Source organism: Amyelois transitella, chromosome 26, assembly GCF_032362555.1.
Source record: "Amyelois transitella isolate CPQ chromosome 26, ilAmyTran1.1, whole genome shotgun sequence".
NCBI classification, from domain to species: Eukaryota; Metazoa; Arthropoda; class Insecta; order Lepidoptera; family Pyralidae; genus Amyelois; species Amyelois transitella.
Window position 1 is genome coordinate 4,891,962 of NC_083529.1, and position 72,089 is coordinate 4,964,050.

General features: G+C 34.9%; 2 protein-coding genes, 1 long non-coding RNA gene and 1 pseudogene across 4 annotated transcripts; 3 read left to right on the top strand and 1 right to left on the bottom strand.

Moving 5' to 3' along the window:
- Positions 1 to 750: 750 nt before the first annotated feature.
- Positions 751 to 1,986, bottom strand: LOC106131978 (SCAN domain-containing protein 3-like). The gene has a single exon (XM_013331260.2). It carries the CDS (start codon positions 1,979 to 1,981, stop codon positions 1,049 to 1,051), a length of 933 nt encoding a protein of 310 aa, XP_013186714.2. The 5' UTR covers positions 1,982 to 1,986; the 3' UTR covers positions 751 to 1,048.
- An 11,774-nt stretch (positions 1,987 to 13,760) lies between these two features.
- Positions 13,761 to 15,072, top strand: LOC132903427 (uncharacterized; annotated as a pseudogene).
- A 640-nt stretch (positions 15,073 to 15,712) lies between these two features.
- Positions 15,713 to 17,958, top strand: LOC106139558 (uncharacterized). The gene is made up of 4 exons (XR_009657408.1): positions 15,713 to 15,918; positions 16,594 to 16,654; positions 16,783 to 16,842; positions 16,941 to 17,958. It is a non-coding gene; the product is annotated as an uncharacterized LOC106139558 (long non-coding RNA).
- A 46,044-nt stretch (positions 17,959 to 64,002) lies between these two features.
- LOC106131969 (UDP-glucosyltransferase 2) lies at positions 64,003 to 69,086 on the top strand. 2 transcript variants are annotated; one of them, XM_013331251.2, is made up of 5 exons: positions 64,003 to 64,471; positions 65,463 to 65,692; positions 66,417 to 66,636; positions 67,266 to 67,485; positions 68,354 to 69,086. In XM_013331251.2, the coding sequence occupies exons 2-5, from the start codon at positions 65,525 to 65,527 to the stop codon at positions 68,634 to 68,636; spliced, it is 891 nt and encodes a 296-aa protein (XP_013186705.1). In that variant the 5' UTR covers positions 64,003 to 64,471; positions 65,463 to 65,524; the 3' UTR covers positions 68,637 to 69,086. The 2 variants fall into 2 exon arrangements, with proteins under 2 accessions (XP_013186705.1, XP_013186704.1); XM_013331250.2 differs by lacking the exon at positions 64,003 to 64,471 and having other exon boundaries at positions 64,508 to 65,692.
- The last annotated feature ends 3,003 nt before the right edge of the window (positions 69,087 to 72,089 follow it).

The window sequence follows — 72,089 nt, forward strand, 5'->3', positions numbered from 1 at the left end:
TTAATGTGCTAATTCCCTTATACTGATATTCTTAGGAAAGTGATGGAGAGGTCCTATTCCATAGTGTAGAAAACCACACGGCAACAAGATAAATTATGCAGTGAATGCAGTCTTATAATAATGATCGATCTATGACGCGGTACCGGTGAATGAGACGTTGTTAGTGCGAGTTTTTCTTGATCAAAAGGGTCGAGGAAGTTAACGCGCATTTGTATGGAAATGAATTAGTGCCTTCGCGTCACCACTAGATGGCACTGATTAAAATCACATACAAATCCGCGTTTACTTTCTCGACTCGATTGATCGAATAAATTGTAAAACTGTAGTTATATTAGAATTGTTGTAGTCCTGAGTCTTTGCCTTGTTATAATTATCAGGCGCCGCCATAAATCACGCTGCAAATTACGATAATTTTCACAATTTGCGATGATTTTGATAGCTTGTAAGCTTAAAGAAAATAATATATACCTAGTTTATGCCAGCTACTTCTCTTACCATGCGGATTGTATAATACATAAATAAAGAAGAATAATCTTGGAGTTCTTCTTTATGGCAATGGGTTAGTCACTGTCAGAATGTCAATTCCATAAATAAGTTATTCAGTTGAAAGTGGCTCTGTCTTCCGCGTAAGAGATAGAAACGTGACTTTATTCAAGTATATATATTTATAATCGGGAGTAGGGTATGATGAGAGAGGGAATGTTAATATGTAGAACACATTAATTTAAAATGACGTGTTTATTACTGGAAAAAAAAAATTAAAATAAAATCATTTAAATAAGTCATCAAATATTGTAATTTCACAAGTTTATTATAAAGGAAATTAAAGGAATTTACTTCTCTGAAAAACAAATCTCTTCTGCGATGTTCTAGCAATCTATATTTGAATTTCAATTCTATTCAGCTAGATGTGGTCTTCAAGTCGGCTGGATCTGTCTATTATGTAAGGAATTAGGACTTGATATACGTACATACATATGTTGTTCTAAAAAATGTTTTGAATTTTTTGGGTAATTGGCAACATGGTCTCTTCTGCTCTTCGAGTGGATTATTTGAAATGTGCACTATGCGGACAGTCATCTTTCACATGTATAGACTGTTCTATAGATTTGCTTTTATTTATTTTCCATTGTAATAAATGACACATAGTCGCCCAACCTTTTCCAGTACCGTTCACGTCTATCCAATTTTGTATACTATCCTTAATGCAATACTTTGTGGGGTCCTCATTCACATTATATTCGACTAAAACACTAAAATCGCACGATAAACTCATTATTTGAACTATAACCGATTGGAACAGAGATAATCTGGAAATATCTACAACTATCTTCGCAGGGGGTCCAAAATCTAGAAATATATTCAATAGTTCCAAAGCGATGTCTTTCTCAAAATTGGTACTGCTTATTGGCCGTAACAATGTGAAGCCAGACCATTTAAATTTGTATATTAACACGTGACCAAAATCACCGTCTGTTTCTTCGGGTGTCGCACAGAAATCCAATAAATCGACTATGACGGTATGATGGATATTTTTTTCCGGATTCACTTTTTTGTTTGTACGACAAACGTTGCACAGATCTAAAAAGATTTTCAAACATACTTCAGAAACGTGGTATTTCTGTCGCATATTCTGTAACATTTTGTCTCTCCCGCCATGACCGGTTGCTTGATGTACTTCGACGAACAAATCGAACGAATCTTCGGCGGAAACCACCTCAATTATCGTCGGGGATTTATCACGACGTAAAATCAATATTCCCCTCTCTTGATCGTCCGATACAAACGTTTCATAGGTTTGTGTTAATTCAGACGATTTCCCATTTGCCATTTTTATATCAGCTATAACAGATTTCAACTCACTTTGAAGCCACGGTCGCACGTCTGCCTGTTTCTTGATCGTTTTCATGTATTCCTGTTTTGTTGCTTGATAATCAAATGGCACGTCTGATTTTTTTGGCTCACCGCGACGCGCAGCCATGTTGAATGACAAATGCGTACTGAAGTGGGGAAGGGGAGAGAACGGCACCGGTTGCTCGCATTGCCGTCGCTCGGTTCGAGCGAGATAGAAAGAGAAACGGTAGCTTACGAGTGATAAAGATAGCAGATATTCGGTAAACAAGAACCGTCTGCACTGCAGTACGCGAGACAATGAAGTATTTATTTCTTCAAATAATTATTAGCTAACATATCGATTATGAGACATACATACATAATATTATAATGTAATAGTATTTATTTTAGTAACAATAATAGTGATTACAATTAAATCAAATTAAAACTGAAACTATTTATAAAAAGAAAGAAAAAAGATGACTACAAACTAAATACTTAAATAAATATATATATAATATAATAATATAATAACGTTCATATCCCTTGCGGGGTAGACAGGGTCCACAGACTTGAAAAGAAAAAATGGCAACGTTATTAATATCTACATAAAAAAACAACGCGGTCATGTTTGGTTTTGTTTGAGACGGTTCACAACATTTTAAAAAATAAAAAATAAATTACTAGATCCATCATTTTTTTTTTAAATTTTTTGTGATGCACTTCATCCTGATTTTTATTACTCTTACTCTAATATTTTTTTTTTCCATGAAACACATTTTTCTACGTCCATAATGGAATTTCATAGAAATCAAGGAATATTCGTATTTTTCTTGAAAACCTAGAGTGAAGTCGCTAGTCAACGAAATTTTACACAGATTAGACCTTAGTAGACAGGCTTTTCTTTTCTGGAATTTTCCACGGGAGCGAAGCCCCGGGCAAGGGATAGTCGCTTACATGTATAAGAATAGTCCCACTTTAATACGACTCTTCTTTATAATTATTCGTCTTATTCTCCCTCCTGGCGTAAGTTCTGGTTACATCATCACATTTTTGGAGCCTAGGGTGCACTTTTGATTACAATCCAGCATTGTGTGAATCAGGTTTTTCACGAAGCGACTCTCATATGACCTCCTTTCAGAAAAATCTGTACCTGTACTGAGTCATGGTAAAACCTGCATTAGATGAATTTTCACATTCCCTTGGTCACCTTTTACCACACCCATGAAGAATAGTTAATTCTGAAGTGCCAGAAACCACACATCACTTAAAGAATCCCAAGTTCATTCGTCATTTCTTTATCACGATTATTTATGTATATATATAACTAGAGGCCGCCCGCGACTTCGCCCGCATGGAAACCCTATCAATCCCGCGGCAACTCTGGGATAAAAAGTAGCCTACATGTTATTCTGGGTCTACACCTACATACCAAATTTCATCGTAACCGGTTCAGTAGTTTTTGCGTGAAAGAGTAACAAACATCCAAACTGACATCCTGACAAACACACTATCGTATTTATAATATTAGTAATATGGGTATATATTAGTATTAAGGATAAAATCATGCCTCTTTCCCAGAGGGGTAGGAAAAGAACATCATTCCGCATGCCACGATCCCTGCATACTTCTTTCGCTTTAACAAAAAATCATACATACTCACAAACTTTCGCATTTCTAATATTAGTAGGATTTGAATCCCTAAACGCCCGTCCGTATTTCACAATCAAGTTTAGACTTGGCACGTGACACCTTCGAATGGTGACAGTGGCATTAGAATAGCCGAAAATGGCGCGAATTCAATCTCTAAAAATGTTTCAAGCGTGAAAGGTGAGGGCACACTGAGTTTATTTAAAAAAAAATATCTATACTAATATTATAAAGCTGAAGAGTTTGTTTGTTTGAACGCGCTAATCTCAGGAACTACTGGTTCGAATTGAAAAATTCTTTTTGCGTTGAATAGACCATTTATCGAGGAAGACTTTAGGTTATATAATATCACGCTGCAACTATAAAGAGCAAAGAAATTATGGAAAATGTGAAAAATAAATCAGGGAAAATTATTCACCCTTTCAACGAAATAACTATTCCACGCGGACGAAGTTGCGGGCACAGCTAGAAAATTATAAAATATTAAGCGAGCGAAGCCAGTGAACTTTATAATCACTTGTGGCAATAATATATTTTTTTTGTATGTATCTTGCTATAAAATCGAACCGCTGGGCTGATTTTGATGTAACTTAACTAAAAGGTATGTAGGATCTGTCAATAGAATTTTCAAGTTTGTGGGGTATCAAAATCGTTGAAGTAGATATAGAAATAATCACAATTTTGTACAAAAAAAAATTGTGTTCACGAGGTTAAAGATTTAAAGGTTCAAGATTTAAAATTGGCAATCCATAAAATATATATACATATATATATTTTTTTATTATATTAAAATCTCATAAATATATAAATCTGAACAATGTATTCTCTCGTCCACATTCTATTCTAAGTTTAATTAATATTGTGAAGTTGACGTTGTTGAAGAAAATGCTGCAGTGCAGTTTGTTACCGCTTCTTCTGCACTGACGCCTTGGAAGCGGCAGTAAACTTAGTTTTAAGTAATTTATTTGACGTCAACCAATGTTGTTAAAACCATATGTTTTGACAATTATTAAGCGATATATAGTATCCTATAGTAATGAATAAAAATTTTGAATTTGAATTTGAGGTACTAGATCTCTGTCAAAAAGAATAGTATAAATAAAAGTAACGATCATGAAAAATATGCGATAGATTTTTAATAAGGCACCGACACAAATAAAATAATATTAAATTAAATAATTACATATTTAATAAAATTATCTGTCGATCTTAAACCACGAAGGGTTTGTCTGACTGCAGTTACTCCTAAATCTGCTCATAATCTTTTAAGATTTACATACTATTATGTATTTATCCCTTACGGGTTAGATAAAGCGAAAGTCTCGAAAAGATTAAAAGGTCACGTTCCGTCATATCATCCTATAGTCTGGTGAAAATGCTACAGTGTAGTTTGTTCCGCCGCTTCTTTTACACATGCGCTTTGGAAGCGGTAGATATAACAAGATAAGAAAAGATATAAGAAGCTTAATGACGGAATTGAGATTCAGAAGAGAAATCTTTGCTCTGAATGTGTCCCCGGCCTATTTAAGGGCAGGTTCCCACTTTGTCTTTGATTATACGGCGTTGTTTCGCAAACTCCATATTGCCGCCTTTTTTACCTGCTCGCCGTGTAAAGCCTAAGCATAAAAGCAGAGCAGAAGGTTAACTCGATGTGCTGCTTTTATTGTTTTTTAAACAAAGTGATCAGGTAAAGACAATATTTATGTGAACGCAAATTAAACAACACATATTTACATTCATATGATCACGATATGCCAAAAAAAGCCTACAAAAATAATATCCCAAACAATTCATGTTATATAATTCTTAGTTAATAAAGATTTTGCTTGATGTTTTGATGGTCCTTTTGTCTTATTCAATAATTTTATTGCCATTTTCTTAATTGAGAAGCAATTTGCACGCTAAATATTTTTTTGAAACGATACACAATTTGAAGCCTTAATTCTTTAGGCTAAAACAACAAATCTTTTCACATCGCCCGATTTAAATGAAAAGTTTACCTTCTGACTTTACTCTTATTGACTCCTAAGAGAAATTGTTACCTCGCCTTTTTAGAATTGCTTGTTTTTCCTCCCTTCTTTATTTGTTTACGGGTGACGATGATGGCGGGTTAGATAACATTTGCTGTTGTTTGTACAAATGTTTGTGTTGCCATATTCACTAATTAAATTTCATTCGCTTTTATAAATAATTGATTTTATATGTATTAATAACATGTTTCGCTTCACGTTGAATTAAACTTAATAATAATTTAATTAACATTTAAAAACATAGGATGGACACCAACCCGCTTAATTTAACTTTAACTTAATTGTAAGTTTAATTTTTTAATAATTTTTATTTTATTTTATTTTTTTGAAGTACGCTTTCATTTTTTTTTTCTGTGGAATCCCAAAAACAAGAGTGAGGAAATTTTCTTCAAATCATCTCTTGTAATCTTTCGGTGTTAAGCTTCAGGGAAATATCTACTAGTATCGTTAATCTAGTGTCACAAAGGTGAGTGTACACAATCAGTAAAGGTCGGTACACAGTTGCTTCATTACGGTGCTCGATTGGCCGAAACCGATTGGTTTCGATCGGTGACTCTGTAAAAAAGACAATTTTTACAGAGTCACCACCATTTTTTCTGCGCGTTATACTAATAAAGTGCCGTGTGGTTCCCGGTACCAAAAGAGAAAAATAATAGGACTACTCATCTATTTTTGTATGGATGGCGTAAAAGGCGACTAAGGGATAGGCTTACAAACTCGGGATTCTTCTTATAGGCGATGGGCTAGCAACTTAAGAAGAATAACAAGTTTATAAGCATATCCCCTTGCGACTTTCACGACATGAGAATATTAGTTATCCATCATTTAATCACGTCGGTATCCCTAGCTGGGTAGACAGAGCCAGCAGTCTTTTAAAGATTGACAAGCTACGTTCAGCTGTACCTATGTCCTAATGATAGAAATGAGATTCAAATAGTGACAGGCTGCTAGCTCATCACCTAAAAGAGAATTTTTGAGAACAAGTTTATAAGCCTATCCCTGAGTCGCCTTTTACTTACTTTTTAAGTTTCACTTACTTTGAAGACGTTGGCCCTGTCTACCCCACAAGGGATGCAGAAGTGACTGTATGTAGGTATATATGTAATAAAAAGTTGAAATTAATTCGAGTTTAGATTTTCTTTAAAAAAATATACGAGTAGTAACCTAATTTTAAAATGCGCGCACACTTTTTAGAAAAATTTAATGAGAGCGTTGCTCTTTGAAAGTTATTCGCTTATGAGCACGAATGTATGTTGGTTAGGAAAGCGATGTCATACTCTCCAATTAAGAACTTATATAATACCGTGATATTTTTAAAACATGAAATTATACATCGAAATAAAATATATATTTAGATACATATTACCTAAATTCGTAAAGACTGAAAAGCCACGTGATGATGGAATTACAATTTAGATAGTGGCAAGTTGCTAGCCCATCGCTTAAAGAAGAATATCTACTAAGTTAATTAACCTTTCCCTTGATTACCTTTTACAAAATGCATGAGAAAAGGAAAGCAGCTGGCACACACTATGTTTTTTCACTAGATAAATACAATAAGGTTAGTAAAGGTACATCTATACGAGTATTATAAAGCTGAAGAGTTTGTTTGTTTGAATGCGCTAATCTCAGGAACTACTTTTTCAAATTGAAAAATTATTTTTGTGTTGAATAGACCATTTATTGAGGAAGGCTATATAACATCACGCTGCAACTATTAGGAGCGAAGAAATAATGGAAAAGATGAAAAAAAAAACGGGGAAAATTATTCATCCTTGAGGGCTTCAATGATGCCCAAAATAACTATTTCACTCGGACAAAGTCACGGGCACAGCTAGTAAATATTGTGTATTATTTTAAATATTATTGTATATTATTAAATTAGTTTATTGATAATTATATATTATTTTTACATACATACTTATAATCACGTGTATATCCCTTGCAAAGGAAGACAAAGCTAACAGTCTTGAAAAAATAAGAAACAGGCGACTAAGGGTTAGGTTTATTAGCTTAGGATTTTAGGCTATGAGCTAGCAACCAGTCATTATTTGAATCTCAACTCTATCAGTAAGCCAAATACCTGAACGTGGTCTATCTATCAGTCTTTTCAAGACTGTTGGCTCTGTCTACCCGGCAAGGGATATAGACGTGATTATATGTATGTATTCGTAGTGAATGCAATCAAGAATACGGTTGTACCTAATGAAAGAGAGACTGACGTACAAACAAACAAACATGTTTACTAACCAAATGCACTTTGAATTCTGAATATGTTCAGAGGTAGAATGTTGCATCAACCACACAAATATACCTACGTACTGAAATGTTACCAAATATTGTGTTTGTTGAATTAAAATGATATATATAATTATATAACTTATATTTTGTCATGTGGTTCCCGGCACCAATATAAAAAAGAATAGGACCACTCCATCTCTTTCCCATGGATGTCGTAAAAGGAGACTAAGGGACAGGCTCATAAACTTGGGATTCTTCTTATAGGCGATGGGTTAGCAACCTGTCACTATTTGAACCTCATTTCTATTATAAGCCATACAACTGAACTCAGTCTTTAAAAGACTCTGGCTCTGTCAAACCCGCAAGGGATACAGACGTCATTATATGCATGGATGGATAAGTAATGTTTATTAAATTTCAAATGCGTATTTGATCTGATATTTCCAGAAGTTTTCTTTTTTATAAAATATTTCCAGAAAAAAGTTGCATGTTACTTTTGAATACTAAAGGTTTTGTCTTTCTCTGTGCTAATAAAATGTCAAAATCGGTTCAACAGTTGTTATTTGTACAAATTAATATAGAAACCTTACCTCTTGATCACAATATTAAAATGAAAGTATCGTATTATCCATACGATACTATCATTTTAATATTGCAAGCAAGCAAAAAAAAAAATTGTAAACAGATTCTGAGGTTTTTAAATCGTGAAAACACATAATTTGCATCTTAATTTCCATTGTAAATAAGAGACAAAATACAGTTATTTCCCGGGAGAGCTGCACTAAACAATCCTACTTAATTCAAATCCCAATCCCAACTAAGCATTGAAAACATTTATCTTTTTCTATAGAATGCGCACTGGTTATTTTAATAATCTATGTAAATTACCAATTGTCATAACCAGCCGTTACAATGGAGACATAAAATAGCAATATGAACTGTAATATTTTAAGCTATTTAAATTTCGGACCTGTTTTTTTTTAGTTTAAATAAATTATTAAAGACGGCCTCTGTGGCGCAGCGGTAGTACGCTTGTCTGTGACACCGGAGGTACCGGGTTTGAATCCCGGCCAGGGCATGATGAGCAACGAACTTTCTCTGATTGGCCTGGGTCTTGGATGTTTTTTATCTTTATAAGTATTTATTAAAAAATATAGTATCGTTGAGTTAGTATCTCGTTACACAAGTCTCGAACTTACTTCGAGACTAACTCAATATGTGTAATTAACATTGTGTAATTAAAATGTGTAATTATACAGGACAGATAACGCATATTGAGTTAGTATTGAAAATTATTAATTTTATGTATATATAAAATTAATAATTTTGTATGTGGATACAAAATAGTGTTCACTGCTAGCAAGAAAAAATTATTTGATTTATATTTACATATAAGTGTATCGTGAGCTCATTAACGCCGTGCCGTGCCGTGCCGTGTGGTTCCCGGCCCCAATACAAAAAAAGAATAAGACCACTCCATCTCTTTCCCATGGATGTCGTAAAAGGCGACTAAGGGAAAGGCTTACAAACTTGGGATTCTTTTGTAGGCGATGGGCTAGCAACCTGTCACTAGTTGAATCTCAATTCTATCGTTAAGCCAAATAGCTGAACGTGGCCATTCAGTCTTTTCAAGACTTTTGGCTCTGTCTACCCCGCAAGGGATATAGACGTGACCATATGTTTGTATGAGCTCATTAACATTTATAAATATTTATTATACACTGATGTATACTTTTAGCAGATTTAAAAAAAATATCCCCAGTGTTTAACCCTATCCCTTAGTCGCCTTTTACGAAATCCATGGGAAAGAGATGGAGTGGTCCTATTCTTTTTGCTATTGGTGCCAGGAATCACACGGCACAAATAATAAGACAGAGAGATAGAAAGAGAGACAAAAATATTTATGTCTGGTCGACTTATTTGTGTTTTAATAACTCTGTCTATAATGCGCACTCTCACTGAAACACACACACTTTGTTCTATCCCTTTGAACATTCCAGCTGTAGTCAGAATATTCATACTTTTGCATTATGCCAATTCTGTTCGGATGCAACTCCGAAGCCGAACGTATAATTTTGAAGCTTTCACCTAGTTTTAAAAGTTAATCTTTTTGCGTAAAATACACAAAATACGAAAGTTTTAAAATAGCCTTTTTTTGTAAAAAAAATTTATAAAAGACAATACTTTTTTGTTTTTACTGATTTAAAATTATTAATACTTCCATTTTGGCAGCGAATAAAAAAGTACTCCTCTACCAAGTAAATGTGAAACGTGACTTCCAAAGTTATCGAAGTATCTAAATAATGAATAACATACATATGTATGTAATCGTAAGCGGTCACTGACCTACTGTCATGTCAACATCATCTGTCGAAGACTCTTATTGGACTATGATAAATTTATATGTATTAAAAAGCTATGACAAAAAGATTTTCAGATTTTACTGAATTATATATTACCTTTTTTGTTTCCTTTATTATATTGTTGACTGGAATAGATCCTTTCAAGGGATAAGTCCGCCATTGCAAGTGATTTGTTTCTTTTATAACTACCTATGTACTTACTATTTTATTGTTACTGTGTAAATTTCTATACAATAAAGATATTACAAACAAATTCTCTTACAGAGGTTTCAGATGGCAGCAATTGCATTTAAAAATCTATAAGAAATTGTGTAAGTTCAAATGTTGTTGTTTTAGTTTGACCCCATCTTATTTCTCTGTCAGACCCAATGTAAAAGTAGTTAGTGGGCAAGTAATTGTAATAGTTGATAATACTTCTAGCTATAAGTCTTATTGTGCTATATATTTGTAATTTGTACAATGAAGATTGAACAAATAAAACTTATCCAATTCACTATAGGGAATAAGTGTACCCCGGACTCCTTCCCCCCGCAAGGGATGTGGACGTGACTATATGTATGTATGTTAGCATTACTCAATGAAGAATTTTATGATCTTCCCACAAAAACGGTCCCGCGGGCAAAAAGTAGTAAGATAATATTCAGTAAAGTTTCCACGTTCACTCCACATATCAAGGGAATAAGGACTTTGCAATTTTGTACCTACGTCAGATTGAAGAAATATCGTGTGTGTGTAAAACAAAGATGTAAATTAAATAGATGGGGCATTGAGCATTTTACTCCACCGATAGGATGCCCGGGCTGTGTATATCAGAGATTGGATGAGTCACGTTTATACGAAGCGACTCCTCCTGACCTCTGTCACCTTTGCAGGGGAACCTCATCCATATTGGATCATGGTAAATGGTGCACTAGATGTTCAGCTTCTGTTACGGTTTTATTTAATAATTATGACGCATTAAAGCTGTTTCCCGTGTGTTTTTTACTCTTTTACACAAAAACTATTGAACGGATTTTCATAAATCTTTACATTATCATAGCTTAGTCATTGGAATAAAATAATTTACAGTGGTTTAAGGGAAAAAGCTATTTTCTTGCTAACTTTAGTTTCAGTTTCATCCTCACCACTCTGCAGAGGAGCCCGGGGTTTGTCTTTGATCAAGAATCCTGGATTGGTTGAATGAGGTTTTTATACGAAGAGACTTTCAACTGGCCTCCACAACTGTTGCAGGAAAAGGATCGATCATAGTCACAAATCTAGTTGCCTGAATGTGCAGGTATCCTCACAATGTTTTCCCTGTAAGGGCATCGTTCAGTATTAAAACTAATGTAAATAACTTCAAAAGTAGTCTTTAGCACATGGCCGAGGTGAGATTGAATCTGTGCATTTATGCGCTCACGCATCTTCCACATCTACCACCGACGCCAGTGTAGAATCTAGGAATTCTAACTCTATGTAATTCCATGCTTTATCGTCGTCAAATCTGTATTTAACCTTTCAGGGCGCCGTTTTCAATTTAGCACGAGAAAATCCTTTTACATTAATACTGTCTTTCTGTGAAAATATGTAAGACCTAAATAAGTTAAAAGCATGTTCATGAATATTTATTTTCTATGCTTTTGTTGATTTTTATTGTTGTGGATACTAAAGAAAGCAGTTTGTTCTCTTTCATCAAAAGTACAAGCATACGTTAAAGTGTCAAACACATAATCTACCTGTTAATGTCGGTAAAATATCTAGACATTTTCAAATGTCAGTTTATTTGTCAACTGAAATAGGAATTGTCCTTGCAAAATTATCATTTATCACAAATAATTGTTGAATTACACCTTATTTAAATTTTACGTTACTATGGTAAATTAACATTTTTGCACATCACGTCGTTATTCTTTACGAGGTAGATAGAGCTAATAGCAGTAACAGTTAGTATATTCTAAGGTGAACTATATTTAAGTGGATATCTTGATTGCTGAAAGATTCAGTGACAGTTTTTCGCCCATTAAGTGCATATAATTCCCAAGTATTGTAATCTGCTCAAGAATAGAAACACTTTTTTGTTTGTTTGTAATATCTTTGTTGCACCGAAATTTACACAGTTACTAGAAATAATACATAGTTATAAAATAAGTATATCACTTGCAATGACGGACTTATCCCACGGACGGATCTCTTCCAGTCAACCGTCTTAGCAGATGCCAACATTAATTTTATCTATCAAAGATAATTATTAAAATTCATGTACTGTACATCGGTCACATTAAAAAAATATGCATATCATAGTGGTATTGGTGATGGAATACATTTCTTTGTGGCTCACTGCAGGTACATATTTTATTTATATTCTGTGAAAAATATGCAATTTTTTGTATGTTTTTAAATTGGCCACAATAAAATGAAATTATCAGATAAAATTAAAATAAAAAGTGACGATCGTAAGACGAATTTAAGAGGTAAATTGTATCAAATAAAGTAAGTACATGTTTTGTATAGGTACTTATTTGTGGAAAATGAGAACAGTTTATGTGCCGTGTGGTTCCCGGCACCATTAAAAAAAAGAAGAGGACCACTCCATCTCTTTCCCATGGATGTCGTAAAAGGCGACTAAGGGATAGGCTTATCAACTTGGGATTCCTCTTTTAGGCGATGGGCTAGCAACCTGTCACTATTAGAATCTCAATTCTATCACTAAGCCAAACAGCTGAGCGTTGCTTATTAGTCTTTTCAAGACTGGTGGCTCTGTCTACCCCGCTAGGGATATAGACGTAATCATATGTATGTATGAGAACAGTTTATAAGTACAATAAAAGTGAATTTTTAGTTGTATTGTTTTTAAAATTCCCCGTTGTAGTGATTCTCTTGTTCTCACTGTACCTTCCACCATGAACTGCTGTCCAAAATCCATCATGGTGGCGTGTGTGATAGAGACGACATAATACTTTTTTCTCTTTCACTCTTATACATATGATGCGCATTAGGGTGTCCCAAAAAAATCAAAGTTGTTTTTTTATAACGCATACCCTCTAATTTTGTTCGAATGATGTCAAAACTACCGTATATAAAATTTCATCTACTTAGAACCACGGCAACCCGTGCCGACTTACATCGGGAAATGTGGGTACTTGTTTACTAGGCGCGCGGCAGCGAGCGTACCGACATTCATGTGATTACTTGTTTGTTTTATGAGTGAACGCATTGTTTTCTTTCAACCAAGATGTCGGTGGAGTTACGCAGTTCAAAAAAGGATATTTTCTTAATAGGGAACAATTCAAAGAGTTCGTACGGAAAAGCGAACAGAGCGCGCAGAAGCAATTGAAGTTGATTTCCAGAACAAGGTACCAGATACTGTAACCGTCCACTGGGATGGGAAGCTGTTGCCCGCTTTAGATTCACGCAAATGTAAAGAAGAACGTCTTCCGATACTTATTACATATGATGATAAAGAACAACTACTTGCTGTAACTAAATAGGACAACTCTTCAGGTCGTGAACAGGCAGAAGCTGTTTGGAATGCTCTTTTAGACTGGAATCTTGAAGACAAAGTGTAGATGCTATGCTGTGATACTACTGCTTCAAACACAGGTCGCATTAATGGCGCCTGTATGCTCCTGGAACAGAAATAAGACAGGGAAATGCTTATATTTGCATGTCGCCATCATGTATACGAATAGTATTGAAAGGCGTATTCGAAACTAAAATCAACCAAATTACGACGAGCCCTGACATCCAATTGTTCAAAAAATTCCAAGAAAACTGGAAAAACATAAACTCTGAGAAAATAGAGAGTCATAAAGAAAAGCTTTCTTGTCTGAGTGATGCAAATATTAATGAACTGCTAGAGTTTTACCGGAGTGAGTTAACTAAAGATATTGTTAGAGACGACTATCGCGAATTAATAGAGCTTTCAATAAAGTTTCATGGCGGTGATACAGAAAATAAATTTAAGATACGGCCTCCAGGCGCCAGGCACCAAGCTAGGTGGATGGCAAGAGCTATTTACTCTCTAAAAACATCATTTCTAAGCACGCAATTCAGAATCGCAAAGAAGGAAAAGGAAGCCCTCCTTGACGTCTGCCTATTCATCGTCACATCTTACGTCAAACCCTGGCTGCAATGTTTTTTGGCAGTGAATGCTCCTTACCAGGACCTGCTTTTTAAAAGCCATGAAGGCTTACGAGGCAATTGACAAAAGTATCTCAAAGGCAGCTTTACAGTAGTTCTGTCAGCACTTGTGGTATTTGACCGACGAGGTGTCTATCTTGTCTCTCTTTGATGATAGTGTAGACCGAGAGACTAATCTAGGTTACTAACTTGTCCAAAACGATTCCATCAGCTCTTGGGAAACGGTACATGCCATCAAAAGAAGAACTCTGTGGCCCACTCTATGAAAAAAAACTCGAAGACTTAGTTTCCGCCAAAAGCAAATCTTTGTTCACTCGGCTGAAACTTGACGACAGCTTTCTCAACGAGTCTCCTTCTTTGTGGTCAAATAATGCTTCATTTCAACAAGCTAAAATGAAGGTACAGAACTTAAGAGCAGTAAACGATACCGCCGAAAGAGCAGTCAAGTTGATGCACGACTTTCATGGCTTGATCACTGTCGAAGAGGAACAGAAACAATTTTTATTACGTTGCGTACAAGAACACAGGCAGATATATCCAGACTGTAAAAAGCAAACTCTGAAAAGGAAATATGAAAAATAAAGCCCTTATTACTATTTACTGATGTTACTATGTTTTATTTATTGAATTGAAATTAAGTTCTTAAATCTCCCTTATCTTCCCTATTTCTCCATACTAGCTTTCAGATTCAAACTTTGAAGCTAAGTCGGCACGGGTTACTATTATCAGATTGCAATAATACTTCATATTTAAGACTTATGGGTCAAATCGAAAAAAAATAGAGGGTATGCGTACCCAAATTCCCAAAAAAAAAATCGCCCTTATAGCCTGGGACACCCTAATGCGCATACACTACACCCGTGACATACCATAAAGTATATCAAAGAGAGTACATAAACTTAGGGCATAATAATAACCCTTTGCATACTTTTCAAGTGCTTCAAAAATTTACAATTGACGATCGGATCGCGTTAAAGTAAATTCGAAATGTAATATTCATAAATCCACGAGCAACTTTAATATTTCCGTGTTGAAGAGAAACAACTCCAACGACTCAAACTTACATCAAGGGGGGGAAATTCTGAACATGTTTCGTACACATCTGTTCGATGTATTCGATCACTGTATTTTATGTGTCTGCCGTGCCGTGTGGTTCCCGGCACCGATATAAAAAGAATAGGAACGCTTCATCCCTTTCATGGATGTGGTAAAAGGCGACTAAGGCTTATAAACTTGGTTGATTCTTCTTACAGGCGATGTGCTAGCAACCTGTCACTATTTAAATCTCAATTCCATCAGCAAGCCATGCAGCTGAACGTGGTTTTTCAGTCTTTTTAAGACTGCTGACTCTGTCTACCCCGCAGGTGATATAGAGGTGACCAAATTTATATATGAAAGTCTACATCGCACATCCGATCAAATACTGTTACAAGTCGAAAAATCGTGATTTTGAGTTAAGTAAACCACTCGATCCATATTAAAATTCTCTATCAAAATCAAATATCGTTGTAACTTTAGTTACAAAAATGTCCGCGTGAGGACGTTGTGGCGGTTTATTACTAAGCAAGTTTTCGCATGACACGTCCTTGAATAGTGTTACGTGTCACATTGAAACGAGCGGTAGTGTTTGTCGTCCGCGTAAAAACCGTTGTAACTTGAAATAAGACACTAATACAGAAAAGGTAAGTGTATTATCCATTCAAGATTATTCTTATAAAATGTAATATTTTTTGTTATAACAATACTTGTCCTAACAATTTATCTTGTAGTTGGTTTATATTTGTAATATAATGTTACATTTCAGTTTATAACAAATAAAATACCCAGTACTATCTTGAAAAGTGATACATTTTAATTTGCCACCTTATATCAGATAAAAATATTACAGTCTTCAAATTCATTAATAAAAAAATATTGTAATATTATGAGTTGTTGCAGTTTTTAATAATTTGTTTGTTTGATATTTTTTGTAATTTAAGTAAGATAGAGATTAATTTTGCCATATTACCCTATTCAACATTTTTCCAAAAGATTTTTATTTATAATTTAAAACAACGTAACCGTTATTTAACTTTATTACCATATTTGAGAAACCAATTTGTTTGCATTATACTGTTTGGTTTAATTTAAATAGAACGAATTGTCATTGTAACTATGTTTATGATGATGTCTTACATCGTATCATTAAAAGTATCTAAATGTAGCATTGTTTGAAATTATAATGGTATATTCTACTTCATAAATTTTTAAATAAGTACCTACCTACCTCTTAGCTGCGACAAAAATATGTTGTATCTGTATGTAGGTACTTAGCACTTAGTTACTGATTATGTCCATATTTTAAATAACACTTTCAGGCTTGAATAATGAGGAGAGTCGACAGAATATTGGATTTGGCAAAAGCAATAAAGGACGAAGGTAAATAACAGTATAATAACAGATTCATCACTGGTTATTGGTTAACTATAATTAATAATTGGTTAAACATGAATTTAAAATTATTAATTTTGTCGATGTTATGTTGCTGACCAAATTGTTCTTTTCAGAATCCGATAATATACGAGAGAAAGAGAATATTGAGCCTACCGTTTCGCCTTCAATAATACGTAAGTAGTCTTTGGCTTTAACCTTCTCTTTTAATTTTGCAGGATAAATGACTTATCATACACATAACCTTTTAACGCTTTTTTATATTTGATTTCAGATTCTACTCATGGCGCTAATCCTATACATGTATTGTGTAATTAAATTTGATAATTTAAATTCCATTACGCACAAATTTCTCATTACCGGTCATACACAAAATGAAGGGGATGCCGTACATTCGGTTATTGAAAAGAGTATCAAAAGGCATCTCAAATCCGGGCCTATTTACGAACCTTCACAGTATATACAGATTATGAAAGGTGCTAAAAAATCTGGTGAGAAATATAACGTCAACGAATTGTCTTACCATGATTTTATATCTTTGAAAAAGTTGGCAATCGACTTGAAAATGAAAACAATAACAAAAATTTCTGAAATGAAAGTTATTAAAATTGAGGCTGAATCCCCGGATATTTTGTACTACAAAAATTCTTTTGCTGATGAAGATTTTTCTACATTAAAACTATTAAAAACCATTCCTATATTACCTCCTTTGAAGCCTGCTTATTTGGGACCAATTTTATTTAAGTGAAAATAAAAAGTCTGATTTAAAAAGTCTGTTAAAGTCTAATCATATACCTAAGTTCTATGAAGGATTTTATAAAAGTCTTTTCCAAGATAATGATTAAGTGTTGTTTACTAAGTATGTTCTGTAGGCTGTGATTATTTTACTAAGATTACTAGCAAGGGTATTATTGATAAGAGGATTATTGATTATGTCATTAAGTACAAAAATTTTATTAGTTTCATAGAAGAGCGAAGTAATACCTAGTAATAAGGTATTTTTTTCGAAGATTTTTAAAGATTTTTAAGTTTTTTTTTTGTGTTCTCATAATTGTAGGTTGTGTTTTTTGTTACTACGAGTATTATTACTGTACGGGTATTGATTATGTGCCATATTTTATTAACGTACCAAATTGTCTCTCATTAGATTAAAGTGTAGTTTACGGAGCTTGAGATAGAGAAACTATCTAAAGTAACGATTTATTAATAATGTAAGTATAATAAATAATAATTTTGTTATATTCATTATTGTTTGCTAAACTATTTCATTAAACTGATTAAAAAATATATATTGCAACATTATTTGACTAATTGTTTTATTTCTATTTTCTATTTTTTTTTATCTAATATAACGTTATAAAGAAAGTCAGCTGTAGGGTAACTGACAAATATACATAATAGTCTAAAAATACGCATTTTCAGCTTTCCAAAAATATATATAACATGTAATTATTGTTAAGACAAAATGCGAAAAAAAGCTTTGATGTGACTTGAAATAGTTTTTTGGCCTTCCTGAAAAAGGTTAAATTTTGACTTAAAACAGTATTTTATCGGATGTGCGACATGGTTTATTCATGTTGCAAATGTTAATACCGTATAATAGTGCTTTTATACATGAAAGTGTGATCGAAAACAGACTTCGTTACAACAAATACTGAATAAAATTACTACTGTGAAAAAAATCATGCGGAATGCGGTTGTTCGCTCACGTTTTGTGGTTGCGATGGTATCAGAGCAAAACATTATTTTAATATTTAGTACTTACATTTGCTACTGGTAAATTATTGAAAAAGTCAAAAGAAATTTATTGCAACAATTTCGCGAATCTGAGAAAACATATACCTAATTTGGTTGAAGAAATTTCGTAAAGATAAAGAAACTTTTGATCAATATCATTGTAAAATATAGTTAACTAGCTGTTAACCGCTACTACGTTCGCCGTAAATGTTCACTAGCCATCTTTCACCCCTTCTCCCCCTTTTTCGAATAAAACTTTTGCATTTATGATGATTAGCTCATTAAACTGTCACTTTCTATGAATCTCAATTCCATCATTAAGCTATTTAGTTAAAATTTCGAGTCTTGGAAATATTAACGTTTGTTCTATAATCTTCCGGAGCACGTCTTGTTTATTTATAGCATAAAAATCAGAAATTGATGTGAGTTTATGTAAATAAACAATAAAAACAATTTAACAATTAATTAGACGTGAAAAAAAAATGTTGATTTATTTCCACCGAATTGAACCTTTGAAACTTCCGACCAGAAGAAGTTCTTAGGCTTCCAACGAGGAAAAAAGTTTTTCATTTCCTCCAATTTGGTGTGCTTCCTTTTGCGCTATTACCTTAGATCCAAATCTTCAATAGAATCATCTTAATTTATCAAATCTCTCATTAAGCCAAATAGCTGAATGTGGCCTTTCAGTTTTTAAAGACTGTTCGCTCTATCTACCCCGCAAGGGATATAGACGTGATGTATGTATGTGTATCATCTTAATTTTCTTTGTTTAGGTTGCTTCTTCAACTCCTCTTTAGAATAGAGTCCGGGGGTCCACCTATTACTTACCATTGTTCTGGATTGGCTAGTAAGGTTTTGTTTTAGTAAGATCTCTGCTCCGTAACTCTTGTTCATGATAGATTCATCTTCACCTTGATTACTAAACCAGTTTATTTATTTTTTAAAACTTAAAAAAACGTACAAAATACGGCCTTTATGCCGTTTGGCATTCTCTACCAGTCAACCAGCTGACCAAACAGAAAAAACTTTAAGTTGGTGATGCGATAAAGTGCACATGCATACTGAAAAATACACACATTTGCCGGATATGGGAGCAGTATGTGTGTTTGGAACGCGTTATTTTTCGAATTGTTTGACTAATTTTTATGAAGTTCAAAATATGTTAGACCTGTTAATAAAATTTAAAGTTTTTGGAGCCATTTTCGAGATATTCACAAGTTTGTTAAATGCAAAGTTTTCGCAAGGTCGAACTAAGGGCAATCTAGTGCAGCTGTTACCAGGATCCAATATGGGTGAATCTAACCCATGCAAAATGGAGTCGCTTCAGTATAGGCACCCAAAAACCTGTTTTATCCAGTTCAAGATCATTGGTGTACCCCAGGGTCTCTCAGGACAAGAGAGGATATAACTGAGAGAGAGATGGACTGCAGGAGGAAGGGGTTCCTTACACCATTAAAAAATTTGTAGCGGCCGTTCAGCCTCCATGGACAAGACAGACAGGCAGACTTTTTGACTTGACATTTTAGATGACCAAAACCGACTAACATACTGATAAAAAAGGACAATCAACACTAAGACTAAGAGGACAATAAGACGACGTCTTGAACAGCCAAAATTATGTTTTATTCAGACATGACCTAACAGACCCTCGGCCCGTTCAATATTATTTATAAAAAAGGTTGCCAGAATGACGTTTAATCAACTTGATTATAAAGAAGAGAATTTATATGACTACATACATACATTCGTCTTTTGAATACAAATGCAATCAACAAAGGGACTAATCCCAAGGGGGCAGTAAGAATAAACCACAAAAGTTGTAACAGACTTTGTTAATCGTAGCCAGTACAAAGTAAACATGGTTCAAGGCTTTCTTATGATGACTGAAAATATCTCTTAAGTGTTTGATCATAAAGTTTAAATTCATTTGTTCCAATCGAGATAAAATTGAAATCTGAACAATTAGTTCTTTGAAAAAGGTTAATGAGGTTTTAAGATACTCTTCGGCTTTTTCAGAGTTAAATGGAGAGGATAAACGCCATTTTTGTAGGTAAATGAACTTGCCGTGTGGATTCTGACACTTAAAAATACCACCCATCCCATATTTTTCCCGTGAATGTCGTAAAAGGCGATTAACGGAAATGCTGATAAACTTTGGATTCTTCTCGAACCCGATGAGCTAGCAACTTGTCACTTTTGAATCTCAATTCCATTGAAGGATACGTTCATTTGTATGGTTTAAGGATTTAATTCAGATTCAAATAGTGGCTGGTTACAAGACCATCGCCTAAAAGAAGAATATCAAATATATTATAAAATAAATTCTTAAAAATAAATCCCTGGATAAATTTTTATACTATGATTTTTCTTTGTTATTAAACCCGCATAGAAGCTTGCATTAGACGCAGGTGCTCTATTCATCGCTTTTTACGACATCCGTGGAAAACAACCACACGACATAATATAGTAGATGAAATAATTTTACAAGCATCGTGCTAAGTAGAAAGATTTTTTTTTCTGGCGGGAAAAAGGCGTAAAAGAAACAATTCAAATTAAAACCTAATTCACATATTAGCTGCATTCCAGGTGAAAAGTAATGGTTATTGCTGCATGCATTTGGCTGAGCGCCAGAAGATCTCATGCAGGGAGTGGATCGTCATCTTGCTCACTCGGGCCTATTGAAAGTATGCCAGAGTGAGACAACACTTTATTTAAGTATCTATTTTTTGCCTGAGCAGAACAAATTCTGGTGAATGGTAATGTAGTTTGAAAACGGACTCGCATCGAGGTGTGATACAAGGAACTCTTTGTCAGTGATCACACAGCGGTGCGGCTGCGCAGGAGTTTGAGCGCAGGCTCGGATTTCCAATTGATGTGACGACTTAGAAGAGTTTCTTGTGTTACAACTTGTTGCGGGCCTGCTTTTAAACTACATTGATTCTCATCTGCATTTGATGTGCTCAGGCCTTTTTTTAATACACACATACACATACATCTAATCAAATCTACATCCCTTGCGGGGAAGACAGAGCCACAGTCTTGTGAAGACTGATAGGCCACGAATCCCCTGTTTATAAGCCTATCCCTTAGTCGCCTTTTATGACATCCATGGGAACGAGATGGAGTGGTCCTATTCTTTTTTTTATTGGAGCCGGGAACCACACGACATATTTTTAATAATAAAAATCTATTCCTTTATATATTAACTAGCTGTGCCCGCGACTTCGTCCGCGTGGAATAGTTATTTTGGGCATCATATTTATTTTTGCAAACATCCTCCTCGGCTTTATCAATTATAGCTGCTAATTATTATGCGACTTGGCGACGACTTGGCCCACATCATTACCCGCGACCGAACGGAGACCGTATATATGCGTTTAGGGTGAGAGGTTGTGCGTTTGTGTGGTTGTTTGTGCAAACCAATGTTAGCATATATCTCCAAAACTACTGGTCCGATTTTAATAAATAAAAGGTCAGGCGGTCACGCGTATTAGAAAGAACGCTGGTTCGCCGTATTAAATGTTTCGCTGCAAATTGCTTATAACGACTATATCTCAAAACCTATTCGTCTGATTTATATACTGTAAATGGCAATTTTAGTCTACATGAAAAGCCGAAAGTAATAAACATATTTATTTGGATAAGGATTAATACTGAATTAAAGAAAATTGGTTTCAAAATAACTCATGTTTATAATGAAAAAATAATCTTAAAAAATGAACATAAAAGTGGTTATTGTAAGTAAACCTTAAGGGATAGATATATGCTCTCGCGGACTTTTTTGTGGCAAAAAATGAGTACTTCACATCTTTAGAACATTGTTTTACTATATCTTTGTTGGTTTGCGCAGCGTTCGCGTGGAAAGCTCGCAGATGGCCGACTCATTCAACTTTCACCTGCATTGTTGACGTTTCCCGTAGGAAATCCGGGATAAAATGTAGCCTATAGCCTTCCTCGATAAATAGACTATCTAACAATGAAAGAATTATTCAAATCGGTTCAGTAGTTTCTGAGATTAGCGCGTTTAAACAAACAAACAAACAAACAAACAAACAAACAAAACAAACTCTTCAGCTTTATAATATTAGTATAGATTTTAGATATTACCAGGGAATGGCCACGGTCGCTTTTAAAGAATGTATGACAGACCCCAGTTTTTACATATCTGTACAATTATTAAAGTATTTTTGGTAGATAGGGAATATATGTATGTAGATATGTATAAGCTTGCTGAGATGCTAATAAAATTAACGTTTAGGAAATGTTGACAATATGAAGACATCAATCATACCCCGTATACAGCTGAACGTGGCCTATTAGTCTTTACAAGACTGTTGGCTCTGTCTACCCCGCAAGGGATATAGACGTGATTATATGTATGTATGTATGTATGTATCATACCCCGTGTCTGTACTCGTAAAAGCCAACTAGCTACGTCCCAAATGATATTTAAAAAAATTGTAATCAAAAAATAAAATGTCACCTTTCGCATACCATCATCCATAAAATGGGAGGAAAAACAATGGGCCGAGCTGCAACACGGACAATCGGAGCCCCAGATAGCGAGACGACTTCGATATGTATGTATGTACATTTACATTGTAATGCCTTATAATGGTGTAACGTTTTTCATAGGTATTAAACTATTTGAATAAAACATAGTGTATATATCATCACGTCTTTATCCCTTACGGAGTAGACAAAGACAACAGCCTCGCAAAGACTGAAAGGCCACAAGGTAAGGAAATTAGATTTAAATAGTGTCAGTTTGCTAGCCTATCGCCTAAAAGAGGAATCCCAAGGTTATGACAAAAATCAAAGGAAAGGACTGATTTTAAAGATTCACGTTGCATTATACAAAATATATAGTGTGTAAAAACTACAGATGTCTACGCTTAGTCTGCTTAGTCTGCTTGGTCATGTGGAGAGGATGAATGAAAACAGGTTGACTAAGCAGATATACATGGAGAGTGTGGAGGGAAAGGTCGGGGTGGGAAGACCTAGACGAACATATCTTGATCAAATTAAGAACGTCCTGGTAAAGGGTCAGGTCAAAAGTACCCGAAACCGCCGAGCTTGCATGAAGAGAGTTATGAATGTGGATGAAGCGAAGGAAGTATGCAGGGATCGTGGCAAGTGGAAAGAGGTAGTCTCTGCCTACCCCTCCGGGAAAGAGGCGTGATTTTATGTTTGTATGTATGTATGTCTACGCGAATCAGGCGCATATCACTGAGAAGAATTTCATCGCACGCAGATACTGTCAAACGAACATCTTTACCTGACGCTAATTCGTGAAGCAATTGAAGTTGAAAAAGTATCCGAACAATTTTTATAGGGACAATGGCCTTAACTTATTTTCAGCGTGGAATCCTGTGATTATGAATGGCCACGTTCAGCTATTTGGCTTAATGATAGAACTGAGATTCAAATAGTGACAGGTTGCTAGCCCATCGCCTAAAAAAGAATCCCAAACTTGTAAGCCTATCCCTTAGTCGCCTTTTACGACATCCATGGGAAAGATATGGAGTGGTCCTATTCTTTTTTGTATTGGTGTCGGGAACCACACGGCACTAATACTCGTATAAAAGTGAATGGAAGAAATGAAGAATGAATCAATCTGATTGAAGCGTTATTTTTAGCTAACACATAGAATTAACTAATTCCTTTTACGATTATAAGAACATGTGAATTCACGCGAAACTTGAACTTTTCTCATCCATTTAAGACATCCATCAATCAACAAGTAATTAGATTACAGAGCACCTCATCGCGTTTTATTAACGCCACAGAGCAAGGAAGTTCAATGCTCTGTGGTTGAAGGTTATGGAATCAGCCTGCATCATCGGCTCATTTTAATGCAATATGAGATAGATAATTATATACCATCTCTTGCGGGGTAGACAATACCAATAGTCTAGAAAAGACTGAAAGGGCACGCTCAGATGAATAGCGCTGTGATGGAATTGAGGTTAAAATAGTGGCAACAGTGAAATTCAGTGCAATAAAAATTTTATTATACTTAAATATTATCACGTATTTATCCTTTACGGCGCAGAAAGAGGCAGCCAAAAGAAGACTAAAAGGCCACGTTCAGTTCTATGGCTTTATGATGGAATTGAGATTAAAAAACTTTTATTTATATTAACTTCCCATTCTGCCACGTGATGAGAGATTTCGTGATTTTCATTTTCATTTTTCATCTCCAAAATTTTCCTTAGAAACAAACCAGGCTAATTCAATCCAAAGAAAATTCATATCCGTATTTGTGCAGTAATCGGCAATTTTATTCGATAAATCGGAGCCAGACGTATTAATCATATAAATCTATCAGGAGTATTGCTAGAACAAAACGAGCCAATCGATTTTAACATAATACCGCGTGATCGATCATACTCAGAGACTGTACGGTGCTGCGTTTAGTATAGACTTAGTGGAAGTCCACTAAACATGAACTACGTTATAAAAATATTATTTTACACTTGTGAAATTTTGTTTATTATATCTTCAATTATTTTTAACATACCTATCTATTTAAAAGTAAAAACTGTCTGATATAGTTCAATCAACAACATATTAACCTACCAATTATATATGCAATTGATTAAGTTAACCTGGTCTAGAGGTTTAAAATTTGCAATGTAATTAGTTCTTTAAATAAAAGGAATACTTATTTTTTTATAGTTCTAAAGTCTATGTACCATATTACATATAAATCCGTTATATATTTTCTGAGTTTATACATTTTAAACAAAAAATTCTTTTCTCTATCCAATATTTTTAGATAGATAATTCATTTTTTTGATTTGCTACACACAATTAACAATTTCATATAGAATACAAATTAATTAGGGTGTGAGTTGCAGCAATACAAAAAGGTCACAACACAACGAATTTATTGCTATAGAGCAATATGCTGATTTTCAGTTATGACCTAGGTGCTAGTGCCGGTCTAAAATACTAGTGTATTTTTGCTTTTAGTAAATATATTTTACGAAAATATCTCACCAGCCATTGTATTAGTCTTCTCATAACCTAGCTTAGGGCCAACAAGAGACAAATTCAGTGCAATTTAAGTAGCTTTGGGTAGAAAATTGCAGACTTACCATAGTGCTTGGCAATTTATGAACAACAATTTGCATTTGCAAAACTTACTAGACGTTTTACTTGGAATGTAGATAATTCACCCACAAGTTTTATGTACTACAAATGATCACTATGATATAAAATAGATTGCCGAGTAGTTCTTGGCATTTTAGAATAGGACCACTTTATCTCTTTCCCATGGATGACGTAAAACGCAACTAAGGGAGAGGATAAACTTATTACATCTATTTCTACCACTTATAGGGCAGACAAAGCCAATATTTCCAAAGGGTACCTTTATGTGGATAGTTTTATGATAGAATTGAGATTACAATATCAGGTTGCAAGACAATAACCGTAAAATAAGGCTAAATGAATATACAGAAAATATCTTCTAATTTATTAAAACATTTCAAATCCCGTTCTTTGACCAATTTTACCACGAATATAAGGGGACGATTTATTAGGGTTAATTCATAATTTTATCCCTATTTACATACGGAAACTAAATAGGATATTGTTCTGACCGAGTTTTAATCCTAATTTATTACCATAATTTACCGAAGCTCTAATACAGCAATGTCTATACCCCGAATACAATATTCTATCGCAGTTATATCGGAATTTGCATGTCATACGTTTTTATCATACAATATCATATTATTTCTTAAGTTGAAGCTGTAAAATTAAAAAAAATGCTGGACACATGCAACGCAGGTACGGGGATTAAAAAAAAAATTAAGTCTAAGGTGGACAAAGCTAAGGAAAGCGCAAGTTATATAAAAATTTGATATCTACTAAATGTCTTATAACCTTGACATTTTTTTAATTAAATGAATATGAAGTAGAATATTTTACGATCACGTTTCATAAAAATCCTAATGCAAGATCTTTTTCTTTATCGTAAAGATCCCTCTAAGCCTTTATTAATATTTCCGGGGTGCAATAAAACTTTTTATAGAAAAAACACCATGACACGGAACAATGAAAGTACAGAGAGATATATTTCATATAGAGATATTGTCTCAATCATCAAATAAATATAAATGTTGTTAGTTGTCTTCGAGCATTTTTAGGAATGAAAAATAAAATAACAACGAAACGGAGAGAAAACTAATAATGCGTTAATTATTTTTTTATTAAAGAAAAACATGGATAAGTCTTGTTTAAGTTTATTAAGCACATTCTCAAAATTTTCCACAAGAAGTTCAGCAAATGCAGTATTCATAGTTTAAAAAAAAAAAAGTAATACTACTGACACTTTAGTTATCAAACAAATAAAAAAACAAACATAAATATTTTGGCAAAAGTTAAATAGAGACTTGGCTCATTTCGCTTTTTGTTCGAAATAAATCTTAATTTATTTAAACTTACGATGCTTAAACTATTATCTAACCGTTCACTTTAAAGTAAAACATAGAACTCTAGTATGTTAATGAAAATATTTTAAGTTAAAAATGAAGATGAGGCTTTACTTCTGTACTTCAAATGTTTTTTTGCCATGACCCGCGATTCTCGTTCGTAAAAACTGAAATCGCAATGGGGTGAAAGTTGCGATGCTGTTACTTCTCATATTTATGTGGTGTCATAAAATGTTATTGACATTTGTATGTTTCCATACATAATTAATATTTTTTGATTATGCGAGAAAATCTTTCATTATTTTTTTTTTAGAGTTGTTATCTAATCTAAGTCAATAATGTTTTGAATTGGCATAAATTACTTCTACAGGCGATATTTCCTATTACATCCTCACCTATCTATAGGAAAGCCTGGAGCTCGACTTTAAATATCTTGGATTGGGCAAGTCAGGTTTTTACACGAAAAAAGAATGCGTACTCGTGACAAGTAACAGAATTATAGGTACGAGCAATTGAACAATAACATTTGTATTTTGCCAAAAATACGGGTAGTTTTATTTTTATTTACCCAAAAAAAAATTGCGACGTCGTGCCGCCGTTGTCTTCCCTGCGCACCTTTTCATCATACGGGGACCTTTATCAGCGCGCGTTTCAAGTCTTCTCCTTAAGTCTACTTTAGCGTCACTAAATAAAGTAGCTCCCTATCTTATGGCGGGTATTTGCTGGATCTCATGTCTATAGCTAAACCAGCTCCCCCTTAAATATTGTAAAACTAGTCCTAATAAATTAACTTTAATAGCCTCTCATTGACGGCCTCTGTGGCTCAGCGGTAGTACGCTTGTCTGTGACACCGGAGGTCCCGGGTTCGAATCCCGGTCAAGGCATGATGAGAAAAGAACTTTTTCTGATTGTCATGGGTCTTGGATGTTTATCTATATAAGTATTTATTATAAAATATAGTATCGTTGAGTTAGTATCTCGTAACACAAGTTTCGAACTTACTTCGAGGCTAACTCAATCAGTGTAATTTGTCCCGTATATATTTATTTATTTATTACTCATACCTGCGATGTTTTACCTAACCGTCACAAAATAAACCACTTTGAAATGTTACTTGACTCAACTAAACGCAGCATATCGTTTCATAAAGTTGGCTCTAAAGAAAGTCCCCCTAATGGAGCGGAATTCCATTCTAGAGATTGATAGCCACACAATACCAACGCCTTTTATGAATCCCTTTTGTTTTCCCTTCACGAAATTATCGACACATGTCCCGATGTTCATGGTAGGTACTTACTTCAGTATTTAATACTGCCTAAAACACATTGGTTTTACATTCATTCATGTTTTTTTTTTTATGTAGACAATGTGCATTCGTCCACGGTTTAGATTTAAGAGATCTATATTTGTAAATTGACGTCCGGTGAAAATGCTGCAGTATAGTTTGTTCCGCCGCATCTTCTACACATTGAAGAAGGAAGGAAGCGGTAATAGTTACAATTAGATTCGAGTTATGTGACGTCAATAAATGTTACCTTGTATCCAACTTTGAATATAAATCTTTTCTATTCTATATATATGTTAAAGTCTTCCGTTACTGATTGACGCATATACAGACAGACAACACACAGCTCAATCTAATCAGTCTAGAGACTCTCATTTGGCATGTAAATTGTAGGTTCATTAATGTTTATTAGATTGCTTATGTAGTACACGGGTTCAGTCACTACAAGAAGATTTCCCGAAATTACCGTGGAAGGAATACCGGGATTTTTCGTTTTACGTGAGTGACCTCTAGTCTTTATATGTAAAAGAAGTAACTGATCGACTGACTTATTAATTATATCATACATTGAACGTGGCATTTCTGTGTATCCCCGAGACTGTTGGCTCTGTCTTCCCTATGGAAACAAGAACGTGTTACACGTATTACACACACGTTTATGCAGTCAACGTACTCACATACATGTATTAAATCACGTCTTTTGCCCGGAGTGGTAGGCTGAGACTACATCTTTCCACTTGCCACGATCTCTGCATACTACCTTCGCTTCATTCATAACTCATTCATATGAAGAGAAAGGTCGGAGTGGGAAGGCCTAAACGAACGTATGATCCAATTAAGGACGTCCTGGCAATGGGTCAGGTCAAGAGTACCCGAAACCGCCGGGTTTGCATCAAGAGAGTTATGAATGTGGATGAAGCAGTTAACACATAGTAAACACAAAAATAATTTCAAATTTACTGTACAACCTTTTTTATTACCAGTCCATGGAGTTCCAAATGGAATAACTTATTAAACTTTTGAACTGCGGCAGAGAGAAACCAACTCTAAAAGTACCACGTGATTGTTAGTAACAAAAATGTCTTTTCCTTGAACTAACAAAGCTTAAAGTTGCAGAAAAGTAGTTTCAGCCAATGACAGTCTAATAAATGGACAACAAATTAAACTCATTATTTATAAAAATTACAAATTTGATAAAAATAACATGTATGTCATATTGAATTTTTTAATAAATAGAAGTGATTATAATTTATGTGAATATAGGTATGTTAAAAATATCTAAAGTCTTACAACCGAATTGCTTGTCCGGTAGTGCGTCCTACACACATGCGTTCCATAACATAAAATCACGCCTCTTTCCCGGAGGGGTAGGCAGATACTACCTCTTTCCACTTGCCACGATCTCTGCATATTTCCTTTGCTTCATCCACTTTCATAACTCTCTTCATGCAAGCTCGGCGGTTTCGGGTACTTTTGACCTGACCCTTCACCAGGACGTCCTTAATTTGATCAAGATATGATCGTCTAGGTCTTCCCACTCCGACCTTTCCCTCCACACTCTCCAGAGTGTAGACTAGATTAATGTGCTCTTATTTCCTTTATCGTCTTTTGCGATATCCATGAAACGAGTTATGAATGTGGACGAAGCATGAAGGGATCTTGGCAAGTGAAAATATGTAGTCTCTGCCTACTCCTCCAGGAAAGAGGCGTGGTTTTATTTATAAATCGTTTTTTTTAAAACGTAGGTACTATAATGTCTTGTGATTTTTTTTACATTATCTATTTCTTTCAAAGTCTTTTTAGTCTTTACTTCGTTCCAAGCAACATTAAGATGATATCAGGTCTCCAGTTTTATCTTGAACTTTTATTGAGTTCTACAGTGTAATTAGAGATGTCCGTAACACTGGTTAGAAGAAGATTAAAGGACTGCTTTTTAATACCGTGCTAGTTTTAAAAAGTAGCTTACTTTAGATCTGCTTTATTTAAAAGGCAGCTATTAAGCCCGCGACTTTTAAAATAATTTAAAATTAAGCCCATTAATAATTCAATTCAGATATAATTCATATTTGAAACGAATTAATATATGTTAGTGACAGGAATTTAACAAATGTAGATATATAATATACATAAGTGGCAGTCTAATAAGTAGTTCAATTTTAATTTTTATTAGTGACAGGAATAGAAAAGGGAAAGCTTAGATGGTTTGTTCATGTCGAAAGGATGAATAAAAACAGGTTAACTAAGCAAATATACAAAGGAACTGTGAATGTGACTGTTGGAGTGGGAAGGCCTTAACGAACGTGCCTTGATCAAATCGGAGGCGTTCTAGCAAAAGGTCTGGTCAAGAGTACCCGAAACCGACGAGCTTGCATGAAGAGAGTTATGAATGTGGATGAAGCGAAAGAAGTATGCAGGGATCGTGGTAAGTGGAAAGATGTGGTCTCTGCCTACCCCTCCGGGAAAGAAGTGATAAATGTATGTGTGTGTATTGAAACGAATTAAATGCAGTTCGTTTTTTAAATTTTAAATATTAAATAATAATTTCTGAATGCGTATTGTGTAACAAAAGTCAGAAACGAGTGAAATGTAAATTGGAAAATTTTCTCAGAACTTGAGAACAATCGGTTTTTCCGCGTAACCACCTTATTTCAACTGTCTATGAAATAAAATGATTCTCCTTATCTTTTAACAGTCTTTGTAACATGAAAAACAATTTGATTTTTCAATATACATATATTGCTTAGTAGAAAAAATTTAATCAAGTAGGTACAACCATAGCTTTCCCAGTGTTAAATAAAAAAAACGCGGGGGATTCGGAAAATCTTCTCAGTGTAATCCGTAGCATGGTACGCGCGACGCCGTTTTTATCGCGCGAAAAACTATCGCTGTTTCGCTTTTTATATTATGACGTGAAACGGGATAGCTATATTTTTTCGCATGTCCTACGGAGGCTGGATAATATAAAAAACTTTTTACAAATTTCAAATAAGTAAAGGTGTGGATGTGCATTGAAATGTGGTCAATTGGTCGTTGTCACCTTATAAATGTTTAGTTTATAAAAAAATTATATATGTGTGGTGTGGTAAAATATAAATTTAAATTATCCTGGGAAATCAATTAAAAAAATACAAAAAATGCACGTAAAGTTATGAAAGGCCTATTTCAGAGTACCTTATTTAAACAATTGACTTTCTGGCTCAATTCAAGCCAAGATTACACTAAACTGCATCCTTAAGGCGTATACATTACAAGATTGATGAACGCGTATGAAGCAAAAGAAGTATGCACGGATCGTGACAAGAAGATATAATATAATAACATAATAACACCTATATCCCTTAAGGGATAGACAGAGCTAATAGTCATCAAAACCTTAGTCGCCTTTTACGACATCCATGGTAAAGAGATGGAGTGGTCCTATTATTTTTTCTATGTGTGACTGGAACCACACGACACGGCAAGAAGACCATTTTATACCACAAAGTATGAATCTTAAGCACGTTGACGTCAAAGAGCTTATTTCATACACCGCTGAGCTCCATAGTTTGACCTGCAAAACTTTTGATATGCATCGAAGTGCCCGGTTATAAATGATGGAGTAGTTTGAGACGACTAAAGTTTACGTATATCACGTCTTTAGCCTTTACGGGGTAGACAGGGTCAAATCGGAAGCACCTTGAGCTGAATGGATTAATGATAGAATTGAAAATGTATAATCATACAGAATGAATACATACACACAATCAATATCATCCTTCTATCCTATACGGGGTAGACTGGGTGACAGGTTGCTAACTCATTACCTAAAAGAAGAATTCCGAGCATTTAAGCCTCCCCTTGATTGACTTCTACGATCATGGGAAGACAAACACCTGACATGATTGATTTTACCCCGCTACATGTAAAGCTTTGATAACACTTACGCGACTCAAATCTATTGAAAGTAGGAAATGGAACTACACAAAAGGTAGCACTCGACAAGCGTTTTAGAAAGATTATTCCCATGAAAATCCATATTGCGTTCGCGCAAACAGCGCACACAAAAGATTTAGCTCAACTATAAAGCGTGGCTTTGAAAGCTAAACCAAACTTTGTTGAATGGAGTATCTGCTGATAGATTTTTGATGATATCGCTCATGGATTTATTTGATAAATAATAAGAAATATTAGTGGTGATAATGATGTCGAAATATTAAGGCTTGCTTGTGGCTTTCCTCGTGGATATAAAATAGTCTTTTCTAAAAGTTATTTCGTATAAAAACCTGATTTACCCAATTCACGTTTATGGTCAGATCAGAGGTGAATCCGGGACTCCTCTCCAGGGATGTAACCGGGATTTACGCAAAGAGGAAGAACTTTGTGCCGTGTGGTTCCCGGCACCAATACAAAAAAGAATGGGACCACTCCATCTCTTTCCCATGGATGTCATAAAAGGCGACTAAGGGATAGGCTTACATACTTGGGATTCTTTTTTAGGCGACGGGCTAGCAACCTGTCACTATTTGAATCTCAACTCTATCTTAAAACCAAATAGCTGAAGGTGGCCTATCAGTCTTTACAAGACTGTTGGCTCTGTCTACCCCGCAAGGGATATAGACGTGATTATATGTACGTATGTAGAAAGAACTTTGTGCCGTTTGGTTCCCGGCACCATTAAAAAAATAATAGAACTACTCCATTTCTTTCCCATGATGTATTTCCCATGAAAGGCGACTAATGGATAGGCTTATAAACTTGGCATTCCTCTTGAATCTCAATTCTATCGTTAAACCTAACAGCTATTGTGACCTATCAGTCTTTCAAGACTGGCTCTATCTACCTCATAAGAGTTATAGACGTGATTATATGAATGAATGAAGGACGAACTTTGGGAATTGCCTACCGTTAAAAAAAAGAATTTTCTCGAAATCACCAAAGCACATTGTTTTTTCCCTAGCGACATCTGTTGTAGCACTAATGAATTAACTTTTGTCAAAATGGCCGCGTTTTGAAACTTTGAGCTATTAAAAGTTAGGTTTAAAAATTTCTAACACCCTTTGCCGGGATGATCGTGAGAAGAACTTTTGCTATTGTCAAGATGTTAAAAAAGACAACTTACATTCAATTGTTCTTCTTTTGTATCAATGGCACTGAATATCTATACTCCAATAATTATTCAGTACATACATATATACCTACACATAATCAGATTAATGTTCTGCTTGTTAAACTATTTTATAATATAATTCCATTCCTTCTCACCTCAGAAAGAATGTATTTTATACAATAGACAAAAGCCTTCTCTAAATAATTTTAATCAAAAACTCTTATTAATTTCCGCATACGTATGAATACTGTTACAATATTAAACATTTGATGTACTCGTATTGTAGAAAACTTCTGTTATTAAATAACTCAGTTCATAGCAACGATGAGATATTTATTGAAATGTTCATTTATAAAGTTTTATTCCTCTCTTTCATACACATACATATTATTAAGTAACCCTTACGAAGTAGAAAGAGGTAGATATAAGATTGTCTACCCCTTGGAGAATAGAGACGAGTTCAATATATATATGTATATTATCTCTCTGTCAACTATTTTTACTATTATATTTTGAAGCTGTATCTTATTATTAAATATGAAATACTAGCTTTCAACCGCAGCTTCGCCCGGGTGAATTTAGCGCTATCTACAAAAGTATACAAGTTTTTCACGCAAATCTAACAAGAACTATAGTTTACCGGGATAAATACTATGACTTTTCGACCTAATGACCTTTTACAGACTTAATATATGTATATTTAGTGCTATGTGGTTCCCGGCACTAATACAAAAAGGATAGGACCACTCCACATCTCTTTCCCAGGGTTAGCAACCTGTCACTATTTTAATCTCAATTCTATCATTAAGCTTAATAGCTGAACGTGGCCATTCAGTCTTTTCAAGACTGTTGGCTCTGTCTACCCCGCAATGGATATAGACGTGACCACATGTATGTATGTATGTATAAGTTTAAATTATAGATAAAAAATAATGCTAGTTGGGATTTATAGCATTAAATTAGTATCACCACAGCAAAGCCAAGTCAAAAATGGGCCATCCAAGAACAATTGGAGATCGGCGATTCCGTAGTCAGCCTGGAAATTTATAACCTGTCCCATTTTTCACAGAAAACGAGCTCACACGGCTTATCGGCCGTGCCCTCTCATAATTCAGGACGCCCTGACGAAATCTTTTTTTTTAAATACAATCTTTTTCATAAAAATCGTTGGGGAAAAGTGAGGAAATGGTCGGTCAACGGAAGGGTTAAAACGGCTTTGACATTTCTGATATTCAAACGAGAAGGGTTAGGGTCTATTAAAGCAATGAAAACATTTAGTTTGGTATTGCGGTTGATAGTGAGGGGTAGTGTTGCTTAACTATCGATATTATGACTATCGATATTCGACCTTGGAAATGTGTAATTTATTAAACTCTTTTGTTACTGAGTGACTGACTGACAGAGAACGGCACAAACTGATGGGTCTTGAAACTTGAAAATTAACATGTAGATTTTTTATTTGGTCTAGAAGTCCACTAAGTGCTAAAGTGTCACGTGGTTTATGGCATTTTAAAATAGAGCCACTTCATCTCGTTCCTATTTATATCGTAAAAGTCGCCTAAGGGATAGGCTTATTAACTTGAAATTCTTCTTGTACGCGATAGGCTAGCAATCTGTGACTATTTTATTTTAAATTCAATTCCATCATGAAGCCATGCAGCTGAATGTGACAATCGATAGATCTATTGATAATTTTGTTAGTGGACTATCGGATGACAACACTAGTGAAGGGTGTTTGTCGACATTGGTAGTCATTTAGTGATCATATATATACCATAGTCAACTTTGATCGGGACCGTTTTGTGGTAATTTAGTATGAACCGTCCATAATCCATCCTACTTGTGAAAGTTATAATTGGCTAAGTTTTTCACTTAGATATCCATACTAATATCATATTATGTGGAAGATTGTATATCTTTCACGCTTTCACGGCTAAATTACAAGACCAGTTGGAATGAATTTTTAATCAAAATTCAAAACATAGGCATGTTAAAATTTTCCAGGGTTTTGAAGCCTGGAGTAAAAAATAGAAGTTATATTAAACAAACATATATACATATATATAGTAGTAGAAGTAAAATTAATTAGCATCATTATATAATTGAGAATATAATGATATATTATATTATTACATACATGCGTAAATTTAGCATCACTATTTTTACATAGATAGGTATATACATACATACATACATAAAATCACGCCTCTTTCCCGGAGAGGTAGGCAGAGTTGCCACTTGCCACGGTATCTGCATACTTCCTTCGCTTCATCCACATTCATAACTCTCTTCATGCAAGCTCGGCGGTTTTCACATTTTGGAAAATATCTAAAAAATGTACGTCGCACAAAATTGGAAGAAAAAAAAAGTAATTTTTAATCTGTTCATTCATAAACTAATCTGTGAAGCTACCGAACAAAATTTTTTCAAAGCTATTAACCCTAAAAATGTTCTAGTTTCATTTTGTTCGCTGGTGTTTCTGATGCCAATTCCAAGTGAAATTTCCCGAAATCCACACGGACAAAGTCGCGTGCACCACCTACTATGTAAATCTTAACCAAACACAAGTGTTTATCAAACTGATCTTCTAATCAACAATAAAACATAACACTTGCATAAGTTGTACACAGAATCTCAACCGCCTTCTATAGCCTATTTCGGGGTAACGGTCTTTGCTCACGCTTAATTTGCTACGTTATCAACTAAATGCGTTCAATTTTGCATGCTTATCTCCGTAACTGGGGTGTGGAACTTTGCTCATGAGAGATAGGGTGGGGTTTCATTGTTTACAATAGCTTTCACAACTGTGTTCATTGTTGAAAGTCTGGGTGAAAGTGGACATCTTCAAATTGTACAGCCGCAGTGATTTTTTCAATAGTCTAAATGATACATACATATATACATATAATCACGTCTATATTTCTTGCGGGGTAGACAGAGCCAACAGTCTTGAAAAGACTGATAGGCCACGTTCAGCTATTTTGCTTTAAGATAGAATTGAGATTCAAATAGTGACAGGTTGCTAGCCCATCGCCTAAAAAAGAATCCCAAGTTTGTAAGCCTATCCCTTAGTCGCCTTTTTCGACATTCATGGGAGAGAGATGGAGAGGTCCTATTCTTTGGTCTAAATGATATATGATAAATTACGCCTTTTTCCCGGAGAGACTATTTCACCACTTACTAAGATCCCGGCATACTTCTTTATCCACATTCATAACTCTCTACATGCCAGCTCGTCGGTTTCAGGTTCTATGCTATCAATGACACGCATATTTTTACATAACAATACTATAATAATATAATAGTATGTTTAGAAGTTTTTTATATCAATATTTTGCGGTCAAGAATTTACCATACATACCTACATACATACATATGGTCACGGGGTAGACAGAGCCAACAGTCTTGAAAAGACTGAATGACCACGTTCAGCTATTTGGCTTAACGATAGAATTGAGATTCAACTAGTGACGGATTGCTAACCCATCGCCTAAAAAAGAATCCCTTTATGTCGCCTTCTACGACATCCATGGGAAAGAGATGCGAGTGGTCCTATTCTTTTTTGTATTGGTGCCGGGAACCACACAGCACCATTTTACCATACCAATTATAATTCTCAATCCGCTCACAGTCAGACCATACAATTTCAAATTGAATGCGAAGTACCGAGGGCAGGGTAACTGCTCGCCCATGTTTGACTCAAAAACGGTGCTATCGAGAACTGATACACATCGCGGCCTATGTTGTCTGTTTTCTAATTATATTTGTTACAATACTGTTTTGACACATTTTGATTATAAGGTCGTTTTAGATCAACTTTTGGCTTGTAGTTGCGTGAGGAGTAAGTTAAAACTAAAACTTGAAGAAACGAATTATAGTTCAAATATTTTATTAACATAATTTTCTTGACATTTGTCTCTGAATGGAGCATAAATGCATCCTTTCACTTAACATCGTAACTTAGCATGCCCTAGTTATAACACTTAGCCTGGCGGAAGATGTACCTTTTGGTGGCAGTCGAGCCCGAAACATCACTCCCGTTACAGACAAGAAATAACCTTCATTTAAAATTTCCAAATGCTTATTGAATCAATTCGCCTCGCCTCTTGTGAAAGGGAAGTATATTTCAAGTCCAAATAACTAACTTACCCGCATTCGACTTCGAAATTGGATAACGTTGATACTTTTAGAAAGGTGTAGGTCCCGTTTCGGCGAACGGACGTGTGTGGAATGTGAATAAGAAGAACTGACAGTTTAAGTGCATTTCATATTATAGAAGACTAGTGTGCCCGTGGTTTGTAACGGGCGTAAATTGTAGCCTATGTGATAGTCATATATGGCATATTAGCTTTACAGTTCTGGTAAGTTTAATTTTATACAAGCTAAGAGGCTTTCCAGAATGAGATGAATGATTTCTAGATCATTATAGAAGCTGTACTTGATGTCAATATGCCTATTTTCTAACTCGCTTTTTTAAATCCATGAAAAAGTGATGAAGTGGTTCTATTCTAAAGAGCCGGGTACCAAACGATGCGCAGACAACAATTTCATACAACGTTACTTATACATACATACATACATATGGTCACGTCTATATCCCTTGTGGGTCAGACAGAGCCAATAGTCTTGAAAAGACTGATAGGCCACGCTCAGCTATTTGGCTTAATGATAGAATTGAGATTCAAATAGTGACAGGTTGCTAGCCCATCGCCTAAAAAAAGAATCCTAAGTTTGTAAGCCTATCCCTTAGTCGCCTTTTACGACATCCATAGGAAAGAGATGGAGTGGTCCTATTCTTTTTTGCACTGGTGCCGGGAACCACACGTTATTTATTGCCCGAATTATTCTTGAAGTGTACAATATTTAACAGTAATATCATAAACATAGCTAATTGCCAATATATTGTAACAACAACATATAAATCGGTTAAGCTCTGCTGGGTAAGATGTGTGTTCATTTGTCAATATGTTTGCTTCAAACATGGCACGATGCCAGGATCGAAGGGTGTGTGATGATGTTATACTGGTGACTGTATTTATAGTATATATACTTTTTATATATTCATACATATAATAACGTCTTTAGCTAGCTGAACTTTAATAGCTGAACGTGACATTAGTCTTTTCAAGACTGTTGGCTCTATCTATCCCGCAAGGGATATAGACGTGATTATATGTATGTATGTAATAACGTCTTTATCACTTGCAGATGAGACAGAGCCAAGTCTTGATAAGAGTGAAAGGCCACGTTAAGTTCAGGCTCAATGATGGAATCGAGATTCAAATAGTAACATGTTGCTAGCTCATCGCCTAAAAGAAGAATCTCAAATTTATTTTCCCATCATTTATGACATTCATGTAAAAGATATGGGAATGTTTCTATCTTATAGTGTCAAGAACTACACGGCACAAACGAAAATGTAGATATAAATATACCTAGAAATGAAGCAACTAACATAAAAACTATTCACAATACCGAAAAAGAAATACATTCAATTCAATTACCGATACAGGTAGGTATCCGAAATAGTGGCTCCCGAAATAATTTCCAGCGTTTTCTACCGGAATCATGCGATCTGCATGCGGACCTTTCTCAAATAGATTGAAATAAATATTGATGTTGGTTATTTGATAAAAGAAGCCGTGGGATGCTGCCGGGCGAGGTGGGGTCTGAGTGTAAGTTTTGTACAATGTTGTAAGAGCTACAAATAAAAAATATATAAAGAATGTTTTATAAACTTTTTTTGCAATCGACAGAGAAGAATGAAGATGATTAATGTATTATTAAAATCTTAATTTTCTTCAAAGAACTAATTTTACATTTTTGATTGTAAATATAAATATAATTAAATATATACGGGACAAATTACACAGATTGAGTTAGCCTCGAAGTAAGTTTGAGACTTGTGATACGAGATACTAACTCAATGATAGTATATTAAATTAAATACTTATATAGATAAACATCCAAGACCCAGGCCAATCAGAAAAAGTTCTTTTCTCGTCGTGCCTGCCTGGCCGGGATTCGAACCCAGGACCTCCGGCGTCACAGACAAGCGTACTACCGCTGCGCCACAGAGGCCGTCATTGTAACTCAAACTTCAAACAACAGTGAGACATTTGTTTGAATAAACAGACTGAATTGTTACTAAATTGTTTGCTAATGTTATCTTATCAATAACATTTCAATTCCACCATGACGCCCAACAGCTGATCGTTGCCTTTCAGTCTTTTCTGTCTACTGCGTAAAGGATAAAGACGTGATAATATTTATACATACATATAATCACGTCTATATTTCTCGAGGAGTAGAGTCTTAAACTCCTTTTACGACATCTATGGGAAAGAGATGGAGTGGTACTATTCTTTTTTGTATTGGTGCCGAGAACCACACGGCAGAATTTTCAATTGAATTTTCAATAAATCAAATAAACGCTTACACTGTGACCACACCTTTCGGGATAGAGGGTCAGTATTACCCAGTTACCCAAAGTGAAGCCAATATCACTGTGAAAAATGACTCCTCCACATGTATTAATGTGTTCCTACAAAATGCTATGGGTTTTTATTATTTTTGTGTAAAGTATTCTAATATTTTTTAAGTCGTTTACATTATTACTAGAAAACAAACTCCTCTTTTGTTGTACATAATATACACAAGACCGTTGTAATTGGATGAAGGTATGTCCGTCCATAGATAACTAAAAATTGATGTCACTTACCGAATACATATACAAGAACAAACGAAACGATTTTGAGGAAAGTGTTTGTTATACTTAGGAAAATGTTTTTGAAGTTTAACCGACTTCAAAAGAGCAAAAGGGGCGCCGATATCGATTTGAGGCGGTTCTCTCTTATCTTTTACAAATCTTACAATATAATCTTTATTTCCCATAAAAATACATATGTAGTAGACAAAAACATTACGAATATGTTGGGCAAAGGCGGACTTATTAAATCTTGGGATCAGATTTTTGCAATTGATGTCGGTTACCTGGATCCTGTTTTTTTTTTTTTCAAAAGTAGACTGAATTGTTGTTCATTTGCTGTACGCAAAATACTTATTATAGGTTCCTAAATCAATTTATATGTGAATAATTATGATAAAGTAATAATGTATAGTCAAAATTTTTTTCTTATCTTCTCATTGCAGATTCGTCCTTGTCAAATAAAAAAATCTTTTTTATCCTTTTGTTAATTCTCCTTTATTCTTCTCAATGAACAAACATGCATTTTTTTAGGGGATTCATCCATTATAAAAATTATAATTACATACATATAACCACGTCTTTATCCCTTACATGGTAGACAGAGTGAACAGTCTCTTAAAGAAAAGAGAAAAAAAAACAAATTAATTAAAATAATATGTTATCTATTACATATATTATCTATGGCTATTGCCGAGATTTTCTCTTCAATTTGACGTGAAAAGTGGTTCTCTTGTTTTGATTGGACTCGGAAAGTGTTGGCGTGGAAACAGGTGTTTCCAGTGATTGCTTCGCTATTTTTATCTCACTATCGTCTTAATGATAAGAGCTTACATGAAGTGAGCAATGAATGTAGATGGAGCGAAATAAGAATGCATTAATGTTTAAAAACCAATTATATTTCTCGTGCCGTGTGGTTCCCGGCACCAATACAAAAAAAGAATAGGACCACTCCATCTCTTTCCCATGGATGTCGTAAAAGGCGACTAAGGGATAGGCTTACTTACTTGGGATTCTTTTTTAGGCGATGGGCTAGCAACCTGTCACTATTTGAATCTCAATTCTATCATTAAGCCAAAAAGCTGAACGTGGCCAGTCAGTCTTTTCAAAACTCTTGGCTCTGTCTAACCCGCAAGGGATATAGACGCGACCATATGTATGTATGTATGTGGAAGTGAAGGTCCCATGGAATTTGTGAAAAACCCGTATTCTATTGTATGTGGCATTTAATACGTTGCTTTTTGTAGGCGAAGCTGCGGGTAAATCCTAATATTATAAATGTATAGCTTTGATTCTTAAACGTTTAATTCATATTTAACGTCTTTACCTATTACGAGGTAGACAGACCCAACAGCTTCGAAGATATTGAAGGCCACGTTCAGCTGTAATGGTTGGATGGTTGAGAAACAAGTTGGTACAAGAGGAATCCCAAGTTTATAAGCATATCCCTTAGTCGCCTTTTACCATTCATGGGAAAGATATGGAATGATTTTACTCGAATGTGCCAAAGTAAAGGTAAATAAAAAGGTTAATTGAAATTTTTATAATATTTTTAATTATACTTCCTCATTTCTTTATAATCCTTTTTTAGGTCGGAACTAAGAAGTCTTAGCTAAATTGATGTTTCTTTATAAAGTTTAATCTTACTTCAAGCACTGAAATTTACTTCAAACCCGTATATCTCTGAGCTTAGCCTATCTCGTTGCAAAAAAGACCCTTTATTTTGCAATGGCCCCGACAGAGAATTTATTGTACGCCGCTGAAATAAGTCGTCCTTATCACACAACCAGTTTATAAATATATACGAGAGAGATAGAAAATTGCATCAGGTGCCCGTATATATTTTGGAGTAAATTTATTTTAAAATAACTTTGTAAGGACTGGTTCACATTGGCATGTTTTTGACGCATATTTTTTATACATACGCTTTGGTCACCCGGGTGATCAAATTCATAACTTTTGACTATAATCTTAAATGAGATAAGTCAGGTTTTTAAACGAAGCTTATCCCGCCTGACCTTAGTAAACTTTTCACGGTTACCTAAGATATACATACATACACATATCACGTCTTTTTATCTTACGGGGCAGACAGAAATAAAAACTATTAAGATTTGTGCTTCGCGTAAAAATCTGATTTCAATCATAGTGATCACGTACCCAAGTTTCACCTTCATCGAGGTGATAACGAAGAATCGTTGTCGATTTTGTTAAAATTAAGGAATTTTGAATAAATATTACACTGTTTACTTGAATTCAGAAAAGAAGTTGTTATGTTATCAGAACTAACACTTGGCGGAAGAAGAATAATTGTAACTCGGTCACTCGTAACGTTCTGAACGCCCTTTGAAATTCCCTTACGCTCAGGAATAGGATCGCTCCATATATTACATTCCAGATTATTTTCTCTGTCCATATATACATACATATTCACGTATATATCCTCATTTGATATACAAAGGAAGTGTGAATGGAATTGTTGAAGTGGGAAGGCCTAGACAAACGTACCTTGATCGAATCTGATACGTTCTAGCAAAAGGTCTGGTCAAGAGTACCTGAAACCGACGAGCTTGCATGAAGAGAGTTATAAATGTGGATGAAGCAAAAGAAGCAGCAGGAATCGTGGAAAGTGGGAAGATGTGGTCTCTGCCTACCCCACCGGGAAAGAAGCGTGGTTTATGTAAGTATGTATATCCCTACAGCGTAGGCAGAGCCAACACTCTTGAAAAGACCGAAAGCCCACGTTCAGCTCTTCGACTTAAGCTCAAATAGCCAGCCAGAAGAATCTAAAGTTTATTAGCAATTCCCTTAGTCACCTTTTTACGGCATCCATGCATAGTAAACATTGAGAGTAGCAATTCTCTGTCCATACAATAAAAGCAATAATCTCCGACCAAGAACAAAAGGGAACAAAGTCATCCTTCTTGAATTTCAATCAATTCGTCTCAATTTCCTTCATAGCGTAATCGTGGGGATAAAACGGGCCGGTTTTGTCACGGATATTCGTGCCTTAATATGTAAATACCCTAAGTGAATTTTTGGGGCTCCACTACCGCTTTTGGGGATTATATTTGTATAATATTGTGAATAAATAGTTTGTTTTGAAATTTGTTGAGATTTGACTATTGTTTAGCGATATGAAGTATCCTATAAAAATGAATAAAATTGTTGAATGTTTTTTTTTTTATTTTTTTTAATTTATTGATTTTTTTTTATTTATTGAATTCTTATACCATTTCAGAAATTAGAACGGCTGGAACGGAGCGAATTGTGAAAGGAATGCTGTGATGGCAAAGGAATGAAGTTTTGAAGCAAAAAGGTCCTATTTCCTCGGTTACATAAAATGTCTCCTGACTTTCATATTAGTTTGGTATAATTACGACATCTATTTACGAAATTTATTTCATATATTTACGACTTCCATCTGAAACAGTATTTCTATTCTAATGTGCCAGAAACCACACGGCGATATACTTATACAATAAAATAAAAAAATAAAACACACACAATTTTTTCTTACAATCATATTATTTCTTGTTAAGATAACTGTCGCATACGACTTAATAATCTCTATAACATTTATATATCTTCACAGTTATGCGAAAAAATCGTCTACTGCCTCGGACATGGATAATGACGTCATTATACAGGACAGGGTGAGAGAGGTCGGTTGGACCGACTTTTTGTCCATTTAGGCTGTGTTTCCACTAAAGCGGAGCGGTGCGGAGAAGTGAGGAGAAGAGACGTGAAAAGTGGTGAGTGGATCCATTGCAGCGGGGCGGTGCAGAGTATAGTGAAGAAGAGAGCGGTGAGCATACAATCACGTCTATATCCCTTGCGGGGTAGACAAAGCCAACAGCCTTAAAAGACCGACAAGCCACGTTCAGCTGTTTGGCTTGATGATAGAAGCCCATCCCTTTAGTCGCCTTTTACGACATCCACAAGAAAGAGATGGAGTGGCCCTGTTCCTTTTTCTTTTAGTGCCGAGAACCACCCGGAGTAAACCGGTAGATATTAGTTTATTTCGTATCCCGCTTAAACGTTAAACGCACGAAGGCTACTCATTCGTTCAGACACTCGCATGCTCGTTAATTTTGTATGAAAATCCGCTCCTCTCCGCTACACTGTTCCTATTTATACGGAGTCGAGATTTCAAGTATTGTAATTCTTTAATCATACACCGCTAAGCTCCAGTCATCTCCGCTTCAGTGGAAACGCAGCTTTAGGCCGGCATACCATAATGTTAGTGTTTTTCTTACGAAGTCTTTCGTGATCCGATGGTAAGTAAAAACTCTTTATTGCACCAAAAATAAAGCGCATGGAACAAAACATGTTAATACAGGTCACGTCAAGAGTACGCGAAACCGGTTCAAAATAGAGTTATGAAAGTGAATGACGCGAAAGAAGTATGCAGGGATCGTGGCATGTTTTAAGGCTAATACATTTTAGATTGTTATTTTAAGCAATGGGCTAGTGACCTGTCACTTATTTCTTTCATTAAAAAATACAGCTGAACGTAGTCTTCAAGTCTTTGCTACATTATTAGCTCAGTCGAAACCGCAAGGGATAAAGACGTGATTATATCTGCCGCACGATTACTAAAAACACGCTAACCCACATTTTCAAGTTTTGAGATACGAGCGAAAAACGCGCGAAATATTTAGAATTGTCGCCATTTCAAAACCATATGTCACACAACGAACTTTTAAATACCCAAAGATAGGCAATCAAAATCACTATTAAAAATCGATAATTTTAATAAGATTAATCAACTATTATTTTGAAAATGAGCGTATAAGGCAGTTTTATTGGGTTTTTTAAATTTTTTTTTACTATGAATACTTTACTAAAAGATCATTAAGTATACCTTAGCGACCTTATAGCATATGATTCGAATATAAATATGACTTGCATTTTTAGGTTCTAAAAACTAGTCTACAATAAATTACTAAAATATCGTTAAGGTGTTTAACGACGTTTTAGTTATTTATTGAGAGCTCTAAATTAGAAACAAAACATGACTGTATCAACTCAAAAGCTTTTTAACAACCTTCAAGACTAGCTTTGCAGTGTTGCTACATTGCTGTATTTTTTTTCTCTATTGTTTACCTTATTATTAAAACACTTAAAAGACGTTACGCCCAAAACCTTGAACATAAGCGATCTTTTAGCTGTGACTTTAGGTTGGAAAAGTTTATGCAATTATAGAAAAATAGGAACATTAACTACCAAATTGAAACAAAATATTATGTATTTTAAGGTTTATTAAAAGAAAGATATGTAACCTGCCTTGCTATGGTTCTCTAAAGAATAGGTAAATTATACATACATACATAAACTCACGCCTCTTTCCCGGAGGGGTAGGCAGAGACTACCTCTTTCCACTTGCCACGATCCCTGCATACTTCCTTTGCTTCATCCACATTCATAACTCTCTTCATGCAAGCTCGGCGGTTTCGGGCACTTTTGACCTGACCCTTCACCAGGACGTCCTTAATTTGATCAAGATATGTTCGTCTAGGTCTTCCCACCCCGACCTTTCCCTCCACACTCTCCTTGTATATCTGCTTAGTCAACCTGTTTTCATTCATCCTCTCCACATGACCGAACCATCTCAACATACCCTTTTCTATTCCTGTAACTACATCTTCTTTCACATCACAACATTCCCTTAATACGCTGTTCCTTATCCGGTCACTCAATTTCACACCCAACATACTCCTTAACGCTCTCATTTCCACTGCATTTATTCTGCTTTCGTGCTTCTTTTGCCATACCCAACTTTCACTCCCATACATTAATGTCGGGACCAACACGCCCCTGTGCACAGCCAGTCGAGCCTTTTTGGATAGTTTCTGACTGCTCATAAAGGCATGCAAAGCTCCATTCACCATGTTCCCCGCGTTCACTCTCCTTTCAATATCACTATCACACTTGCCATCTGATGTAAACTTTGATCCTAGATATACAAACTCTTTCACTTGCTCAACTTTTTCTCCTCCAATCAAAATATTACATGCTGTCATTTCTTTCTCCATTTCAAAAACCAGTGTTTTAGTTTTACTTACGTTCACTTTCATTCCTTTCTCTTTTAAAGCTTCATGCATACAGTTTACCATCTCCTGTAACTCCTCCGCTGATGACGCCAGTATAACCTGATCGTCGGCATAGAGCAGACATTTGACGAGTAATTCATTCATCCTTAATCCACTTTCAGACTCTTTCAAATCTGTCAAACAACTATCCATAAATAGGTTGAACAGCCACGGTGACGCAACACATCCCTGCCTAACACCTTTCTCAATCTTAAACCACTCAGTGTGCGCTCCGTTTATCCTGACACAAGCACTCGAATCCTCATATAAGGATTTCAGTGCTCGTATCAAGAGACTGCTCACCCCATGCATAGAAAGTGCTGACCACAATTCATTCCTCTCAACTCTGTCATAGGCCTTTTCCAAATCCACGAATGTGCAATAGACTTTTTGACTCTTGGCCAAAAACTTTTCGGCTATGCACCGCAAAGAAAAGACCTGATCAGTACATCCCATTCCCTTTCGAAATCCCGCTTGAGCATCCCATATTTTGTCATCAGTTTCATTCCTGACTCTATTAATCAATACCTTAGCATACAATTTGCCGACGACGCTAAGCAGGCTTATACCACGATAATTTTTGCAGTCCAGTTGTGACCCTTTTCCTTTGTAAAGTGGCACAATAATAGCCTTACACCAATCTTTTGGTACTCGGCCGCTTCTCCAACACAAATTGAAAAGGCAGTACAACTGTCTAGCTACGACGCCTTTTCCTGCTTTAAGCATCTCGACCGACACTCTATCATACCCGGCAGCCTTACCCGCTTTCATACTCTTAAGTGCTTCCACAATTTCAAACATTTCAATTTCGCCTTCCATCTCATTCTCTTTTTCTTCGCTATAGCAGAACTCTTTCTTATTTTCTTCCTTTTTTTCAAATAAACTCTCAAAATAGTCCTTCCATATCTTTAGCACACATTCTTCTCCTTTCACAACGCTACCATCCTGGCATCTGATCCTAGTCAGCTCTCTGGTTATAGTTTTTCCTCGGGCTGACCTTACGGATTTCCAGAATACTTTCAGATTTGACTGAAAGTCTTCTGATAGTCTTTTATCAAAATCCTCTTTATACTCTTCTTTTTTTCTAATCACAGCTTTCTTAACCAAATCTTTCATTTTTTTATATTCCTTACGTGCTTCATTCACATCCTCATCTATAACCTCTTGCATTCTTAAGTTAGCTTTTGCTGCTAACAAATCCAGCCATGCTTTCTTCTTTAATCGCACAAGTTCTTGCACATCTTTACTCATCCACGCATTTTTGTGATTTTTCCCTTTCCTTCTTCTACTTACACCACACACTTCAACAGCTACTTTCACAATTCTTTCTTTAAATTCCTTCCATCCATCTTCAATATTGCTCCTCTCATCTAAATCTTCAATTTCATCCTTCAGTCTATTAATATACTTCTTACCTACATCCATATCTTGCAAATTTTCTACTTTCACTCTTTCCAAAGCGCTGGTTTGCTCCCTTACCCTGTGCCGCCAGCGATTGAAGATACCCCTTATCCGGGATATCACCAGTAAATGGTCCGAGTCAATGCCAGCACCGCGATATGCACGGGTATCCAGCACTTTGTTCTTCAATCTTTCATCTACAATCACAAAGTCTATCATTCTTTTTAAAATACCTTCCACTCTTGTATAGGTGTGGATCTCTTTATGTTGAAACATTGAGTTCGACACAAAAAGATCCCACTCTAGACAAATTTCTAATACACTTCTTCCATTATCATTCACCTTTTCGTCACCAAACGCACCAAGCACCTTTTCATATCCATCACGCTTTACACCCACCCATCCATTAAAATCACCTAACATAATAATCTTCTCATATATAAATGATAATGATTAGAATAAGTGTACATAAGTAACTAATATAAGAAGTAGAAAAAAAAACACTTATTCATGTGATTATGTGGTTTTCCTACTTCTTACATCATTTGATGCAGCATGATTGACTGGTAATTGTGTCCAAAATACTAGTTTATGAACAGGAATAATATTTTTCAATTTTTCAATCAAGTTATCTTTTCGCTCTTGCTCGATACCTTTAGGAAATGATCTGAAAGATAGTGATACAGCTTTAGGATTTTTGAGATATTTATCATTCAGAAATCTCAATACTTCTTCTCATACTTCTTCTTCTTCGTCAAAATTATTTTTATAAAATAAGTCAAATTCATTTCTTTTAAAATTAACTTGTACCATAGTTTTCATATATGCTCTTGGAGAAGATTTTTGAATTCGTCGATCTGAAATATTGTTGGGCATATTTATGAATTGTTGAGCGGTTAGCGATTCTACAATGACTTTATTATTATTAATTGATGATACTGCATCTACAAAGTCGTGATAGCGCAAGCGACACTAAAATGACGGGTCGCGCGGGGTGGGGTGCCAGAGTGATTAGCGGGGATTTTGTATGGTATTGATGCTAAGCGTTATTATAGTATTGTATTTGTAATTTTTATTTTACTTACGTCAATCGCTTTGGGCGGTTAACGTCTCAGAAAAAGTAATAATTTTATTTATGGTTTTACTGGTCATACGCTAAAAAGTCGTTAACTGATTTTAACGTTCATAAAGTGTTTTATTTTGGGAAAACGTTTTTATAGCTTAGTATATTTATTTGCAATTTAAACAGTAAACCTAACTGAATAGTAACTAAAGGATCTTTACGATTCTTTAATGTGGTAAAAAAGGGTAATGTTATTATTGCAATGTAACTATAGCGATTATTTTGAAAGCATAACCACGTTAAGGTATAAAAGTGATTTTTTACTGAAGTATTGTTGGTTAACGTCTATAAAGCTATGTTCACTATTGTTTTTTTCTTCGCTTAACGATATATTTGTGTTGGCTATTTTCAAAACTACAAGCGATAGAAAAATGTTTCTAAGACAGATCGATAGAGATTTTTTTCCTGTATAAAGTGGTATCAAAAACTCAAAATCGACCCCTTGAGGCTTAACGACTTTTTAGCTAACGGACGGCAGATGTGTGATTCGTTGTTAGAACTGAAACACTCCATCCGTCATCGCCTGCCTCTTAAAATATATATTGTCAAAATGTTGTGTCAGTACAAATTGGGTGGTAGGTTGATTTACGTGACTCAAGGACGACCTTAATAATATCCCGACTATGATTTATTGCGTACACACCGTGAATAATAAGGGAATCATAATAATCCCGTGGACGTTGGTTTAGTCATTATTTTCCACTTATTTTTATCATAATATAAATAGACTTATAAAGATAATGCTGAGTCTTTACAGGATTTATCGATATTGTAAATTAAATGTGCCGTGTGGTGCCCGGCACCAATACAAAAAAGAATAGAACCCCTCCATTTCTTTCCCATGGATGTCGTAAAAGGCGACTAAGTGATAGGCTTACAAACTTGGGATTCTTTTTCAGGCGATGGGCTAGCAACCTGTCACTATTTGAATCTCAATTCTATCATTAAGTCTTGCCATTCAGTCTTTTCAAGACTGTTGGCTCTGTCTACCCCGCAAGGGATATAAACGTGACCATATGTATGTTTGTAAATTAAATGTAATGCTTACAAGCGATAAAAAAAATTGTAGTCAGATTTGTGGTAGCTGCGTCTCGCGCTGGTTATAAAAGTCAATTAAGGGATAGGCATCTGAAAGTTTTATAAATAAAAAAGTTTTATAAATAAATTTTTATATACTGTATTTCTATTTACAGAAACGTACCTAGATGAGTGAAACCGTAATTCCGTAATCCCGCGGAAATAGAGACCGAGATAGATAGATAAAACTCTTTATTGCACCATAAGAGTAAAACAGCACAAAACAGATAGAGATGGTACAAAGGCGGACTTATCGCTAATGCAGTGTCTTCTAGTCAACCTTTTGGTGGAAGACATTACATTGCTACTAAGTAACTCTGTAAGCGAATTCCAGGCTCAAAAACACTATGGAGGATACAACTTCCAATGCGCAAAGATGAGAGAAATACTAGTAACCTCTGTTTTTTCAAAAGGTTTGTTTACAAAATTTCTGTGTCAGAATTCAGACATTGTATCGCGAATTTCTTTTGTAAAGGATTTTCGCTACATCGGCCTTCCAGTGTGAGGTGAAAAACTTGTTTCCACTTACGTACGTGACACGCATAGAAAACAGTGCTTCATGGTTAAGGTGAGTTTCCATTGAGCACAGTTTTGCGACTGAACTGGGTAATATGAAAACGCAGGCCGCTAGCTAGCTTTACTTACGAGTAGATGACAAATATGTTAATGTATAATACTGTTAAGTTTTAACAGATACATTGAGTAGATTTTACGTGAAAATAAATTAACCATAGGTACGCTCTTAAATTTGTACTCACAAAATCAGTTAACAGTCGTAAAAAGCTAGTTGTGTGAGTGGAGTACACGCCTGTCACCCTTCATCATTTCTCCTATCTCGGGTCTGCTGGAAGAGATTTCTTTTGGAATAAGCAGAACCTTTGTAATTTTGTTTCTTGTGATTATCAGTCTCGATGTTTTCTGTGTACATAAATTAGTAAATAAATAAATTAAGCTGATTATTTAATAAAATTGCTATAAATAAGAAATCCACTCACTTTTTACCATTTATAATTGAAATAAAAAGCCCATATGTATCAAAGATACAAAAATGAAAGTGTCTTAAAAAACCAATACCAGAATTAAAAAAGCACATTGTTTAAATCATTTTATGCAATCTGTCGAGCGCTATAATTGAATTGCACCTTAAGTCTTGTGAAGCCTCGTTTAGGGGTAAATGGGAATCGAGTAATTTGTGAAACAGTTTCTATATTTTTACAAGAACACGTTACGTGTTGAAAGTTTTGGCGTTTTGTTTTTACTATCAGACTGTTTTGATCTTTGATCCCACACAAAAAAGGATGGGTTTTAAATAGTTACGTTTTTAATTTTAAGGGCTCTTTGATGTATTTTTGGATTCGATACAGACTCTTTTGAATCTGGTTGTAAAGAATAACACGCATGTGTGTTAACTAGGCCATACATTTCGACAACCCACGGGAAAGGAATCTCTTAATTTTACTTTAATTTTATCTTCAAATAGATTTTGAAAAATAATATAACAGGTAAGTACCATTCCTCCTGCGACCATATACCAATCAGTGTCATGTCATTCAATTCACTGTTCTTGGAAATGAGAAATTGTACCTAATCTGTAGTCTAGGGGGAAATCATTTTCAGCAAAATCTTTTATAGAAACTTCCTATTTTTTTTTAATAAGCATTATGATTATGTAAGAATATTTATATAATCATATCATTAATCTTTTAAACTTGACTGGCTGATTATACGAATTGATAAACGTAAAAGTAATTTGATGACATCTGTGGCTCAGTGGTACTTCTACCGCGCACAGCAAAGAACCGGGTTCGACCCCCAGTCAGGTCAAGTACTTATCTGAATGCCCAGACCAAATCATGCAAGTTGTTTTAAAGCTATACTGATCTGCGTTTTATAATTATATTTTGCTTGTTACCACGTTTTCCATTTCAAAATAATAGCTAAAGATAAATAATCAGTTTCAAAAAATTATCTCGTTACATAATTCTGTTATAACAAATCGATTATTATCCTTTTAAAAAATAAGTATAAGCCGTGTAACTCGATCTCTCTCAAAATATCATCGGAATCCAATTTTCGCAAAATGTCGAATTCGCAAAATGAACACGAGAATTGTGTTATCATCGCGCTGAGTTAACACAATTTCGCAAAAAAATATGAAACGTGTGTGTTTTATACCTGTTACGCGAGGTGTTAAGGTTTTAGAATTACGTTTGTTGAATCCTAGCCAGATCTATAGTCCATGTTAAAATACAGGGTGAATGTAAATAGGAACGTTGGAAGAGACAGGCTGACACGTACTTTGATCAAATCAGAAGCCTTCAAATACAGTACATATAATGAGATTTAAGTAATGTGACGTCAATAAGTGATAAGTGATCTTGTTGGCAATTTTGAAAATAAATCTATTCTTTTCTAAACAAATTTACAAAAAGTTGTAGTCATTAACCATCGGGAAAAAGGTGTAATTTATGTAGGTACCTCATTTTGTGTCTCATGAAATTGAAATTTTATTTTATTTATATTTATATTTGAATCTTCTCAATTACATTGAAGTACATACATACATACGTAAAGTCACGTTTATATTCCTAGCAGGATAGACAGAGCCATCAACAAGGCCACGATCAATCGCATGGCTTTATAATGGAATTGAGATTCAAATAATGACAGCCCATCGCCTGTAAGAGTATGTAATTCCCAGTTAATAAGCCTATCCCTTAATCGCCTCTTACTACATCGATGGGAAAGATATAGAGAGGTTCTATTGTAAAGTCTCGGAAACCACACGGCATAACTTCCGTAACTTTTCATGATAATTTTTAAATTTTTCAACTTTTCCATTTTCCTTCCTGGTATTGTTGTTTATTTCATAAACTGTCCGATGCAACATAAAGTCCTGTGTTCACGTTAATCGAATTCATTGAATCTTACTTCAGACTCAATTCGAAACAATAAAAAATAAATTATGTTCGAAAAATTCTGTCAAAAGCCGATTGGGCAAGTGAATACAAAGAAATCAAGCTTGATTGGTGAAAATGTGATTTTCCATGGAATCCTTTAAAAAAAGTTACGTACAAATCTAAAACGGAGTTTTAGCAGAAGGAAATATTAATAGAAAGAGGGGAAGACCAATAATAAAATATTTTGATCAAATATAAAGAAAAAAGTAAACGTTACAACATAACAATAAAAAAAAAATAACAAAGAAAAGAATCGAATGGAGGATGCTACACTTAACTCCACCGACAAGAGTTAGTTCTTAAATTTAAGCAGCAGACAGTGAAGGGATATAGACGTGACCATATGTGTGTATGTATATGGTCACGTCTATATCCCTTGCGGGGCAGACAGATCCAACAGTCAAACTAAATGGCCACATTCAGCTATTTAGCTTAATGATAGAATTGAGATTCAAATAGTGACATGTTGCTAACCAAATGGCCTAAAAAATAATCCCGTTTGTAAGCCTATTATCCCTTAGTCGCCTTTTACGACATCCATAGAAAAAAGATATGAAGTGGTCCTATTTCTTTTTGTATTGGTTCCGGGAACCACACGGCACATACAGATTAAACATAGACACCCACATACAGGTCAAACTAAACTAAAAACCCACATCAAACTAAGAATCACCTTTTTTTGGAGGCGGTTTGACAATAGTTACTCATTTGGTTATTTCTGTAGCCAAATATTTCCAGCTGTACAATACAAAGTGTGATACAAAAGTGCCGTGTAGTTCCCGGCACCTATATAAAAAATAATAGGACCACTCCATCTCTTTAAGAAGTAAGAGATAGGCATACAAACTTGGGATTCTTTTTTAGGCGATGGGTTAGCAACCTGTCACAATTTTAATCTCAATTCCATCATTAAGCCAAATAGCTGAACATGGCCATTCAGTCTTTTCAAGACTATGGCTCTGTCTACCCCGAAAGGGATATAGACGTGACCATATATATGTATGTACAATACAAAAAAGATGTCAAAGGACGTCTTTACTGTTTTCCAGAGAATCTATAGTTAATATTATGCTATCAATTCAGTACAGTCAAGCGGGAATAGCTTACCCATACGAATAACCCTGTGACGATACATTCTCGCGGGTAAAAATACACAGAATTATATGATAAAGTTGTCAGAGAAATTGTGAGGGACAACCCTCTGTACCGAAGGCGTGGCGCCGATCAATCATCGTTTTTGGCAGCATATGGGCCACCGTCATTACGACCAAGGGTTATAGGGTTATGTGGACACAATGTTTACAGATAAAGCGATTGAATTTATTGGACAGATTCCATTTTTTCTGGTGTAGCGAGTGAGATTTTGGAGTTATTCTTTTTCCAATGAGCTTAAAAACTGGCTAATTGACATTTGATTGTGCTTGCTACGATGTACATTCAATATTCATTTTATTAACGAACTCTAGGGTATTATTTTTTTCCTCCTGGCCTTAGTCCTGGTTACATCCTCACCTCACTGGAGTATGGACACTATAATTATGGATTGGGTTAGTCAAGTTTTCAAATCAAAGGGAGTAAATTCTATATGATAAAAAAACTCGGGCCATCAACACCTATGATTCTACCAAGGTTTCTGTTATACCAACCAAATCATCGCAATGGACCGGTGAAAAATTCGGAAATCGAACTCAGGCCCTGTGGTTTAAAAGCAAGAGTACTACCACTGCGCACAGGCAACATTCACGGTTCATCAAATAATTAATTTTAAATTTACTATTTCTATTAATTTCAATTATAGTGACATACAAACTTAACAATAGTACTCGTATTTCAATAACCCAGAGCTTGGGGCGTAATATAATTGAGGGTTTATAATGGCGACCCGTTTCTGGCGTGGCAGGCCGCAAAATTATACAGGCTACAATCTTGAACCATTCGCCACAGTTGCAAACTAATTACTACGGATTTGTGTTGAGATTTTACTTGTAGGAATAAAAAAGGGGTGACTTTTCATGGTTTCATGTAAAATCCCGATTAATTATCTAATTATCTTTCGCATTTATCTATCTATTAGATAGATAAATGCGAAAATTAGTTTATTTGTTTGTTTGTCGTATCTTCTCGCATTTTCTACTTAATCATTCTTAATGAATTATATTGAGAAGGATAAAGGGTATTTTTCATACCAATATTAGCAGCAAAAGATAGAAAACAATCATTGGATTTATAAGAATAGGTATGTAAAATTTGATGTATCTTTACGCATTATCTAGTGAATCATTCTTTATAAATTTTTTAGAGAAGGATATAGGGGACTTTTTATCCCGGTATAACCTATAGTGCCTGTGGGATTTGAGATAAACGTGTATTCTTTTGTAGGTGACAAACGGATGATGCGTAGTCAAAACTTTGAAATAGCGTAAAAAGTTGAAATAAATAGCTGGGGAGCACTAAGTGAGGATTTCCCGAAATTCGAACGGAAATTAACGGATTATTTAATTTAATGCGTGGTGAAACAAGCATAAAATTTTACGTATTATAATACGTATTAAACATTATGTATGTAATAATTTTCTATAATTGTTAAGTTACAGTAAATTTTTGCTGGCGAATTCCCATAAAAATCTGATACCCTCAGATTTTTTGTTCCAAACTTCCAAATCAGCTCAATTTATGTCAACAAACATAATCCTCGTCTATCTTTTGAGGACAAACAAGTATTTTCCTTTATAAAAATGGTCACGTCACGGCATAATGCCACCGCACTCAGATGAACAAATTGTGAATTAGTCAAAAAGATTTCAGTTTTCTCTTTGGTTTTATTCTTTTTTTTTTATTTTGTTTTGTCGTAGTGACACTGTAGAACATACATACATAGATAATCACGTCTTTATCCCTTGAGGGGTTAACAGAGCCAGTCTTGAAAAGACCGAAAGACCACGTTCAGCTGTATGGCTAAATTAAGGAATTTCAAGTCAAGCTAACATTACAAAAATCGCTTGTAGATTGTCGGATTCAATAAATCTAAATATACAGACTTGAAATTCGGCATGTAAGTGGCATCTTTATACGTAGTCTAGAATTTGGCACCTTTATACGTAGTCTAGAATTTGGCACCTTTATACGTAGTCTAGAATTTGGCACCTTTATACGTAGTCTAGAATTTGGCACCTTTATACGTAGTCTAGAATTTGGCACCTTTATACGTTGTCTAGAATTTGGCACCTTTATACGTAGTCTAGAATTTGGCACCTTTATACGTAGTCTAGAATTTGGCACCTTTATACGTAGTCTAGAATTTGGCACCTTTATACGTTGTCTAGAATTTGGCACCTTTATACGTAGTCTAGAATTTGGCATCTTCACGTAGTTAAGACTTGAACTAAGATATCCCGAAATTTTCGCGGGAACTGGTAACATGGTGAATGGTGATTCTTCGTCATGTAGTGTAAAATATAAAGTAAAGTTCGAATTTCTTCACCCTTTTCTACGCAATATGAAAACACACTCACGCTTTTTACGTTTGATCATTAAGCCCTTTCACGTCTTCCCCTAATCGTCCTTTGATAAATTTTAAGGTTTTACACCCATGTTCAAATAAATGATTAAACGAGACACGAGCATCTGAAGCGAGGAATGATGGTTCAGGAAACCTGAATGAGAATTTAGAGAGATACCATGCTGTTATACAAAGAAATTTACCGTGTGGTTCCTTAACGTCGCTTAACAAATAATCGCAAGTTTATGAGCCTTATCCCTTAGTCGCCTTTTACAATAACCATGAGTGAAATAGATGGAGTGGTCCCATTCCTTTTTCTATTGGTGTCGGGAACCACACGTCTTTCTTCCTCCTGGCTTTAATCCCGGTAACATCCTCACCTCTCTCGAAAGAGGAGAGCAGAGTGCATCTTTTGATTTTTATTCTTGATTGGTTAAGTCAGGTTTTTAGATGAAGCGACACCCGTCTTATCACCCCAATCTTTGCAAAGGAATATAACCTGAGGATTATGATAAAAGATACTTTAAATAAATCCTACAATTCCTATCAGTTGAAAGCAAAATTCATCGAAGTACGATATAAATAGTGCTGTGTATGAAAAAGATTTATCGATGTAAATAAAATCACCTTTTATCGATAGTCTTGGCTATTTTCCAGATACTGACCGTATAGTGTCGTTACAATACGCATTGTCATGGTAAATATGGACCGTCACTTACCGCAAAAGAATAAAAATGCTGGAATGGCATAATTTTTAACCTTCTCATTTTATACGTAAAATAAAAAAGGCCAACTGAAATATATTTAAGAAGAAAATAAATAAAAAGCTAATGAAAAAATTACAACTCAGAATTTGTCGAGTATTTTTCTTTTACAATTCGGATTCAGTGAATTAATTTTGAATTAATGAATGAACAGATAATAATTTTTCATGCAATGAGCGATATTTATGATCTCAAGAAACTTGATGTACCTACTACAAATTTCTTGTAGTAGATCGGACTAATATTTTTGAAGCATGTGAAACACTTAATGATTATACTGTTTTGTCAGTCAGTTTTGGTTATAACTTCGTTTGATAGGCAAACAAACATTTTACGGTAAGGGAAATAATAGCATGAATCGAAAACATATAAATAAGTTATGATAAACAATTTTCTGATAGGTGTTAGGTTCTGAAAGACTGCGGAGTAGATTCGTATAAAAACCTAACTAACACAATCCAATATTCATAGCCAAAGGTGTGTCCCGTGCCGTGCCCTAGGTCTCGGCGGGACCCCGAGCTGCTGTTCAGAGAGAAGAGAATTAAGGCCAAGAGTATAATGATGATGGTTATTAATTCTTCTAGTTACTGATTAGTTTCATTCATTAAAATCCCAAATATTCATGAACCATTTGACCGGAATAAAATAGCATTTTAGTTTTCATTGATTAGAATCGAACCTACTATCGTACAAATATTTGTACGAAGTTACATTTTCCTAACGAACAATATTGATCTCTGAAACTTATAACGAGATGGTACTGATTCAGCGATATTATTCTGGGCTAGTGATGGGACACGTGTGCGGGATCGATAACTATTCTTGCAGAAGTTTGTGACTTTTATGTAACTTTAATAGCAATATAAAACGAATGATTGTAAATTTAAATCTCTGTGAATTTTTTATAATGTATATATTTATTGGTTAAAATTAAATATAAAGATAATTTATTAAGAAACTTAAATTGCAAGCAAAGAGTGTGAGATGTAATTTTAGTTTGAATTCGTATTTATTATCGTTGCATCTAAATAAAAATACAAATATTAACAAAAAATTATTAGGTTAAGAGTCCGAAACCGCTGAAATTGAATGTTGAAATGACTGAATGATGGAGAATACAGAGGTCGTGGCAAGTGGAAGGATGTAGTCTCTGCCTAACCCCAAGGAAAAACGACGTGACTTTATGTATGTATATAAAAGAAATGTAATGAAGAATTTAGACCAAAGCAAAATTTTACCTATAATTTCGATGCTCGAAACTTTGTCAATGTCCCATCACTAACGACCCACCAAACCAAAATCTCATTTTCTTATTAGCACAATTTAATTGTGCCAGAATGGTTTGACGAGGGAAAATCTTACAGGAGCCATTCTTTTATAGAAAGCAATATTTTATTTTAACAAATCGTTGATTTATTTTCGTGATCAATTACAGTATTTTTGGTAGGCGAAAATGATTTAGGATGTCTTTTTCCACCCTTTACAGACGATAAAGGGTGGAAAAAAGGTATAAAAAAAGTGGAAAAAGTCGGAACAAGTTAGACTTATATTTTAGTAATTTATGTCGAAACTTCACATTACTTTATACACAGTTATATTTTGCCCTACTATAGCGGTGAATATATTTCCATGTTGCTCCGTTTTGTTATCGCGCGAAAAACTATCGCTGTCCAGTTAACATACATACACACATATAATCACGTCTATGTCCCTTGCGGAGAAGACAGAGCCAACAGTCCTGAGCGGACTGATAGGCCAGCTATTTGGCTTTAAGATATAATTGACATTCTATGATGTCCAGTTAATGAAAAGCGAAACAGCGATAATGTGATAAAAATGGCAGATCTTGAAGCAAAGAAAAATTAACGTGCATGACATTGACTTGCCAACATTTGAAGTGGCAAATGTGAATTAATGATGGTTTGGTCATGTGGAGAGGATGAATGAAAGCAGGTTGACTAAGCAGATATACAAGGAAAGTGTGGAGGGAAAGGTCGGAGTGGGACGAACGTATCTTGATCAAGTTAAGGATGTCCTGGCAAAGGGTCAGGTCAAGAGTACCTGAAACCGCCGAGCTTGCATGAAGAGAGTTATGAACGTGGATGAAGCGAAGGAAGTATGCAGAGATCGTGGCAAGTGGAAAGATGTAGTATCTGCCTACCCTTCCGGGAAAGAAACGTGATTTTATGTATGTATGTAATTAATATCAGAAATCTAAATAACAGTGCATTAAGAGAAAAAGGAACCTGTAATAAAAAAAATAAATTACTACATACATACATATGGTCATGCCTATATCCCTTGCGGGTTTGACAGAGCCAATAAGAATTCCTTGCCAAATACTGTAAGAGGTGTACTACTACCGTTGTATTTTTGGCGTAAATAAATAATAAATAAACAGTCTTTAAAAGACTGAATGGCCACGTTCAGCTATTTAGCTTAATGATAGAATTGAGATTCAAATAGTGACAGCTTGCTAACCCATCGCCTAAAATAGATTCCCAAGTTTGTAAGCCTATTCTTTAGTCGTCCTTTACGACATCCATGGGAAAGAGATGGAATGGTCTTATTCTCTTTGTATTGGTGCCAGAAACCACACGACACTTTAAATTACTAGACCCAACAATTTAGGCTGTGCTTCAATATGTCAGTCTATCATAGTCAGTGTATAAACATCGTTGATTTTGTCCTACAACACAGTTTTGAACTAACTCCGAAGCTAGATCAACCAAGACGAAACTACAACCTCTTTTTTCTATCGAGGGTTCAAAAATGGCGATCACATCTGAATATTCAAGTGATCACGAAAATCGTAAACAAAGTAATGAAATTCGGCGTAACAAGAAAGTGGCAAATTATGCGACAAAATAAACAAATGCAGGCCGACCTGAATCACAGATATGTTAATTTCCAACGTCGCCAATCGGGAGATGTTATGGTAACAAGATTGACGTTTTTAAAACAGCCTTCTTAACCTCTAAAAATAAAGAGAAACATAGACATGACCAAGATTATAGTTGCAGTAACTTATAACGCTTACAACTAAATTGGTATATGGTTACACATCTTAGTAACTAAATGTGTAACTTTATAAGCAGTAACTATATATGCCTTGTGGTTCCCGGTATTAGAAAAAAGGACAGGACCACTCCATATCTTTTCCATGGATGTCGTAAAAGGCGACTAAGGGATAGGATAAAGAAAATTGACGCAAGGCAAATAAATAATTTGTTTGACTCTGAACTCCTCAAAAATTCACTTTCTCGCAGAATATCTCCTAACTTTAGAGTATTCTCACAAAATTAGAGTATTCTCTTATCCAGTACTCAGAATCACCTAAAAGTGTCCAAAAACCGCTTCTCTCACCATCTCAATCTCAGCTCGCCATCATTAAATAAAGCGAGCATTTCGTATAAATTTTCGCAAGTCCCCGAGCAATATAATCGCATTCGCGGTTCATTTGGCCGCTTCCTTTGCGTAATTTGCTAGCTCCGTAATCATGGCGTAAATATTCAGCAAGGTGTTCCCAATGAGTCTTTTTAGTGAGTCAGGTCGGGTTTTTGTGTGATCAGCGGGTTTTGATTCTTTAGCATAGGTTGGAGTGTCAGTTGAAAGGTTAAGGTGTCTGGATGAAAAGCGTAACGTATAAGGAGGCGTAGATTCAGTTCTTATTGTGGCTACAAAATGACTTATTTCAGAGTTATGTTCATTTGGTTTGTCAATTGCTGCTTTCATGGTATGAGAAAACTTTCTGAGAAAACCTGCACCTTTAAGTAACTTTAGACGTTTAAACATAATCCGATATGGATTAGGTTGCCCTGCAAAGGTTGTGGAGGTCTGATAAGAGTTGCTTCCTATCACCTCACTTAAAGGATCGTATTAATATACCTTTGTCTACACAATCTTTGTTTCAGTTGACAATCACTTTAGTGTCACCGTAATTTGGCTTTAAAGAAAATAAATGCCTGAATATGTTCTGCCTAGCAAATGTCCAGGTTAAATCCTCGCTTCTCTGAAGAGGAGCCTGGGATGCGCCATGATCAGGGATTGAGTAAATTAGGTCTTTACATGAAACAAGTCCCAACTGACCTCCGCAGTCTTTGAAAGGAACCCAACCCATATTGGATCATGTTTCCTATCCAGTTAGTAAAATGTCTAGATTTGTTAACTTTGTTTTCCCTCACACAAAGAACATCGATGAAAAATATCTAAATATTTGGTTGCAAACACAACTAACAACAAGAGATCAAATTCAAAATTGTTCCCGTACAATTTCTGTGAAAAATTTTCAGCGGATTCTCATATCAGAACACATTTCGCCAAGTTATTCAGAACAGGTGTACTGCATTACTATTCTATGTTTTGAGACTTCATCATATATTCCACCTTACTTAATATAAAACGCATATGTATATTATACTAGCTAAGCAAAATTCTGAAGTAAACTTAATTTAAAACCTTACAGAATAACTCCTGACTTAAAGCAATCTTCTAAGATTTGTGTGAACTTTGAAATATGTTGAGAATAAGGTGTTTTACTTAGAACTAAGATTAAATTCGTTTTACAAATTCTTTTAGTTTGATGACAGCGACTTATCGTATGATTTGAAAGGTCTTGGGTTCAATCTCCGGTCAAGTTAAAGGTTTTCTTACTTCAGCATAAAACTCTTTTCTCTTATTAAATTATCTCATCTTGAATTGATTTTAATGTTGTGATCAACCAAAGATAGCATAAAAGTAAAAAAATTACATATTTAGAAAATATGTGCCATGTGGTAGGTAACGAAGAATCTCAAATGTATCAGCTTTTACCTTGATTGACTTATTATAATATTGGTCTTGCAAATATTATTTTTATGAGGCACGCTAAAAAGATGAAACCGAACTTAATTAGTACAAATCTTACCTCTTACCTTATCGTGAATTCTTACGTTTTACGAGTCTAAAACTCTAAGAAGATGAAACGTTTCATTCGATACAAAACTATATCTTGTATTCTTAGCGCCAATAAAATGAACTCAATATAGGAAACGATTGACGCGAAGAGTAATCTAATCTCGTAACAATATCTACCGAGAACGTTCCGTGTCACTTGCTGTACATTTCAGAACAGTTGTTAATTCCAAATTCCTATTGTGAATTGGAAAAAGTCACTTATTTTATATCATAGAGTTGGCAATTTTGATGTAGAATGATAAATTGAAAATGTAAAGATTCCGGTACTCTAAATCTTTTGTATAAAATCAGGCGAATAAAGTAAAAAATAATTTATATGTAAATGTCGCGTACGGCTAGTATAGTAATTATTCACAGCTCATCGCCCTCCTGGTGTATGTTCCAGTTTCATCCTCACATCTCTTGGAAGAAGCCTGGATTTCCAATATCACGATGCTACATTGGATAAGTCAGGATTTTATACAAAGCGACTCTCATGATCTCTTATGTCATAACTATTTTGTTTTGTTATGGGAAACGCAGAACTAGCGCCCCTCGTTGAAGGGTCTGCTTTATTTTGGGTCAAGCTTTATCAAATATTAGGGGACTGCTGAGAGCACAGTAAGTATTACTTTTAATCATCCAGTCTTGTAATTTATTGATCCAGTAACGATTTGGTATTTTTAACATAGCAAGCAAAACGAGTGAGATCTACCACCAATCAACTTGGGGCGAAGAGACCTTTTTTTAATATGTACATAATATGTATCTTTGGTAAAGCGATAACTTTCTTACCGTTGGTCTGATTTTGATGAAATTTAATTTCGTGGCATCTTGTCAATGGATTTTTTGTTTTTGTTTTTCGTTGGACGTCAAATTAAGTTCAGTTGTTATTGAGATGGTAACAGTTTTGTAAAAAAAATTGGTGTTCGCAAACCCTAAATCCGCGACGAAAAAGTAGTAATTTCAAAATCAAATCTCTATACAAAGAAAAACATCTTAAGAAATTATTCCATTTCTTCTAAACATTATTGTATCTATGGCCGAGTCACAGATGGTCGATCGTGAAGCAAAATGAAATTCTGCCGTCACTTGTTCGTTTGACATTCGCGACGGACGTGTTCCGATTGTAAAAGATGTCTGTCTCTTTTTAGCGCACTCCATTTGTTATGTATTTCGATTTTGTTTCATATTTTAAGCCATACAGCTGAACATGGCCTTCCTGTGTTTTTAAGATTGTTTGCTTTGTCTACCTCGTAAGGAATAAAGACATGATTTTCGTATGTATTCATCATATTTACAAGATGAAGATTTACTTCCGTTTCTTTTAGTCTTAGTCTTTTAGCAAAAAATATATATAGTGTGTGCCACTTTTCTCTTCCCGATCAGATCGTTATATTCGAACAAGGTTATTTAAAGTTGGTAATAACCTTGGGATAGTTCAGAAAAATCGTGCCAATTTCTGAATTCCAATTCCTTTAAAACTTAATTGCACGAAATAAAATGTACAAAAAGCGGACACAATGCCATCTGGCATTATCTACAAGTCTACCAGCTGACCAAACAGAAAAAAAGGAGGTGGTGGAAACGATAAAGTGCAAAAACCCATAATAAACCAACCTATATTGTTGGCTCTGTCGACTCCGTATAAAGATATGTGATATGTTTGTTCTTTTGTAAATATTTTATTTTACAAAATTTCCTCTTTGTGAAGTATGGATTAGTTTAACAATATTCTTGAACAAATTCAATATCTTTTCATACAAAAAGCTGTCAATCGTCCATTATATAAGGTCCGAAAGCTGAATGTTGGTGATAAGCGTCCAAAGATGGTGTGAAATGAGAGAGTTAACTATTCATTGCTCATATTTCCAATTCGAATGGTGTTAAGTGACCCGAATTGATAGAAAATTACACTTCGAGATCGTTTAAAATTAAAGCAAATTATTTCTAAGTTTTGAGTAAACTTTCAAAATTTGTTGTGATTGTTAAATTGTAATTGTTTTTGTTTAAATTTACTTAATTTGCGGTTTAAAATTTGTTTATCAGCAAATTTTGGTAAAATTTTTACTTAAGTTATTTTTAGTGTAATACTTCATTAAATGCTTGTTATTAAATAAGTTTACAAAAATACATTTTTAAGCACAGTACCAAATGTCAATACTTAGTAATCTACAAATTTTTACAATTAATTTAATTTTATTCTAGATTACTAAGACTTTTGGACAATATTTACTATACTGTTAGAAACCAGTCAAATAATAAAAAGTATTTGGATCAGAAAAGTGGCATACTTGAGGAAAACTCAGAATAAGTGCCATTTTCCAGAGTCTATACTAAACTTGAAATGCCTTCAGAAAGTGATATATTTCCCAATTGTTATAAATTACAAAACAAAACATCATATCAGATTACAGCCACCAACGTGTAAGCAATAAAAAGTTTTTGTGATAAAACTGTACGTACGTACATAAGACAATAAATCACAATTTGAAAAGTTTCTCAACTTTGGTACACAGTTCGCAATTTGTAGGCCTAATGGCTCCAACGATCATACAAAATATTCCAAAGATAAAACAGCGGAGAACATTTATGCTTGAAAACAACTTTGTAATTTCTTTTGAACGATATCAAGTCATATGAGAAAATATTTGTTTCTCTTATAAACGGAATTCAGGAACAGTTGTAAATTTGTAAGTGATTGGCTTTGAAGTTTAATTATTACTAATTTATATTCCCCTAAATATATACATATAATAAATAGAGAAGCTTGCATGAAAAAAAAACAAAAGTAATAAATATGTACCAAGCAAACGCAATATGCAGAAATTGTGAAAAGTTGATATGTACAGTTTCTACCTATATATATGTATATATATACCTCTGGAAAAGAGGATGTAATCAATGACGCGAGAACTACAATTTATGTGCGGAAAAATAGAACATTTCATCACAACTAAAATAGAAACGAGTGAGCGTCATTGTGTGCACCTGTGTCAACTAATACCTACATTTACATAAGTTAGCCAAAACTCGGCATTAAATATGAATTGTTTAAATTGATTCGGACACTAGTGGTGGTTTTGTGGTTCAACAAAATGATGTTTAAAAAGATATTATTTTTATTAACAATATTAAAAGTTAATAGTGTTTGTAGTTCTAGAATATTGGCTGTGTTTCCTAATTCAAATCCTAGTCACCATAACTTTTTTAAACCTATTATAAACGCTTTAATAGACAGAGGTCACCAACTTGTTGTTATAACTGGTATTTCTGGCTACAAAAATGATGAAAATGCTGAATTTGTTACTGAAATCGATATTCAGAATTTATCTAAAACAGCATGGGCAGATACTATGAAAGATATTACAGTAGACAATTCTTTATACAATCAAAGAAAAAAGGCCGCCGGCATATCTTACATTGTAGCTGAAAAAATATTAAACGTTCCAGAAATGCAAGATCTTTTAAATGACAAAGACCAAAAATTCGATATGATTATTGTAGAATGTTATCAAAGACCATTTTATTATTTATCACTGAAATTTAAAGCAGCATTAGTATTAATAAGTTCAGTAGGACCAATGCTCGGCGAATATGTAGGAATATCAGATCACTGGATATTATATCCCGATATGATGAGAAGAAAATACAATAACCTTACGATATGGGATAATGTTTTAGATATATATAATAATATTAAGATCGTGCAGCTACGAAACGAGCAAGATGAATGGATAAAATCAATGGTTGAGAAAATTGATGGTCATGCGCCGAATATGAAGGTTTTATATGATAGTGTGGATCTGATGATTGTAAATGAACATAAAACGTGGGACTTTAACAGGCCGGTACCTTTGTCAATGGTATATTTATATGGAACGCTCATTAAACCTCGATCCGAAATATCCAAGGTATGTCTATTTCCAATAAGATAACCTAACAGATTAAGTTGTATTAAAAATATTGATGAAATTTAAGCAAGTATATATGTATAATAAAAACTCGGGGACTTGTGAAAATCTATACCAAATGCTCGCTTTGTTTTATGATGGCGAGCTGAGATTGAGATGGTGGGAGATGTCGATTATTGTCATTTTTAGGTGGAGATTCTGGACAAGAGAATATTCTCATTTCGTTTAAGTATATAGATTAATATTATAAATTAAGTATATAATTTTATATGAGCCGTGTGGTTCCCGGCACCATTAAAGACATTTAATTACATTTGTCACGTCAATTGCATAAAAAAATATTATGGTTTTAATTTGGAAAGCAAGTCCAGAAAAAATCCATTGTTAATATTTGATACTCAAGTTAACTAATGTACCATATACTAACACACTATTTGCCATTAGTAGAATAGAAATTAAATGGATTTTACGTAGGTCTATTATTACTTCTAACATTAACTTCAATGAAAATCATTTTCTTTTCTTTTTGTGCATCTAAAAATTTATAAAAATCAACAAAATTTTATCTCAATTTCCTTTTTTTCTTTGTTTTCTTAAATGTGTTTGTAATTGTTTTAAAAGCATTTCATCAATATTCTGAGATAATTATACCAGCTGCCATTTTTTAAAAGTTGACTAGTACATAATGCTTTTATCATTAATTCCTTTATTTTAATTTTTATAGGACATAACAGCCTTCATTGATTCTTCTCCAAATGGCGTGATTTACCTAAGTTTTGGGACGTCTGTGAGCGAATGTCAACTACCTCAAGATAAACTTCAAATTATGCTAAAAGTATTTTCTGAGCTTCCGTACAATGTTCTCTGGAAGTGGGGTGATGATTTGCCTGGGAAACCTCAGAATGTTCTCGTGCGCAAGTGGTTTGATCAAGCTAATATTCTTAGTAAGTTTATGAATACATATACCTAACTAAGTCATCATCATTTTGACTGACCGTAATCCTGGATTAGGTGAGTCAGGTTTTTAGAAGAAACAACTCGCCCCTGACCTCCTCAATCTTTGCATGAAACCTACCACGTATTGGATGATATTTCTTTTCACGGAGCTCTCACCTCTCTGGAAATGAGCCCAGGGTATGCCATTGACCATGGATCCTGTATTGGTTGAGTCAAGATTTTGCTCGAAGCGGTTTTCATCTGTCCTCCGCAACCTTTGAAGGGAAACTTATCTTGTAATAGATCAATCATGGCTACACATTTTTTCAAATTCAAAACTTTTATTCATTATTATATGACATTTCATTTCACTTAATAATTGTCTTATCTTTGGTTTCACAACATTGGTTGACGTCAAATAAATTACTTAAAACTAAGTTTACTGCCGCTTTCAAAGCGTCACTGCAGAAGTTGCGGTAACAAACATTTTCTTTAACAATGTCAACTTCACAACTATCCAAACTTAGAAATGAAATGTGGACGAGAGAATACATTGTTCAGATTAATTGATTAAAACATCCATTTACCTGTGTGGAGTTTTCCTCGCAATGTTTATCCTAACCGTATGTTTTCACAGAGCATCCCAAAATTAAGCTGTTTATAACTCAAGGCGGTGTGCAGTCAATAGAAGAGAGTATTGAGGCCGCAGTACCTATGCTTGGTTTGCCGATAGTGTTTGATCAATTGGGTAATGTAGACAAAATGGTACGCTTTGGATTTGGCAAGAAACTAGATATATTTACAATGACAGAAGATGAATTTAGAGATGCTGTTAATACGTTGATTGATAATAAGAGGTAAGTATAAATCAATATTTTAGAGAAAAATAAATCAGACTGAGCTAGCCTTAAAGCAACTTTTACTAAAGATTGATTGAATCAATGAATTATTCTAACAATCAATCTTTGCTTAGAATAATAATAAAACATTTGTATATACATTATCAATATTTATCCCTAACCAAGTAGACAGAGCCAATTAAGTTAAACTAATGACATTGGATTCAAATAGGTATAGTGACTAATTGCTAGCACATCGCTAAGAAGAAATTGATAGACTTTTACATTTCGCATTTCGTTACCAAACAATTCTGAGTATTTTGTCATTACAAGGAACAACATATCACATGATATACATTTCTTTTTCCACGCAGAATTTAAAAGTCAGTCAAGGACCTTTTCTTGCCATGCAGATTATAAAAATCAGTGATGGAAACTTGGGATGTTTATCAAGCAATGCACTAGTACTTTGTCACTATCATAATATCAATTCTGTCATCGTGTTTCTATACTATTAGTTTTATATAATATATTCATATAGGTCACGTCTACATTAATTCATTTATTTAAAATTTTGCACGTAAAATGTACAAAAGGTGGACTTAATGCCACAAGGTATTCTCTGCTACCTATTCTTTAGACCAAACTGAGATGAATGTAGGGGTGGTGCGATAACTCTAAAAGAAATAATAATATATCCCTTGCGCAGTAGACAGAGCCAAAAATCTTGCAAATGGAACTGGAATGTCACCTCTATCTTAATGATGGAGTTGAGATTCAAATAGTGACAGATTGCATACCCATCGCCTGCAAGGAATCCTCTATACCCCGTAAGGAAAGACGTGGTAAATGTATTTACGTTAACAACATTATTCTTTCTTCACAGCTATCGCCAGAACGTGGAGAAAATACGAACCCTATTTTTAGACCTACCTCAGAAGCCCTTAGAACGAGCAGTTTGGTGCATCGAGACTATTCTACGTCACGGCGGGCGCCATCTGCGGTCGCCAGCCGCAAACTTACCGTGGACTGAATACTATGAAGTAGATTTATTCCTTAGTATACTTATTGTTTTACTAGTATTGATAGTGATAGTTATTATGTTGGTGAGAAGGCTGCAGAAATTTATTTATGAAGTGTTCAGAACGGATAGGGTGAAGAGTTATTAAATTTGTTTTCCAGTAGATTGGAAGAATTATTAAAAGATTAGTAAGAGGTTGTTTTAATACAGTTGTACCTAAATGTAACATAATGTAATAAATTTTTTTGAACTAAGAACTTTAAACAAAAGTAAGGTAAAGTAAAGTAAAGGTCTCTTGATTAGTGTACCACTATGAAATGAGGCTAAGCTGTCAGAGGATGACTAATGTCATTTTTTGTTGAGCCCAATCTGCAATGGTTTGTGAGTCTTCATGCTAATGTACGAGAAAGTACACACGGCTCAAGATAAACTTGGTACACCAATACAACAATCGAGGCGGAGTGCCACAGCTATACCAGATCCCACCGTACTTTGATCAAATCGTGGACGTCCTGGAGAAATGTTAAGAGAACCGATGAGCTTACATGAAGAGAGTTATGAAACTGGATGAAGTGAAGTGGTCTTTGCCCACTCCACTGAGAACGCTTGAATAAACGTTTATTTAATTAATATTGCAAAGAGACTTGTTTTCGTTCCTCTCTATTTTTCTTTTAATATATGAGACCGCTTTAGTACAGATTTCGAGAAGACCCTCGTCTAGGCTAGGCTATTTTGTTTCCTAGAAATTCTCAAGGGATTAACGGGTAAGGGCCCTGTTCCTTTCATGCATTTTGTCACCCGCTATCCATAACACATATTTTTATTGATGATATATCGCTGATTGCGGATTAGCTGCGGACGCGCATCCCGAAATCTTTGTCCTCCATTTGGCCAGGGTCATGATGGCCAGGGGCGTATAAGCATCTGCACACTGGCAGAATCCACACGTGCCCTAAGTTTGAACATACATACATACATATAATCACGTCTATTTCCCTTGCGGGGTAGACAGAGCCAACAGTCTTGAAAAGACTGATAGGCCACGTTCAGCTGTTTGGCTTTATGATGGAATTGAGATTCAAATAGTGACAGGTTGCTAGCCCATCGCCTAAAAAAAGAATCCCATATTTATAAGCTTATCCCTTAGTCGCCTTTTACGACATCCATGGGAACGAGATGGAGTGGTCCTATTCTTTTTTTTTTATTGGTGCCGGGAACCACACGGTAAAACTCACTGAAGTCACCCTAAGTCTGAAATATAAAGCTTAAATATCTATTTACTTATTTTGTTAAGAAGGATATCGTGGAAATGTTTTAATTCTCCGTGTACCTCTGCGCAATATGACAGTACTCCATAGCTCACAATGCAGTAGACGTGACCTCGGCTACGAGAAATGTTGTAACTACAGAAGAGAAACTTCTGAATCTGCTTATTAGTTATTTTTAGTGGTAAATATACTGTGATGCCTCGAATTAAGGTTTTCTTTCACAACTTTCTAACAAAATAAAACTGAAAAAGATGTATAAATGTTTAATACAGAAAAGCAAGGACGTGCGATATGAAGAGAGAGGGAGAAAAGAGATATATGTGGATTGAAGGCTCGGCTCGGCGATGTTCTCAGGAGCGCGACCTTGCGCGCGCAGACATCGTTCTTCGTTTTCTAAATTCAAATGACACGTCACATATGTATATGAAGAAAATTCAGTATAGTTTGTTTGTCGTGTGTGTGGTCGATACTGGCGTTAGATTTTTAAGGTCGCCTAAAGGTATTCGACTTGGCCTTACGACTAGTATTGAGATTCAAATAGTGACAGATTGCAAGCCAATCGCCTAAAAGAAGAATCCCAAGTTTATAATCCAATCCCTTACTCATCTTTTATGACATCCATCGGAACGAGATTGAGAGATCCTATTCTTTTTTTATTGGTGTCAGGAACCACGCGGCACTTTGTAGGGACATAGAGGATATATGCAAGTATATGTTATCCATAAGGTATAAAGATGTTATCTGTGAATGTGTGTGCTCTCTTCTATAACTTCTTTATTTTATTTCAGCACGTATTACTCGCGGGCATGGTAAATGTTATGCTGAAAGCTGTCCACACACATTCGCTACTTATTTTTAACATCATAATGTGTATTACCCTAAAATACGAGTAGTAGAAATTTCGTATCGTTTAGATGTATGCAGTTTTTAGTTATTTTACAAATATTCTACTTATTTGTTTTGGTGCCGTGCGGTTTCGGCAACTTAAAATTAGAACCACTCCATATCTATTAAATGGATGTCGTAAAAGGCAACTATGAGAATGGCTAATAAAATAAGGATTCCTGTTGTAGGGGATGGGTTAATGACCTGTCACTATTAGAATCTCAATAACTGAATGTTAACTTTCATAGTTTTTGGACGCCTGTTGGCTCTGTCTACCTCTCAAGGTATAACATAAAATCACGACTTTTTTAGGGGTAGGCATGGACTACATCTTTCCACTTGCCACGATTTCTGGATACTTCCTTCGCTTCATCCACATTCATAACTCTCTTCATGTGTTTGTATGTAGAAACATACAAAAGTACACGGTCAAATTTAGTAACTTACAAATACGAGTAAGTTACTTATGGTCAGGCCTACTACGTTTAGGCAGGTCATGAATAAGCTAAAAATTGTGGTGAAATGAGAAAGTTGAGGAGTTTATTATATGCCTATATATCGACATACTTTATCTTGAACATAAATGAATGAAAGAAAATAAAAGATATCTTTGTAAAGAATTATTTTTTTATTTTTGTTTTATTCTATGACATGAATGCGATTTCAGTGTCCACTCTAATGTGGATTTAAAAATAACGGTTTAACATAACACACAATTTTTTTTCAGTCTCGCAAACTATTATTCATCGTAAGTGTGAAAACGGCTTTCCTCCACCCACGTAATATGATACTTTATGCAAGCAAATATCGTCGCTATGTACTTCGGTTAGGAACGGGTGTGGCGTACATAAAAAGTGGCTCGGTTACGTAGTACGGGGACGCGTGCGGAATAAATATAAGGGAGTGCATTGTCGCTTAAACTTTGGAAGACTCTAGGGGTGAATACGGGCCGAAAACACTACGGAATTATAAAAATATAAAAATGCGAGTAGATTTTATGTAAAAATTTTTTATTTGTATTGAAGAAGAAAGAATAAGGTTGAAGATTAACAGCGACGATTAAGAAATGACAGCATGTAATATTTTGATTGGAGGAGAAAAAGTTGAGCAAGTGAAAGAGTTTGTATATCTAGGATCAAAGTTTACATCAGATGGCAAGTGTGATAGTGATATTGAAAGGAGAGTGAACGCGGGGAACATGGTGAATGGAGCTTTGCATGCCTTTATGAGCAGTCAGAAACTATCCAAAAAGGCTCGACTGGCTGTGCACAGGGGCGTGTTGGTCCCGACATTAATGTATGGGAGTGAAAGTTGGGTATGGCAAAAGAAGCACGAAAGCAGAATAAATGCGGTGGAAATGAGAGCGTTAAGGAGTATGTTGGGTGTGAAATTGAGTGACCGGATAAGGAACAGCGTGATAAGGGAATGTTGTGATGTGAAAGAAGATG

What these genes read in the sequence shown, in the direction of transcription:
- LOC106131978 (XM_013331260.2), bottom strand. Translation starts at nt 1,981, where the DNA reads ATGGCTGCGCGTCGCGGTGAGCCAAAAAAATCAGACGTGCCATTTGAT.
- LOC106131969 (XM_013331250.2), top strand. Translation starts at nt 64,877, where the DNA reads ATGATGTTTAAAAAGATATTATTTTTATTAACAATATTAAAAGTTAAT. An exon ending in TGATCAAGCTAATATTCTTA is followed by an intron (nt 66,637 to 67,265) that starts GTAAGTTTATGA and finishes ATGTTTTCACAG; the next exon opens with AGCATCCCAAAATTAAGCTG. An exon ending in ACGTTGATTGATAATAAGAG is followed by an intron (nt 67,486 to 68,353) that starts GTAAGTATAAAT and finishes CTTTCTTCACAG; the next exon opens with CTATCGCCAGAACGTGGAGA.